Source organism: Oncorhynchus masou, chromosome 32, assembly GCF_036934945.1.
Source record: "Oncorhynchus masou masou isolate Uvic2021 chromosome 32, UVic_Omas_1.1, whole genome shotgun sequence".
NCBI classification, from domain to species: domain Eukaryota; kingdom Metazoa; phylum Chordata; class Actinopteri; order Salmoniformes; family Salmonidae; genus Oncorhynchus; species Oncorhynchus masou.
This window is the reverse complement of record NC_088243.1, coordinates 43,483,658-43,555,746: the sequence shown is the minus strand read 5'-3', so window position 1 is coordinate 43,555,746 and position 72,089 is coordinate 43,483,658. Positions and strand designations below refer to the sequence as shown.

Genomic DNA, 72,089 nt, shown 5'->3' with positions numbered 1-72,089 from the left:
TGTGAAGGTGTACTGGAGACCTGGTGTGTATAGCCGGCATCAAATCTTCCGGAACTCTAACACAAGTTTCAGGCTGAGTACGAGGAACTGACATAGGTGGCATCGGACAGCTAACACGCTCCTCAGGGCGAATACCGTGCATACTACGCCAAACCAACAGCTCTCTCTCTTCACTCTCCTCCAATTCCATCAACAACTCCTCGAATGTCTCATCATCTCCCATCCGTTCACTCTCCTCCAATCTGTCCAATAACTCCTCAACATTCTCAGACGCACACCTCAACTTCGCCGACTGCTCTGATTCCATCCATGTCTCCTTACGGTAAACAGGGAGAGTTGGCTCAGGTCTGACTCCTGACTCTGCCACACTCTCTTTGTGTCTCCCTCAATACATTTTTGGGGCTGCCTCTTGGGCTTCCAGCCGCTCTGCCGTGCTAGCTCCTCATAATGCCGCCTCTCTGCTTTCGCTGCCTCCAGCTCTGCTTTGGGGCGGCGATATTCACCTGGCTCTGGCTCTGGCTTTGCCCAGGGTCCTCTCCTCCCAAGTCCATTTCTCCAAATAGTGCTGCCTCTCCCACTGCTGCTGCTGCTGCCTCTCCTGCTGCTGCTGCTTACCACACGTGGTTAGTGTTAAACATCTTTAATATAGACGATAACCGAGAACACTACAAATATACTAAAACAATAAATGTGAAAACCGAAACAGTCCTGTGTGGTGAAACAAACACAGACACGGAAACAATCACCCACAAACAAACAGTGAAACCCAGGCTACCTAAGTATGATTCTCAATCAGAGACAACTAAAGACACCTGCCTCTGATTGAGAACCATACTAGGCCGAACACAGAAAAACAACCTAGACACACAAAACATAGAATGCCCACCCAACTCACATCCTGACCAACTAAAACAAACAATTAACACAATAACTAGGGTCAGAATGTGACAATTTGAAAGAAAACACTCTGAAGTTTGTGTAAATGTGAATTGAATATAGGAAAATATAACACAATAGATCAGGTTTAGATAAAAGAATGAATAAAACCTTGTGTTTTTGTTTTGTTTTTTTGTGTCATTTTTTTAAATGAACAAGATAAAACAAACATTCAGATGGGATGATGGGGACAATTTCAGTGAAAAATATAAGAGGGCAACAGTACTTGTGCAAAGTTTCAGAATGATAACTTCCAAAATGAGTGTGCTACATGACATTTATCATGAAGTCACCCAGGTGTCCCACACAAGTAGCCCAAATGTACCCAAGTGGCCAAATTGGTGACGGTATACATTTTGAAACAAATAACTATATACAAAATACCAAAATGGTATTCTAACACACCCCCCCCCCCAAATAAATTGAGAAAAATAAATGAAAAATAAATGTTTTGAGAAAAAAAAATGTATTGATAAAAAATATGAAAAATATTTTACATTTACAAAATAACATGGGTAACTATTTACACACTTTAAATATTTGGAAGACCCTAAGTCCTCTATCAAGTCAAATCTATGTATCTAGCCCCAGCCTAGAACCCCGAACAACAAGCAATGCAGGTGCATAGGCACGGTGGCTAGGAACAACTCCCTAGAAAGGCAAAGACCTAGGAAAAAACCCAGAGAGGAACCAGGCTATGAGGGGTGGCCAGTCCTCTTCTGGCTGTGCCGGGTGGAGATCACAGTGGTTGTAGAGGGTGCAACAGGACAGCACCTCAAGAGTAAAAATGAACAGTTTAGGGTTCCATAGCCGCAGGCAGAATAGTTTAAACTGGAACAGCAGCAAGGCCGGGTGGACTGGGTACAGCAAGGAGTCATCATGGCAGGTAGTCCTAAAGCATGGTCCAAGGGCTCAGGTCCTCCGAGAGAAAGAAGGGGAGAAAGAGAGAGCAGACTTAAATTCACACAAGACACCGGATAAGACAGGAAAAGTACTCCAGATATAACATACTGACCCTAGCCCCCACCCACTTTGCCATATAACCCCACCAACTTTGCCAAAACTATAGACAATATTCTGCTGCTGATGCCAGATGCCATAGCAGTCTCTTTCTGATGTAAAGCAGAGGGTCACTGAGCATGTGGTGCATGTGATGGGAGACTTCATCTTGCAAACAACACAGTAACGCCTCCATGCTGTGCCCTTTTGGCCCTTAGGCACATCCATGCCTGCACAAATATATTTGGGTAGATGAACACTTGTGGAGGAGCAGAAGGGACAGGGCTCGGTGCAGTGGTGCTGTAGCCAGCAAGCTCCTTGATGCTCCCTCTAATGTAGACTGAATGGAGGAAGCATGGGTGTGTTGAAATGTATGGGTTTGCATTCTACACATTCTACACCATACCATTTTTATATATATCTATATATGTATATATCTATATCTATATCTATATATACATATATATATATATATATATATATATATATATATATACACAGACATAGGCTATGGTCATTCTCATACAAACAAACAGACCCTCACTCACAATGATGAGCTAACGTGTACTTTACCCATTTCATTACATCTTTATATATTGCAAATAAAATGTAAAAACAATCACAAATAATATTTTATATTAATTTCAAACAACGGCATTAGCATGAGAGCAACTTACCAGTCCAAAACAATGTCCTCTCCTTTCAAAAATATGCCTCCGTTTCAGAATCAAACCTATGGGAACTAATGGAGTCTTCAAAAAGCAGATGTCTCACTTTCACGATCAATTTCCTCTAAAATTGTTTCTACATTCGTATATCTAGTCTTAGAATTAGCTTTCCTTGACTTATTCGCCATGATGTTGGATAAATAAACAGCTGAAGATGCAATTCACCGAAATACTGCTGTGCGTAATAAGCGTCGCTCCTTCACGGTTGAATTGGCAATGGGGAAAGAACGGTCCGTACGCCAGCGTTCAATGGAAAGGTTTGTCTTACAACAAAGAACTATGGGATATTGTCGTTTACCTCTGCTCATTGGCTATCTACCCAGCTAGATTTCAAGACGATCAGTGGTCATTGGGTTAAAATACAGTCAATCAAGGAGACAGTGGTCATATAATTGGTGCACAATGGGCTCCTCACTTGTTGTCTTCCAATCGGTTTTTCCGGGTCAATACGTCCCGCAAAATGACCCATCAAGTTTGATTGCAAGGAAAGGCTATTCCAGCTGAAACTGTTGTTCTGATTAAAGAGGCAATAAAACTGGCCTTCTTTAGACTAGTTGAGTATCTGGAGCATCAGCATTTGTGGGTTTAATTACAGGATCAAAATGGCCAGAAACAAAAACCTTTCTTCTGAAACTCGTCAGTCTATTCTTGTTTTGTGAAATGAAGGCTATTCCATGCGAGAAATTGCCAAGAAACTGAAGATCTCGTACAACGCTGTGTACTACTCCCTTCACAGAACAGCGCAAACTGGCTCTAACCAGAATAGAAAGAGGAGTGAGAGGCCCTGGTGCACAACTGAGCAAGAAGACAAGTATATTAGTGTGTCTAGTTTGAGAAACAGACGCCTGTCACGACTTCCGCCAAAATCTGTCCCTCTCCTTGTTCGGGCGGCGTTCGGCGGTCGACGTCACCGGTCTTCTAGCCATCGCCGCTCCACTTTCTGTTTTCCATTTGTTGTGTCTTGGTTTTCCGCACACCTGGTTCACATTCCCTCATCTGACTAAATGTATACCACCCTCTGCCCTCCCCCCCCCCCCCCATGTCTGTGTATGGAATCGTTTGTTTGTTACTTGTGGTTCGCTTCAGGCTGGTTTGCACCTGGTATTGTTTGACTCGTGTGTTTTGTTTATTGTTCCATTGTGTATTTTGGGAGTTATCGCTGTTTTCCTTGGACATGAATGAAGTGTGCCTGTTTATCACCAAACTCTGCTCTCCTGCACCTGACTTACCTTCAACCAGTTGCGCACATCATGACAACGCCTCACAAGTTCTCAACTGGCAGCTTCATTAAATAGTACCTGCAAAACGCCAGTCTCAATGTCACATTCTGACCATAGTTCTTTTGTGTTTTTTTTGTTTTAGTGTTGGTCAGGACGTGAGCTGTGTGGGCATTCTATGTTGTGTGTCTAGTTTTCCCATTTCTATGTTTGGCCTGATATGGTTCTCAATCAGTGGCAGGTGTTAGTCATTGTCTCTGATTGAGAACCATATTTAGGTAGCCTGTTTTGTGTTGGGTTTTGTGTCTGGTTGTTTCCTGTGTCAATGTTTGTGCCACACTGGACTGTTTCAATTTGTTCACATTTATTGTTTTTGTAGTTTGTGTTCATGTTGAGTTTTCTTGTTAAAACTTGGACACTTACAACGCCGCATCTTGGTCCGATCCTTGCTACACCTCTTCAGAGGAAGAAATCAGCCGTGACAGAATCACCCACCAACCAAGGACCAAGTCGCGTGGTAACAGGCAGCAGCAGGAGAGGCAGCAGCAGCAGCAGGAGAGGCAGCAATATTTAGAGAAATAGACTTGGGAGGAAATCCTAGACGGGACAGGACCCTGGGCACAGCCAGGGGAATATCGCCGCCCCAAGGAAGAGCTGGAGGCAGCGAAGGCAGAGAGGCGCTGGTATGAGGAGGCAGCACGGCGGCGGGGATGGAAGCCCAAGAGTCAGCCCCAAAAATGTATTGGGGGCGGCACACAGGGAGTATGGCGAAGCCAGGTAGGAGACCTGCGCCAACTTCCTGTGCTTACCGGAGAGCGAGAGGGACCAGGCAGGCACCGTGTTATGCTGTGGAGCGTACGGTGTCCCCAGTGCGGATGCATAGCCCGGTGCGGTACATACCAGCTCTTCGTATCGCCCGGGCTAGAGTGGGCATCGAGCCAGGTGCCATGAAGCTAGCTCTATGCAACTGGTCTCTAGTGCGTCTCCTTGGGCCGGCATACATGACACCAGCCTTACGCATGGTGTCCCCGATTCGCCAGCACAGCCCAGTGCGGGCTATTCCACCATGCCGCACTGGCAGGGCGACTGGGAGCATTCAACCAGGTAAGGTTGTGCAGGCTTGGTGCTCAAGAGCTCCAGTGCGTCTGCACGGTCCGGTCTATCCAATGCCACCTACACGCACCACCCCTCCGGTGGCAGCCCCCCACACCAGGCTTTCTGTGCGTGTCCAGAGCCCAGTACTCCCTGTTCCTCCTCCCCACACTCGCCCTGAGGTGCGTGTCCTCGGCCCAGTACCACCAGTGCCGGCACCACGCACCAGGCCTACAGTGCGCCTCATCTGTCCAGAGCTGCTAGAGTCTCCTGCCTGTCCAGATCTGCTAGAGTTTCCCGCATGTCCAGAGCTGCTGGAGTCTCCTGCCTGTGCAGAGCTGCTAGAGTCTCCCGCCTGTCTAGAGCCGCCAGTCTGTAAGGAGCCGCCAGTCTGCAAGGAGCCGCCAGAGCCGCCAGTCAGCCAGGTTCCGCCAGAGCCGTCGGCCAGCCAGGATCCGCCAGTCAGCCAGGATCCACCAGAGCCACCAGTCAGCCAGGATCCGCCAGTCAGCAAGGATCCGCCAGAGCCGCCAGTCAGCCAGGATCCGCCAGAGCCGCCAGTCAGCCAGGATCTGCCAGAGCCGCCATTGAGCCAGGATCTGCCAGAGCCGCCATTCAGCCAGGATCTGCCAGAGCCGCCATTCAGCCAGGATCTGCCATTCAGCCAGGATCTACCAGAGCCGTCAGTCAGCCAGGAGCTGCCAGAGCCGTCAACCAGCCTGAGCTATCTCTCGGTTCTGAGCTACCTCTCGGTCCTGAGCTACCTCTCGGTCCTGAGCTAACTTTCAGTCCTGAGCTACTCCTCGGTCCTGAGCTACCCCTCGGTCCTGAGCTACCCCTCGGTCCTGAACTACCTCTCGGTCCTGAGCTACCTCTCGGTCCTGAGCTACCCCTCGGTCCTGAACTACCCCTCGGTCCTGAGCTACCCCTCGGTCCTGAGCTACCCCTCGGTCCTGAGCTACCCCTCAGTCCTGAGCTGCCCTTCAGTCCAGAGCTGCCCCTCAGTCCGAAGGAGTTTGTTTAGTCCAGTGGGGCCCTTTAGTAGGGTTGCCAATCCTAGGTCGGCGGCGAGGGTCGCCGTTCCTAGGAGGAGACTAAAGCGGACAAAGACTATGGTGGAGTGGGGTCCACGTCCTGCGCCAGAGCCGCCACCGCAGACAGATGCCCACCCAGACCCTCCCCTATACGTTCAGGTTTTGCGGCCGGAGTCCGCACCTTGGGGGGGATACTGTCACGTTCTGACCATAGTTCTTTTGTGGTCATCTGATGCAGCACTCCATCACTCTCCTTCTTGGTAAAATAGCCTTTACACAACCTGTAGGTGTGTTGGGTCATTGTCCTGTTGAAAAATAAATGATAGTCTAAAACAGATGGGATGGCATATCTCAATTCGACCATGAAGGCCTGATTCCCACAGTCGCCTATGAAGAGTTGATGTTCTTGATCCTTCCATTCCTATGGCGGTCCTCATGAGAGCCAGTTTCATCATAGCGCTTGATGGATTTTGCGACTGCATTTGAAGAAAATGTCCATATAGACTGACCTTCATGTCTTAAAGTAATGAGGGACTCGTTTCTTTTTTCTTATTTGAGCTGTTCTTGCCATAATATGGACTTGGTATTTTACCAAATAGGGCTGTCTTCTGTATACCACCCTTCCCTTTTCACAACACATTAAGAAGTATAGAAATTCCACAAATGTACTTTTATCGAAGTACACCTGTTAATTTAAATGCATTCCAGCTGACTACCTCATGAAGCTGGTTGAGAGAATGCCAAGAGTGTTGAAAGCTGTCATCAAGATGAATCACAAATATAAAATATATTCTCATTTGTTTAACACTTTTTTGGTTACTACTTGATTCCATATGTGTTATTTCATTGTTTTGATGTCTGTGGCGGAAGAATCAGAATTAGTTGGGTAACATAGATAATTAAGATGTCTTATCTGCATAATATGCTTATGTGATATACTTGTTATTAGAATATATCCCTTCGGACTCTGGTGTTGGCAGTTGCACTTCTCAGTCACCTGGGGCCCAGAGAGGGGAGAGGTCAGGCTTGTCTATGTGCCTGGTGCTATGCAGAATATCAGAATGGGAAGAAGACAGGAGGGAACATTGTCTTCATATGTGAATGTGCCTTTACCTATTCTTAAACCCTGTGAAGGAATGGCGTAATTAATGGGGAACCAATTACTTGTCTCCACAATGTCTGTGCGCCAGTCACTCCCTCCCTTGGCATTGGGGGATGTGTGTGGCAGTGTCTGGAACCACTGTATGTCATCTCTGATGTTGTACTTATCCTGGGATAGTGTATGGCCTAGAGGCTCACTCCCCTCAGAGAGCTTGTCCGGGAGAGTGGTCAAGAAGGGGTTTTACTTGAGATGGGAGTATCTGGAGTTGACAATTGATTTATGCAATTGGTCGAGTTAATGTTTCTGTTCTATACTGTACCAGAGAGAGATGGTTCCAGTTTGGAGTCGGAGGACCAGACACTGGTCTATACAATGAAAACTGTTTACACAGCAGATACTGCCTGCTATGTATTATAGGTATCTTTCATACAGATACATACATACCTTGTGACCCATTCTATATATCTGTTGTTTGTCATGTAGGTTGAAAGGGGTGTATCTTTGCTATAAAAGACCTTTGTACTTGTCTCGCCGCTCTCAACGGATCATCAGAAACGGTGATTCGTCAACCAGCCCTCGCTATTGCAAAGCTCTCCCTGTTAAAGATTTAGTTTAAGTATAACTCTGACTTGTGTGATAGGTTTGTCTCTCCTCATTTGATTGTAAAGAAATGAACCACCACATGTCTTCGCTATACTTTTTTTGTTATTTAACTTCTTTAACTTCCGGTGCATCAAGGAGGTTAAATGTATTACCGATGCAACATTATCTTCTTGATACACTTGCAGATATGTGGTAGTGGAGCACGGGCCAGAGGTCACACAGTGTGTTGTGAAAATCTGTAATTAATGCTTTATAATGTTTTTACAATTGTATAACTTCCTTAATTTTGCCGGACCCCAGGAAGAGTAGCTGCTGCCTTGGCTTTTGGAGATCCATAATAAATACAAGTAGTCTAAAATCAAGTATAATCACTTGCTATAATTCCAATCAGGATAGGAAGACGAGTGAGATTCATTTTGTGCATGAAATTAGAATGTTGCTTTATTATTGTGGTTGTCAGTCAATAAACGTTGGCATGTACTGTAGTGGTGTCTGTTTTTTCACTTTGTTCTGCTCACTAAATGTTTCTTTCTAGGCTTTATATCCATACAGTTAAAGAACGCAGCATTGCAACTTTACTTTCCATCTGATGTATAAACACTACCATACACACTACCCAAAGGTACCTGGAGGCCAGTGTTTGTAACAACTTAAGTATTGAAAAATACACAGTTAATCTATTACTGTATTACGTAACATAACCACCTATGGTTTAAATTGTTCAATATTGTTTCCACGGGATGGACCCCCTGTATCTGAGGAAGAGGAGATGAGAGACGAGCCAGCAGGAGAAATGGCACAAGTGGAGACAGGAGGAGAGCAGAAAGAGGAGGCCGCAGCAGAGATGGAGAGAGAGAGAGGAGGCCGGAGGACAGAAGAGAGAATAGGCCCAGGAGAGATGCAGACAGAGGCGGCAAGAGAGGAGCACAGAGAGGACAGGACAGAGAGAGCATTGGCAAGACAAGAGGGTGAAGAACAGAGTTCAAGAGAGGACCAGAGGGCTTCCAAGTAAGAAATACACAATGTACTTTGTGCCTGAAAGTTATTTTTTTGAAAACCTTTTGGTAAGTTATTTGTTCGTGTGGGTCTACTTTTAGAAGATCAGCCACAGCCAGTGTGCTGTGACTCAGACCCCAAAACAAAAGCCACATTTCAATGATCATGTCTTCTCCCTTAGTTGCTTAGGGGTGTTCATTCACTCCCACTGTTCTTAATAATTGAAAAGCATTGGCTTGGTAAGTGGTTGTTTCAACTGTGGTTTACAAGCTAAGGTTACTGTAGCTTCCTGATAACACCAAATTAATGTTTTGAATTATTGAATGGGAGTGAATGAGTGAATAGGTAAAGGAAAACAGTAGCCTCGAAGTTCGAACATGAATCATGCTTCACTAATTCAGCCTGGCATTCCTGTCTGTACTGAGGGGTGTTTTATAAAACGTATTCAGAAACTGGACGCTTCTTGCTTTTAAGGGAGAGGGAAAGGGGGATATTTAGTTAGTTGCACAACTGAATGCATTCAACCCAACCCCTCTGAAATATATCATCATACCAATGATGATAAATGTGTGAAGTTATTCATTATCTCGTTTTAGTTTTTAAAGACATCCTAAAGGGTTTTGAACTTATATATGAATATGCAAATGTTGTGTTGCTATGTCTCTGCCTTTAAAGATAGACTTAGCAAGAGAACAAAGATGCACAAAGTAACAGCAGAAGTGGGTCAATTTCCACAACAACTAAGAGCATTGAAGCATGAGGCTTAACTTCTCTGCTGGTCCCGTAATTACCACGTTGTATTAGCGTGAATCGAACACATACACAGATACTCTGTGTGTCACACCCTGATCTGGTTCACCTGTCCTTGTTATCGTCTCCACTCCCTCCAGGTGTCACTTATTATCCCCTGTGTATATTTCCCCGTGTTTCCTGTCTCTCTGTGCCAGATATTCTTGTTTGCCTACTCTTGCCTGTCCCCGACCTGCCTTTGCCTACTCCCTTTGTTACAATAGATATCGGAGCTCTACCATCTGCCTCTTGTGTCTGCATTTTGGTCTCGCCTTGTGCCCTTATGCTGTGTGACTGTGTGAGGACAAGTCTTGCATCGAAATCATCACAATATCTGCGGTGTTGCTCTCTCTCTCTACTGCACCTGCTGTTTTGGCCTTTCTAGGGAGTTTTTCTCAGCCACTGTGCCTCTACATCTGCATTGCTTGCTGTTTAGGGTTTTAGGCTGGGTTTCGGTATTGCACTTTGTGACATCTGCTGATGTAAAAAGGGCTTTGTAAATAAAATGTGATTGATTGATTGAACTTCATAACGCTGAGTCTACCTTTAATTCATTAATGTACTGATATCAGCAAGTTATATAATATTTTGTCATTATGTTACCTAGGAGGGAGAATGGTGGAGCCCTATCTATGTGGGCCAAAAGGAGGAGGTATCAGAAGAAAAAATGACCCAAGGTATGTGACTGGAATATGAAATGTATACATACAGGTAACTGCCAAAATAAAGGAAGAACCAACATAAAGTGTCCTTTTTTTCAATTCAATTTTCTGACAAACCCAAATCTAACTGGCTGTAGCTCAGTATCCGAAGCAAGGATATGCATATTCTTCGTACAATTTGAAAGGAAACACTTTGAGGAAATGTGAATTGAATGTAGGAGAATATAACACAATAGATCTGGTAGAAGAAAATACACCACCATATTTGAAATACAACAGAAAGGTCCCAGTTCTAGCAAACACTCTGGCTACAACTCCGATGGTGTCTACAACATGGCAGCAGTGTACCAATAGGACAGGAGAGAAATGCTGGTTAAATAGTCTATTCAACGCTCATTCCATGGCTTACGGTCATCCCAGCCTGAATACGCTTAAGCAGAGTCAGGCCTGGTTATTACTTGGATGGGAGAGTGCCTGGGAATACCAGGTGCTGTAAGCTTATTGCCCAGTGAATTGTACTGTTGTAAACACTATTATTTAATAATATAATGGCCATTTTAAAATAGAATGGCTATTCTAGTTCCTCAACTTTTTGAGTTACGTGAACTTTAGTCTATCTGACTCTCAGTCCATGGCTTACAGCCTTATCAGCCTGAATATGCCCTTTTTTAGTTTCAGGAAGTGGATGAGCAGCAGTTGGCTGGAGTGTTTGAGAGAGAGAGAAAATCATGGCTAAATAACTGGGGAATGATGAATTTGTGTTGTCCTTTTTGAACTTGGCTGCATACATCACTGATGGTAAAATATATGATAAGCTAAAAGGCTGGAAAGTGAAGGCGACCAGGCCGATCAAGAGGAGGATGTGGCCCGGAACTTACATTGTAGACGGCACATGATTTTGCAAGGTGAAGTTTACGGACAATGTGCAATCCTTGCAATATTCCATAAAATTTAACACACAAAGGATTTTAATATTTCTGTGTGATTTCTGTGCGATCCATGACAATGAAATGAAGGTATTTAGGCTTTGTATTCAGCCGGGGCAAATACTTAAGGAATATCCAGAATTCACATGCCATAAATGTAGTGAACAAGGGCATTATGCCAGAGAATGTTTGAACGTAGGTAATGTGTGCAGAATGTGTGACAGACCCAAAGATAGCTTTCTTTTTCATTATTGCAGCTACATCTATCACTTACTTTTGCAAACAATGGACATCACTTCGGAGGAAGATGTGGGGAGTGTGCCTATGGAGAGAGAGGAAGAGAGTGACACAGAGTGTGTGGCAGCTACAGGTGACTCCAGAGACAGTGGCAGATAAGTTTGGAGAAACACAAGACGCCGTTTTAGTCTGTGCTGCTGACAGGGTGGAACAGCAGCACATGATGGGTGAACTAGATACACAGGTAGAGATGGTGCAAGGTGCTTCTCAGGTGCCTGAACCAGTCTAAAAAGGACGCCAAAGAGAGAGCAGTGTCCACTGAAGTCACTGCACTGTTAAAGAGCACTTTCAACAGGCTTTCCTGCTGCTCCACCCAAAAGTCAAAATCAGGAGATTGATGATGAAAAAGATAGTGAGGATCCTCAGTTGTTTGCAAGAAATACGAGGTCATTGTCGAAAGCTAGGGATATGATGGGATTTGGAAAAAATAAAAAGTAGGTTTAGAAATGACTTGGTTGATTAATAATTGATTTTGAAGTTCAATATGTAACTTTTTGTTTATTAATGTTTATGCTTTGAATCTGAAAGGAGAGAAAAGTTTCATAACCTAAAAACACTGTGCTCAGAAAACTGTATACTGGTAGGATACTTTAAAGTGAGGTGTAGTAGAATGGATGAGGTGTTGTGATAGATTCAGATATGATTCTTCTAGAAAGGCTTAAAAACTTCTTGATGCACCCATTCCGTTAACGGGATCATTTTCGTCAACCACCGCTGAATTGCAGAGAGCCAAATTAAAATTAAATTACTAAAAATATTTAATTTTCATGAAATCACAAGTGCAATATAGCAAAACACAGTTTAGCTTGTTGTTAATCCACCTGGCGTGTCAGATTTCAATAAAGCTTTTCGGCGAAAGCGTAACAAGCGTTTATGTAAGGACATCTCTCTCAGTAGACAAAATATTACAAACACCTAGCAGCCAAGTAGATTGTTATGTTCAGAAATCCACAGGCTCGAGCGGTCACGACATCGCAGACGAAAATTCCAAATAGTATCTGTAATGTTCGTAGAAACGTTTCAAACGTTTTTTATAATCAATCCTCGGGTGTTTTTACAATATATAATCAATAATATATCCACCGGGAATGTAGCTTCTTCAACAGGAGAGAGAGAAAATGGCTGCTCCAAGCTGTTGTGCATACAAAACGCTGCTGGCACCCAGCCATCCAATGACACGATGTGATCGTTCTCGCTCATCTTTCAAAATAAAAGCCTGAAACTATGTCTAAAGACTGTTCACACCATGCGGAAGCCATAGGAAAAGGAATCTGGTTGATATCCCTTTAAATGGAGCGAAGGCAGGCTATGGAACATGGAGCTTTCAAAATAGAGGCCACTTCCTGGTTTGATTTTCCTCTGGGTTTTGCCTGCAATATCAGTTCTGTTATACTCACAGACACTATTTTGACACTTTTGGAAACTTTAGAGTGTTTTCTATCCTAATCTGACAATTATATGCATATTCTAGATTCTGGGCCTGAGAAATAGGCAGGTTAATTTGGGTATGTTTTTCATCCAAACATCAAAATTACTGCCCCCTACACTCAAGAGGACCAAGCCTGGCCTGTTGAGGAGTGACAGACTCCATCCTAGCTGGACGGGTGCTCTCATCTTATCTATGTACATAGACAGGGCTCTAACTCCCTTAGCTCCACAATGAGATAGGGTGCAGGCCAGGCAGCGGGCTGGTAGCCAGCTTAGTGGAGTCTGCCACTAGCGCAGTCAGTGTAGTCAGCTCAGCTATCCCCCATTGAGACCGTGTCTGTGCCTCGACCTAGGTTGGGCAAAACTTAACACGGATGTGTTCGCCTCAGCAATCTCACTGGAATAAATACCTCCTCCATTCCTGCCATTTTTGAAAGAGATTGTGATACCTCACATCTCAAAATAGGACTACTTAATGTTAGAGGCAGTTAGAGGCACTTCCAAGGCAGTTATAGTCAATGGCAGTTATAGTCAATGAACTAATCACTGATCATAATCTTGATGTGATTGGCCTGACTGAAACATGGCCTGATGAATTTAGTGTGTTAAATGAGGCCTCACCTCCTGGTTACACTAGTGACCATATCACAAGTGCACATCCTGCAAAGGCGGAGGTGGTGCTAAAATGTACGATAGCAAATTTCAATTTACAAAAAACCTTCTAGGCATGAAATCTATGCAGCCTACTCAATCTCTTTTTATAGCTACTGTTTACAGGCCTCCTGGGCCATATACAGCGTTCCTCACTGAGTTCCCTGAATTCCTATCGGACCTTGTAGTCATGGCAGATAATATTCAAATTTTTGGTGACTTTAATATTCACATGGAAAGGTCCACAGACCCACTCCAAAAGGCTTTTGGGAGCCATCATCGACTCAGTGGGTTTTGTCCAACATGTCTCATGACCTACTCACTGCCACAGTAATTCTCTGGACCTAATTTTGTCCCATGGAATAAATGTTGTGGATCTTAATGTTTTTCCTCGTACTCCTGGACTATCGGACCATCATTTTATTATGTTTGCAATCGCAACAAATAATCTGCTCAGACTCCAACCAAGGATCATCAAACGTTGTGCTATAAATTCACGGACAACCCAAAGGCGTCAGAGTACAAAAGTCAGTTAACCACCTAACTGAGGAACTCAATTTAACCTTGCGGAATGCCCTTGATGCAGTCGCACCCCTAAAAACAAAAAACAGTTGTCATAAGAAACTAGCTCCCTGGTATACAGAAAATACCCGAGCTCTGAAGCAAGCTTCCAGAAAATTGGAACGGAAGAGGCGCTACACCAAACTGGAAGCCTTCCAACTTGGTTGGAAAGACGGTACCGTGCAATATCGAAGAGCCCTCACTGCTGCTTGATCATCCTATTTTTCCAACTTAATCGAGGAAAATAAGATCAATACTAAATGTATTTTTGATACTGTTACAAAGCTAACTAAAAAGCAGCATTGGCTTTCACTTCAGCAGTGATAAATTTATGAACTTCTTTGAGGAATAGATCATGATTATTAGAAAACAAATTACAGACTCCTCTTTAAATCTGCGTATTCCTCCTAAGCTCAGTTGTCCTGAGTCTGCACAACTCAGCCAGGACATAGGACCAAGGGAGACACTCAAGTGTTTTATTACTATATCTCTTGACACAATGATGAAAATAATCATGCCTCTAAATCTTCAAGCTGCATACTGGATACCATTCCAACTAAACTACTGAAAGATCTGCTTCCTGCGCTTGGCCCTCTTATGTTGAACATAATAGACGGCTCTCTATACACCGGATGTGTACCAAACTCACTAAAAGTGCCAGTAATAAAGCCTCTCTTGAAAAAGCCAAACCTTGACCCAGAAAATATTTTTTTAAACTATCAGCCTATATCGAATCTTCCATTCTTCTCAAATTGTTTTAGAAAAAGCTGTTTTAGCAACTCACTGCCTTCCTGAAGACAAACAATGTATAAGAAATGTTTCAGTCTGGTTTTAGACCCCATCATAGCACTGAGACTGCACTTGTGAAGGTGGTAAATTACCTTTTAATGGCATCAGACCGAGATTCTGCCTCTGTCCTCATGCTCCTAGACCTTGTACTGCTTTTGATACCATCGATCACCACATTCTTTTGGAGAGATTGGAAACCCAAATTGGTCTACACCGACAAGTTCTATTCTGGTTTAGATCTTATCTGTCGGAAAGATATCAATTTGTCTCTGTGGATGGTTTGTCCTCTGACAAATCAACTGTACATTTTGGTGTTCCTCAAAGGCTCTGTTTTAGGACCACTATTGTTTTCACTATATATTTTACCTGTCATTCAGAAACATAATGTTAACGTTTACTGCTATGCGGATGACACACAGCTGTACAGTAGATGTCGGCAAAGGTTTTACTTTTAAATTCTTTACTTTTAAACTCAAAACAGAGATGCTTGTTTTAGGTCCCCATGTAACATAGAGATCTTCTGTTGAATCTGACAATTCATTTTGATGGTTGTACAGTCATCTCAAATAAAACTGGGAAGAACCTTGGCGTTACTCTGGACCCTAATCTCTCTTTTGATGAATATATCAAGACTGTTTCAAGGACAGCCTTTTACCATCAACGTAACATTGCAAAACTCAGAAACTTTCTGTCTAAAAATGATGCAGAAAAAGTAATCCATGGTTTTGTCACTTCTAGGTTAGACTACTGCAATACTCTACTTTCCTGCTACCCAGATAAAGCATTAAATAAACTTCAGTTAGTGCTAAACACGGCTGCTAGAATCTTGATTAGAACCAAAAAATGTGATCAAATTACTCCAGTGCTAGCCTCTCTACACTGGAGTAAGGCAAAGACTGATTTCAAGGTTTTACTCCTAACATACAAAGCATTACATACCTTAAGGGAACATTTCGACATTTTCCGTATGGTTAGTGAGAAAGTCCATATTGCAAATGTACTGTCCCTTACTAGACATCCGAAAACATTTTTAAAATTCGGGGACGGCGTCGGGCCGAGCGGCAGGGCCAGTCCTACCGGGAAGTCATCAAATGAACTTTGTCGGACATTCGGTTTTCGTTTTATAAAATAATCAAATTTTGGTCATTTTTCCGCTATGCCGGAAAATCCCACAAGAGGGCATAAGCAATCATATTGCAATTTGACAAAACATCACGAATCACGACGGGCCATATCTCGAAAACTGAAAATATTTCGAAGCCGAAACTTGGTGAGCATAGGTTTGGCATAATGGGCAGTTGGCCCCGAACAAGATGGCGTCTAGGCCTCAACGGTTTTTGAGTTATGGCCATTTTTCTGGGATTAAAGGTCCAAAATGAAAATAGAGAAATTATTTTTTCACTTCACGTCAAAGTCAAGGAGCCTCCGGTGTCAATAAAAAAAAAAAAATCAGCCATTTATCTATCGTCATTTAAGATAAATCGTACGATGACAGATTTGTGATGTTCAAATATAGGTGTTTTTTTTTCAACAGTTACAGATCCAGTTGCAGGGTGTTCATACGAATATTTTTAAAGTGTGCTGCGGAGCTCTGCGAGATTTCTGTGATTTTCTATGATTTTCTGAAATAACACACACTCACTAAACCCTCCGTAAATAACTCAGTTCTTAACGTAAAGACTTAAAACTCAGGATTCTGTAAAGGCATACCCCAATGAGGATATGAGTTTATTTATAGCCTTAAATGGTGTCATAGTGGCTGTATCCAAGGGTTAAAAAGGTCAGATCTTTTCAAAACTTCATATGTGATTAGGCAACCCTCCTGAACTGTAAAATCAGTCATTTCTCCCAACATATGTCAAAGAAAAGCTCTCACACACACACACAGCAAGGATGGAGTGACAAAGCGTGGTGTTTAAAGACACAGAGAGCAGGCAATGGCATAAACATAATCCCAAGGCCGTGCCGAGTTCAACGAGATATCCCGCTTGACCGTAGCTCGCTCGGTCTAAGCGCAGCGACCATGAGAAAAGTAGGCCCAATATGAAGCCTGCACCAGAACGTCATTTGATTTTGGGTGACAGCGGCGGAACCGTTAGGTTTAGAAGGACAATTCAAACACGGGACTGTTCCTAAGGTCCTCCCGATCTGTGCAAGCCTAACCCTGACCGTGTGACATTAACCCTTCACAGGTAAAAGAAGGTGTTTACATAAAAACAGTTTGCATTCACTTCTCTCCCCATAGGAATACATTGCCTGCTCCCCTAAATACAACCTGGAGTCTATATGGGTTATGAATGCTGTATGAACCTGTCTTCGGTACCAGTCCATCAGGCCACTATAAGGTCTACCTGTGTCGATTCTAGGCTTCCTGGGCCAACCGGAAGTGCTTAAAATCACCCTAAAAGTGTATATCCATACCCTGCCTGCAATTTGATGGACATAGTGCATTGAACCCTGTGTAAATCAGTCAATTCTTAACGTAAAGACTTAAAACTCAGGATTCTGTAAAAGCATAGCCCAATGAGGATATGTGTTGACTTATAGCTTCCGGTGCCAACCGGAAGTGCCATAATTGGTGTCTCAGGGGCTGTTTGGAAGGGTTAAAAAAATCAGATCTGTCCAAAACTTCATATGTGTGATTAGGCAACCCCCATGAACTGTAAATCAGTCATTTTTCCCATAAAAATGCAAAGGAAAACTAAATCACACAGATACACAACTTGGATGGAGGGACGTATTGGGGTGCGTAGAGACTGACACTGCCTCCAATAGTTAGCTTTGTTCGAGCTAAAAAAGAACCGTCAGACCTAGAGTTCCGAAACTTTAGAAACCTGTTCTAGACCTCAGGTCGATAGTGCGTGGTGAGTTAGGTGGCTCTAGAAGGTTCTCTGACCGAGAAACAGCCTCGTACATTTGCAATGACTTCAATTCATTTTGACCATTACAAAAATGGCGACATTTAGAAAAGTCTCAGAGACACAAGACTAGGTGCATTGAAACCGGCTCGGCCCATAGACACGGACCCCGACGTTTCTTTCCGATAGCTCATTCAAGGACCCCATAGCAAGGTATGGAAAAAAGTGGATTTTCAGCACCAATTAGGGTTTTACTCGGACACCAAATGACCTATCGAGCCGAAACTCGGGATTCGGGATCGCCTCACATAGGACTACACATAATGTCCGAACTTGACCCGCAGCTAGAAAGTAACTATGTGTTTTATGTTTTTTTTATGGTTTGAACCGAAGGCGTTGTGAATTTTGGGCCAGCTCTGAAGCATGTGATACTTGGCTCCTAAACGAGTTGGGAAAAGTGGGTTTGGTGTCAGTTTGTATCAGTTTGGTGTCAGAATGATATCAAATAGACTGATGGACGGTGACTTGCAGGTGACTCTTGTCCATTTGCAATATGTTTAAGCGGTGAGGTACCATCACCAAAAGTGACATTCTGAAATCAACCCTAACGAGCGATGGAGAGGTACCAGAATCACTGCCCAGCCATCCCGAGTTCATCGGGCCAGTCAATTTGGCATTCCTGCACGATTTTTATAGCATGACAAATTGGTGATGGTGAATGCCCAGTTAACCATATTGCAAATGCACAGTGACTTTGAAAGGGTGAGAAAACATTACCAAATGGACATTCTGAAATCAACACAAAAAATGACATCACCATAGTGTCCAGACTGTGCTGAGTCCAACGAGGCACCCCGCTTGACCGTAGCTCGCTCGGTCTGAGCGCAGCAACCATGAGAAAAATAGGCCCACAATGAAGCCTGCACCACAATGTCATTTGATTTTGGGTGACAGCGGCGGAACCGTTAGGTTTAGAAGGACAATTCAAACACAGGACTGTTCCTAAGGTCCTCCCGATCTGTGCAAGCCTAACCTTGACCGTGTGACATTAACCGTTCACAGTTAAAAGAAGGTGTTTACATAAAAACAGTTTGCATTGACTTCTCTCCCCATAGGAATACATTGGCTTCACCTCGAAATTCAACCTGAAGCCTATGTGGGTTATGAATTCCTTATGAACCTGTCTTCTATGACATTCCATCAGACCACTATGAGGTCTACCTGTGTCGATTCTAAGCTTCCTGGAGCAACCGGAAGTGGTTAAAATCACCCAAAAGGTATTTGGATGTACATCACCAGCAAAGGTGAAAATGACTCTGCATTCAACCCTGTGTAGATCAGTCAATTCTCAACATAAAGACTTAAAACTCAGGATTCTGTAAGTTTCTATGTCACTCAAGACATGTGTGTATTTATAGCTTCCTGTGCCAACCGGAAGTGCCATAATTGGTGTCTCAGGGGCTGTTTGGAAGGGTTAAAAAAATCAGATCTGTCCAAAACTTCATATGTGTGATTAGGCAACCCCCGTGAACTGTAAATCAGTCATTTTTCCCGTAAAATTCAAAGGAAAACTAAATCACACAGATACACAACTTGGATGGAGGGACGTATTGGGGAGCGTAGAGACTGACAGTGCCTCCAATAGTTAGCTTTGAATGATATCAAATTGACTGATGGACGGTGACTTGCAGGTGACTCTTGTCCATTTGCAATATGTTTAAGCGGTGAGGTACCATCACCAAAAGTGACATTCTGAAATCAACCCAAACGAGCGATGGAGAGGTACCAGAATCACTGCCCAGCCATCCCGAGTTCATCGGGCCAGTCAATTTGGCATTCCTGCACGATTTTTATAGCATGACAAATTGGTGATGGTGAATGCCCAGTTAACCATATTGCAAATGCACAGTTACTTTGCAAAAGTGAGAAAACTTAAACAAATGGACATGATGAAATCAACACCACGAGTGATTGAAAGGAACAACAATCACTGCCCGGCCATCCCGAGTTCATCAGGCCAGTCAATTTTGCATTTCTGCAGGATTTTTGAGCATGTCAAATTTCTTATGACATTTGGCCCCCACAAAACATATGCCTTATGCACAAGTAAAAAAAATAAAAAATTATGATAATAAAATATGACTAAAGTATGTTGATACAGTTCTTATATGTGTGTAATTGACACAAAATTCTAAAGAATTTCGAAAAACGGTCCAGAAAGCACTTTTTTAGGGGTGTGTGAAGTAATTTATGAAATTTTGCAATTATTGACTTTTGACTTCTGACTTCATATGAAATCATATTGCAAATGGAGAAAACACATGCAATAATGCGCAAGTAAAAAAAAAAAAAATTATGATAATGAAATTGGACAAAAGTATATTCATACAGTTCTTACACATGTGTAATTGACAAAAAAAGCGAAAGAATTTCTAAAAACGGTCCAGAAAGCACTTTTTAAGGGGTGATAATTTTTGACAAAAAATCAATTTTTTCAAAATTTGGCTTTTGGATGTTGACTTGGGGTCCATTTTCAATATGAAAAACCACGGTGGAGCGCACACGCCACCTGTTGGATTTTTGAAGTGTTACAACTGGCAATTGCCATATGGCATTTGAAATACATTTTGCATGAATCAACGCCGATTTGGGTGGTATTGGCCATTGTGTACATGGTTTGTACTATGCCAATGGTTTCCCATTCATTTTTGTCCATTTCAGGGGGGTATTCCCTTACATGGGCTTGCTCCTACCTATCTTTTCGATTTGGTCCTGCCGTACATACCTACACGTATGCTACGGTCACAAGATGAACGGAAAGGCACTGGAGCAATGAACCACCCTTGCTGTCTCTGCATGGCCGGTTCCCCTCTCTCCACTGGGATTCTCTGCCTCAAACCATATTACAGGGGCTGAGTCAATGGCTTACTGGTGCTCCTCCATGCCGTGCCTAGGAGGGTTTGTCGCTTGAGTGGGTTGAGTCACTGACGTGATCTTCCTGTCCAGGTTGGCACCCCAACCTTGGGTTGTTCCGTGGCGGAGATCTTTGTGGGCTATACTTGGCCTTGTTTCAGGATGGTAAATTGGTGGTTGAAGTTTTTTTGTGCTGTGGGGGCTGTGCTTGTGCAAAGTGGGTGGGGTTATTTCCTGCCCATTTGATCCTGTCCGGGGGTATCGTCGGATAGGGCCACAGTGTCTCCCGACCCCTCCTGTCTCAGCCTACAGTATTTATGCTGCAGTAGTTTGTGTCAGTGGGCTAGGATCAGTCTGTTATATCTGTCTTATCCGGTGTCCTATGTGAATTTAAGTATGCTCTCTCTAATTCTCTCTCTCTCTCTCTCTCTCTCTCTCAGGACCTGAGCCCTAGGACCATGCCTCAGGACTACCTGGCCTGATGACTCCTTGCTGTCCCCAGTTCACCTGTCCGTGCTGCTGCTCCAGTTTCAACTGTTCTTCCTGCAGCTATGGAACCCTGACCTGTTAACCAGACGTGCTACCTGTGCCAGACCTGCTGTTTTCAACTCTCTAGAGACAGCAGGAGTGGTAGAGATATTCTTAATGATCGGCTGTGAAAAGCCAACTGACAGTTACTCCTGAGGTGCTGACCTGTTGCACCCTCGACAACCACTGTGATTATTATTATTTGACCTTGCTGGTCATCTATGAACTTTTGAACATCTTGGCCATGTTCTGTTATAACCTTCACCCGGCACTGCCAGAAGAGGACTGGCCACCCCTCATAGCCTGGTTCCTCTCTAGGTGTCTTCCTAGGTTCTGGCCTTTCTAGGGAGTTTTTCCTGCATTGCTTGCTGTTTGGGGTTTTAGGCTGGTTTTCTGTACAGTGCTTTGTAACATCAGCTGATGTAAGAAAGGCTTTATGAATAGATTTGATTGACTTATCATAACCCAACATAAAACATTCATGTTTACAAGCAACAAGAATGTAACAAAGAATGCATAGCTTCAAAATATGGTTAATACTAGGATCTTGGGTGTCATGGACTGTCTATGCATTTTAGTGTGGTTGACTTTACTGATTCTTGCCCACAGAAAAATGTAAGAAAAGCAGAATTATATCAGAAAAAAAAATGTTTTTAAAAATGTTTTATTGCAGACTGTAGCATAATAATAATAATAATAATAATAATAATAAGGTTATAGTTGGTTTGTAACGTCCGGGGTGTAGTGGAGGAAGAAGTCAGGCGTAGCGATACTTTTAATTCACCACACCGGTGAAAACAACGCCAACCCAAACAAACAGACAAGGGGGAAAAAAAGATCAGTTGCAGCTAGTAGGCCGGTAACGACTACTGCCAAGCGCCACCCGAACAGGAAGGCCACTTTCGGTAGGAGTCGTGACATGGGTATAGTTTCAGTGAGGGTTAGGGAAAGGCACAAAAGTTCACATTAGGTTAGTGTACCCAGTCCGCATTTTCCTTGTTAAAACCTCTCTGGCGCAGGTGTTCCGCTAGCGACCCACCTCGACAACACCGGGTGAATTTGCAGAGCACCAAATTCAAAATACAGAAATACTCATAATAAACATTCATAAAAGATACAAGTGTTAGACATCAAAATAAAGCTTAACCTCTTGTTAATCCAGCTGCTGTGTCAGATTTCAAAAAGGCTTTATGGCGAAAGCATACAAAAGCATACAAACATTTTACAACGAAGTAGAGGAGTCACGAAAGTCAGAAATAGCGATTAAATTAATCACTTACCTTTGATGAGCTTCATCTGGTTGCAGTCACAAGAGTCCCTGTTGCACAATAAATGTTAGTTTTGTTCGATAAAGTTCCTCTTTATGTCCCAAAAACTGTTTTGTTGGCGCGTTTTGTTCAGTAATCCACTGGCTCAATGGCGGTCACAACATGCAGACGAATACATCCTAATAGTACCGGTAAAATTCGTTGAAACATGTCAAATTATGTTTTTAATTCATCCTCAGGTTGTCTATTGTCTAAATAATAAATAATATTTCAACCAGACAATAGCGTATTCAATAGAAAGGAAAAAGAACAAAGGGCGCACAATCGGTCATGCACGCTGAAGCTCTGCGTGACCGATGAAGCTCTGCTTAATTCTGCATGCCACTTACAAAATGGTCTCAATCTTCCTAATTTTTCAGAAAACATGCCTGAAAAAATATCTAAAGACTGACATCTAGTGGAAGCCACAGGAACTGTGGGTACTAAGCATTTAGATACTCTAAAGTATATTCAATTGAAAGCTACACACATCAAAAATATCCCACTTCGTGGATGGATTTTCCTCTGGTTTCCACCTGCCATATCTGTTCTGTTATACTCACAGACATTACTTTAACTTCTTGAGTGTAGGGGGCAGGATTTTCGTTTTTGGCTAAAAAACGTACCCATTTGAAACTGCCTATTTCTCAGGCCCAGAAACTAGAATATGCATATAATTGTCAGATTAGGATAGAAAATGCTCTAAAGTTTCCAAAACTGTCAAAATATTGTCTGTGAGTATAACCCGTTGATACTAGGGGGCAGTATTTTCATTTTTGGAAAAAAGACGTTCCTTTTTAAACGGGATATTTTGTCAGGAAAAGATGCTAGAATATGCATATAATTGACAGCTTTCGATAGAAACCACTCTAACGTTTCCAAAACTGTAAAGATATTGTATGTGAGTATAACAGAACTGATATTAGAGGTGAAAACCTGAGGAAAATCCAGCAAGGAAGTGCTGTGTTTCCTGAAAGCTCTCTGTTCCATTGGATGCCTTGCCTCCATTTAAAAGGGACATCAACCAGATTCCTTTTCCTATGGCTTCCTCGGGGTGTCAATAGTCTTTAGACATAGTTTCAGGCTTTTATTTTGAAAAATGAGCGAGAAAGATCACATCGCGTCAGTGAATGTCAGCAGGTGGATTAACAACAAGCTAAGCTGTGCTTTGCAATTCTATCATTTGCATTTCAGTTGTCCGTAGGCTACTTCTGACCCATCATAAATGGATAAGTAGCCAATGTTTTTTTAATATATTTCAATCTGTAGGATGAACCAGCATTCAGCAGCCAAATTTCAAAGACAACAATAAGCCCAAAAACATAAGAATGGACAGTGGATCACAACAAGCATTAACATAAGAATGGCAAGGTTTAGACATTTATTGATTTGGTGTTGCTCATATTCATCTTAACAGTTTTAAAGCCCTTTACACCACAATATTCTCCATTTTGGAAGTCCACGTGGTTTCAAATTGTTCCTTAATATCAAGGGACCTGGAAAAATGACATTCAAATCCATAGGAACATTGACATTGTCATCACTGAAGCAGCACTAATCAAAACGAATGAAACAGACCCCCGAGAGGGTCAAGAACATGGAGGCTGCCCTCGGGCAATTCCCTGCTTTAAACTACAACGTGCAATTACTTAAAAATCGCACTGTTGGTTAGGGCCTGTAAATAAGCATTTCACTGTAACACGTGCCGAATAAACTTTGGTTTGATTTGCATGCCTTTCACTACACATGGTATGGCAACACACATTTTGATGGAAAGTACATTCACTGGCACCACCCTATTCTGCCACACTGGGACTCAAAGGTGGCAGCAAGATAGCCAAGAGGGGGAGACAGCCCACCAGATGACATTGGAGCCTTCTTCTATCCTGCTTTGGGAGCTTATAGTTCCTGGGACCCCATTGTTATTGAAGCTCACATTAAGCAACTGTGAATGGCAGCTATTGGTAATTCTCTGATGTTGGTAATGAAACCTCTTTTTTAAAATTACGTTACATTTGAGTAAAATCACCCCTCAACAATTCACCCCTCTATGGACAAGACCCAAGTTTGTAATCTCATTCATCATCAGTTGGATTTCTTAGTCTGTGCATGTTTGTGTTCTTGCTGTTTCCTGGTACCCACCTGGCATTTAGGATGAAAACAGATGCGTATGATAATGCAAAAAAAGCAAGCATGGCTCATACATATTTATTCTTTGACAAATATCATAAAACAAAGCTAAGAAAATGTGTCCTGAGTCATTTTTTTGTTTACTCAAATGTAATACCTCTTTTGTCCCGATTGCCATTGATTTGTGTCTACTACACAGGTTGCTCATTTTTACACCACACCACACACTTCTTGTTAACAAACTATAGTTTTGGCAAGTCTGTTAGAACATCTAGTTTGTGCATGACACAAGTCATTTTTCCAACAATTGTTTACAGACAGATTATTTCACTATCACAATTCCAGTGGGTCAGAAGATTACATACACTAAGTTGATTGTGCCGTTAAACAGCTTGGAAAATTCCAGACAATTATGTCATGGCTTTAGAAGCTTCTGATAGGCTAATTGACATCATTTGTGTAACGGGTTTCTTCTACCTCCTTCTCTGACGAAGAGCTGGAATAAGGATCGGACCAAAATGCAGCGTGATTCGTTCGATACATCTTTAATGATGAAAAAACGCGAACAATACAAAACAACAAACGTCGAAAACCGAAACAGCCCTGACTGGTGTAACAAACACAGAGACAGGAACAATCATCCACAAACACACAGTGAAACCCAGGCTACCTAAATATGGTTCCCAATCAGAGACAACGATAATCACCTGACTCTGATTGAGAACCGCCTCAGGCAGCCATAGACTAATCTATACATCCCACACAACCCCAAGACGAAACACACTACAAATAAACCCATGTCACACCCTGGCCTGACTCAATAAATGAAGATAACATAATAAATATAGACCAGGGCGTGACAGAACCCCCCCCCCCTAAGGTGCGGACTCCCGGATGCACATCAAAACAATAGGGAGGGTCCGGGTGGGCGCCTGTCCATGGCGGCGGCTCCGGCTCGGGACGTGGAACCCACTCTATGAATGTCTTTGTCCCCCCTCCTCGTGTCCTAGGATTGTCCACCCTCGCCGCCGACCATGGCCTAGTAGTCCTCACCCAGAACCCCACTGGACTGAGGGGCAGCTCGGGACAGAGGGGCAGCTCGGGACAGAAGGGCAGCTCGGGACAGAGGGGCAGCTCGGGACAGAGGGGCAGCTCGGGACAGAGGGGCAGCTCGGGACAGAGGAAGCCCAGCACTGAGAGGAAGCCCAGCACTGAGAGGAAGCCCAGTTAGGCAGTTGAATCCGGCAGATCCTGACTGGCTGGCAGTTCTGGCAGATCCTGGCTGACTGGCGGATCTGGAAGAGTCTGGTTGACTAGCGGATCTGGAAGAGTCTGGTTGACTAGCGGATCTGGAAGAGTCTGGTTGACTGGCAGATCTGGAAGTGTCTGGTTGACTGGCAGATCTGGAAGAGTCTGGCTGACTGGCAGATCTGGAAGAGTCTGGCTGACTGGCAGATCTGGAAGAGTCTGGCTGACTGGCAGATTTGGAAGAGTCTGGTTGACTGGCAGATCTGGAAGAGTCTGGCTGACTGGCAGATCTGGAAGAGTCTGGCTGACTGGCGGATCCTGGCAGACTGACGGCCCTGGCTGCTTCATGCTGACTGGCGGCTCTGGCTGCTCCATGCAGATTGACAGCTCTGGCGGCTCCTTGCAGACTGACAGCTCTGGCTGCTCCATGCAGACTAACAGCCCTGGCAGCTCCTTGCAGACTGGCAGCTCCTTGCAGACTGGCAGCTCCTTGCAGACTGGCAGCTCCTTGCAGACTGGCAACTCCTTGCAGACTGGCAGCTCCATGCAGACTGGCAGCTCCATGCAGACTGGCAGCTCCATGTAGACTGGCAGCTCCATGCAGACTGGCAGCTCTGGCTGCTCCAAGCAGACTGACAGCTCTGGCTGCTCCATGCAGACTGGAAGCTCTGGCTGCTCCATGCAGACTGGCAGCTCTGGCTGCTCCATGCAGACTGGCAGCTCTGGCTGCTCCATGCAGACTGGCAGCTCTGGCTGCTCCATGCAGACTGGCAGCTCTGGCTGCTCCATGCAGACTGGCAGCTCTGGCTGCGCTAAACGGGCAGGAGACTCCGGCAACGCTGTAGAGGCGGAAGGCTCTGGCAGCGCTAAACAGGCGGAAGGCTCCGGCAGCGCAGGAGAGGCGAGGCGCACTGTAGGCCTGATGCGTGGTGCTGGCACTGATGGTACTGGGCCGAGGACACGCACAGGAAGCCTGGTGCGGGGAGCTGCCACCGGTGGGCTGGTGTGTGGAGGTGGCACAGGATGGGCTAGACCGTGAAGGCGTACTGGAGATCTTGAGAGCAGTGTTGGCACAGGACGTGCAAGGCTAGGGATGTGCACAGGAGGCCTGGTGCGTGAGGCTGGCACTAACTTCACCAGCCGACTAACACGCACCTCAGGACGAGTATGGAGCGCTGACCCAGGTGCCATCAAATCCCTGACACGTTCCATCGGGCGAATTCCATGCAAAAAGCACCAACACAGCAACTGTTCCCGTTCCATGATCTCGCCATCACAGTTGACAACTCCATTGTTTCCTCCTCCCAGAGCGCTAAGAACCTTGGCGTGATCCTGGACAACACCCTGTCGTTCTCAACTAACATCAAGGCGGTGGCCCGTTCCTGTAGGTTCATGCTCTACAACATCCGCAGAGTACGCCCCTGCCTCACACAGGAAGCGGCGCAGGTCCTAATCCAGGCACTTGTCATCTCCCGTCTGGATTACTGCAACTCGCTGTTGGCTGGGCTCCCTGCCTGTGCCATTAAACCCCTACAACTCATCCAGAACGCCGCAGCCCGTCTGGTGTTCAACCTTCCCAAGTTCTCTCACGTCACCCCGCTCCTCCGCTCTCTCCACTGGCTTCCAGTTGAAGCTCGCATCCACTACAAGACCATGGTGCTTGCCTACGGAGCTGTGAGGGGAACGGCACCGCAGTACCTCCAGGCTCTGATCAGGCCCTACACCCAAACAAGGGCACTGCGTTCATCCACCTCTGGCCTGCTCGCCTCCCTACCACTGAGGAAGTACAGTTCCCGCTCAGCCCAGTCAAAACTGTTCGCTGCTCTGGCCCCCCAATGGTGGAACAAACTCCCTCACGACGCCAGGACAGCGGAGTCAATCACCACCTTCCGGAGACACCTGAAACCCCACCTCTTCAAGGAGTACCTAGGATAGGATAAAGCAATCCTTCTCACCCCCCCCTTAAATGATTTAGATGCACTATTGTAAAGTGGCTGTTCCACTGATGTCAGAAGGTGAATTCACCAATTTGTAAGTCGCTCTGGATAAGAGCGTCTGCTAAATGACTTAAATGTAAATGTAACTCCCTCATTTCTCTCTCCTCCAATTTCCCCATTAACTCCTTCACAGTCTCTGCTTCGCTCACCTCCAACACCGGTTCTGGTCTCCTCCTTGGCTCCTCACGATAAACAGGGAGAGTGGGCTCAGGTCTGACTCCTGACTCTGCCACACTCTCCCTGAGCCCCCCCAAAAACATTTTTGGGGGGCTGCCTCTCATGCTTGCGCCGCTGTGCCAACTCCTCGTAGTGTTGCCGCTCAGCCTTTGCTGCCTCCAATTCCTCCTGTGGACGGCGATACTCCCCAGCTTGTGCCCAGGGTCCCTTGCCTTCCAGTATCTCCTCCCATGTCAATTTCTCCAGATAACGCTGATGCTCCTCACCATGCTGCTTGGTCCATTTGTGGTGGGTAGTTCTGTAACGGCTGTTGGTGGAAGAAGGTGAGGACCAAGGTGCAGCGTGGTACGTGTTCATAATTAATTTATTAGCAACTGAACACTAAATACGAAAATGACAAAAAGAATAACCAAAACAGTTCTGTCTGGTACAGATACGAAACAGAAAACAACTACCTACAAAACCCATGTGGGCAAGAGCTACCTGAGTATGGTTCTCAATCAGAGACAACGATAGACAGCTGTTCCTGATTGAGAACCATACCCAGCCAAAACAAAGAAATACAAAACATAGAAAAAATAACATAGAATGCCCACCCTAGTCAAACCAAAATAGAGAATTAAAAGCCTCTCTATGGCCAGGGCGTGACACCTAGATTGCTTACTCAACAAGCCTGTTGTCTATTTTGAGAACTCACAAATAAGCAGCAATATTTAGCAGTGAGAGGAAGAGATGGCCAGAATGAGTGTGTAACATTGTTTAATCTGACCAGACATTTACTTCACACATATTGCATTCATCAGCCAGGTATACACAATATAGATTGTAGAATTTGACAACAATAGTGTGACAGAAAACCTATGTTCACTTTTTATCCTGTGTGGTTACATTAACATGCTAACAAATAAAAAGTCAGCCTTATGTGCAGAAGTATAGAATTATGTGATATTTCTCCTGCTTCATATGATTATGATGCTTTGCACTTTAATGTGTAACTGTTTACTTAAATTATATTTGGGCAGTTGCCTACCCAGGGCCTACCCCGTATAAACCCCTTCCTGACTAAAAAGTACTTTTAATGGAGGGTCTGAATTGAATATGGTTCTTAGTCCAGGGAATGCTTAAACTGGTTCTGTGCAACCCACCACGATGTGCCACTTCTTACGTCAGAGCATTATAAACTTACTTTTTGATCACATCACTATTTAACAGGACACTGAGAATGTTTAATAATGTGAATGTACCCCATAAATCAAATCGTCATATTCATACCAATGACTAAGCAGTTTAAAGCTTGAGTCCTTAATTGAAACAATAACAAAGTGGTCTACCCTCCTCTGTTTTGGTGAAAAGCTGAGAGATAGGCCTGGAGTAATGTAACCACTCTCAAATTCATAGACAGAGCTATCATCCATGATACCAAAAATTATACCATTATTTTACATTTACATTGTTTACAAACATTAGAGTAAAATAAGCTCATATTTTGGGTTCTGATGGGGTAGACAGTTGAACTAAGTTAATGAGGCAAGTTATACATTTAAGAATCTATGGGTATATATATATATATATATATATATATATATATATATATATATATCATTAATGTATGTCCAAAAATATATATGTATCAACTAAGGATTCTAGCTTGAAGATGATGTTAAAATTTAGGAGCATACCATTAAATCAACATTGAGAACATCTAGGCTACTCTCACGTGATGTGTCATTTCAGAGTTATCCTTCTCCTCCATAAGCTTTCTTTAAATATAGGAAATGCAACAAAAGGGGCAAACATTATCATTGAAATCATCAACCTGAATACAATCAACATCATCTCTGGTGATGTGCACTGTAGACTAATGTACCTCCAAGACAATTTAGATAGAGGATTAGACTATTCAAAATTGTCTACCAAATAAAGCACGAATCTTGTCAAATATGTGAACGTGGGTTTGGATATAGGCAATGCATATGTTGTATTTGTAATTTTAAACATTTACTTGGAAAACCCACATCACCTGGAGAACAAATAGGCTAATTGTATGAGCAGCGGCAATATTGCACAATCATTCCTAATTCAAATTGGGAACGCATGAATCACATTCATTTGAAATAATAGCCCGAATCATTTTTGCATGCACGCCCGACTAGAATCTCTGCTCGTCTACCTACATTCGGTTTTGCGAAAACGCATTATTGGTAAATAGGGACAAGGTAGCGCATGGGCAGCCAGTGGGGAATTATCCCACATCGCATCACATGCCTTACATTGCGTCCTTATATTAACGAAACGTTGCATTTGATCATATTTTGTGAATTAACAATAGCCTAACAGTCATTTTCGAATTCTGGTAACCTTGGCAATCAGGTCGCATTAGATGTGTATTTTTATAGCTCTCCGTTGCAAGATCGTGGAAACGATATGGGTTTCGGCTCCCATGAATATTGGCCAATTCCTGCAAATATTGCCACCGGCGCAGTGTATTTACATCCTTAACGTTTTCGGCATGTAGGATGGTATGAGGGAACGACCTGGCAAGCCAATGGGAAGATATGCATATTTTAACACACGCTTGTCGAGATGGTGAGTAAAATGTATTTTTTTTCTCCGCTCCATGTCAGAACAGTGGTACCTGGTTTCGCTAGACATTCTGTGCTAGCTAATTAAAAATAAAACATCAATAAAAAATTCTACGAAATGCGTATATGTCGTCATCTCGTTCAAATCACAATTTTGGATTAAAATGATGCATTGCGAAAAGTACACCTTTGTATTAAGGTCATTGACATTATCCTTCAATCTGCCTCTTGATGCATGAGGATAACGAGTAGTATTCACAAATATGCTTACGGCCAACAGTGATATGAACCTGTGTTGGTGCGTAAAAGGGCGTTTGTTAACCAGAGAGAATAGGTAGCCAATCTAATAAGGCTACATTTGAACAATTGCTTTTATTTTAAACAATTAAACACTGCTGCATCATGGCGAATGACACTCATTGCAAGTGTGTGTAGGCTACATCACGTTTTTAAATGACCTTCAGTTGCACTGGCTAAAAATCCATTCTCACTTTTGATACTGCTCCTATACCAGCTTCTGCTAGTATAGCCTATAAACCAAAGGAGAAATGTTTTAGGGAATTATTCTAATAGCTAGCCTGCCGTTTTATTCTGCCCTCGGGTTAAATTCAATAGCCTGCACAAGACCACTAAAGCATTTGCCTACCTAGGATTGTTTTTAAGCTCGCGTAACCTAATATGGCAAGCTCTGATATTGCTAAAAGGTAGAGTACAAGTAGTCAATAGTCTGCCCTACATACAGAAACAAACAACATTAGGATATCTTAAAGCAAGTTGGAAATATAGACCAGTAAACACACAGATACAATATGCGGAAATATCAACTATTAATATTTTTGATGTCTTCACTTTTTTATAGCTGTTCAATAGACAACTTTCTAAGTCAAATTTGCTCTCAATCAGTGCTTGTATGGTCCATACAGTAACACATGTTTTTGATGTTGTGGCCATTGTAATCTGCTCTACTGAAAACAAACCTAAACTGTGTGGAGGGGGTTGGGCCACATAAACTCATGTAACCCAATATTGCAAGCTCTGATATTGCTCAAATGTGGATTACAAGTAGTCGGCTGTCTACTTACACACACAAACAGCATTAGGAAATCTAAATGAATCATGGAAATATAGAACTGTAAACACAGGCACAATAGTTCATAGCTGTTCAATAGACAACTTTGCTCTCATTCAGTGCTCTATGGCCGTGCCTGAAAGAAAGGCATATAGTTACAAGTTTTTTGATGTTGTAGCGCCAAAGAAAAACAAGTGGGCACAGACATCAGAATTAAAAAGTTGGGAGTGCAAGGTTCCATCAAGGTTTTTGGATCTTTAGCCCCTAGTCTTGCAATTAAATCAAAGGTGCAATCACAGATGATCTTTATATTTAGCCTCAAATCCAATATGGCTTCCAAAATAAAAATTAAATATGGCTGCCATAATAACATTTGATGCAGGATAAATCACCTGTAAATATGCATTTTGTAAATGGCGCATATTGTTCAGAGATTTGCAACACTCATGCCTATAAAGACTGTTGGTGTGAATCAATTTTATTCTGAATCAAATATATGGCCAACATGATTACACTCACCTTAAACTGCATACAATGCTTTCAGAATGTATTCAGACCCCTTAACTTTTTACACATTTTGTTGTGTTACAGCCTTATTCTAAAATTAATTAAATACTTTTTTTTAAAATTGGCAACAGTCTATAAAGCATTTATTTGGGCTGCAATCTGAGGTGCAGTTAACACTAATGCATTTATTGTCTACAGCAGAGGTACAGTAACTCTGGGTCTACCTTTCCTGTGGCAGTCCTCATGAGAGCCAGTTTCATCGTAGCGTTTGATGGTTTTTGCGACTGCACTTGAAGAAACTTTCAAATTTCTTGAAATGTTCCATATTGACTGGCCTTCACATCTTAAAGTAATGATGGACTGTCGTTTTTCTTTGTTTATTTGAGCTGTTCTTGCCATAATATGGACATGGTCTTTTTCCAAACAGGGCAATCTTCTTTATACCACCCCTACCTTTTCACAACACAACTGCTTGGCTCAAACGCATTAAGACGGAAAGATATTCCACAAATACATTTTTAACAAGGCACACATTAATTGAAAAGCATTCCAGGTGACAACCTCATGAAGCTGGTTGAGAGAATGCCAAGAGTGTGCAAAGCTCTCAAGGCAAAGGGTGGCTACTTTAAAGAATCTCAAATATAACACACAGTTGAAGTCGGAAGTTTACATACACCATAGCCAAATACATTTAAACTAAGTTTTTCACAATTCCTGACATTTAATCCAAGTAAAAATTCCCTGTTTTAGGTCAGTTAGGATCACCACTATATTTTAAGAATGTGAAATGTCAAAATAATAGTAGAGAGAATTATTTATTTCAGCTTTTATTTATTTCATCACATTCCCAGTGGGTCAGAGGTTTACATACACTCAATTAGTATTTGGTAGCATTGCCTTTAAAATTGTTTAACTTTGGTCAAACGTTTCAGGTAGCTTTCCACAAGCTTCCCACAATAAGTTGGGTGAATTTTGGCCCATTCCTCCTGAGGGTGCTGGTGTAACTGAGTCAGATTCGTAGGCCTCCTTGCTCGCACACACTTTTTCAGATCTGCCCACAAATCTTCTATAGGATTGAGGTCAGGGTTTTGTGATGGCCACTCCAATACCTTGATTTTGTTGTCCTTAAGCCATTTTGCCACAACTTTGGAAGTATGCTTGGGGTCATTGTCCATTTGGATGACCCATTTGCGACCAAGCTTTAACTTCCTGATTGATGTCTTGAGATGTTGCTTCAATATATCCACATACTTTTCCCCCTCATGATGCCATCTATTTTGTGAAGTGCACCAGTCCCTCCCACAGAAAAGCACCCCCACAACATGATGCTGCCACCCCCGTGCTTCATGGTTGAGATGGTGTTGGCGTTCTTCTTCTGTCTATAATATCTTTTAGCTGATTTCTTTTGATTTTCCCATGATGTCAAGCAAAGAGGCACTGGCTTTGAAGGTAGGCCTTGAAATACATCTAAATGTACACCTCCAATTGACAAATGATGTCAATTAGCCTATCAGAAGCTTCTAAAGCCATTGCATAATTTTCTGGAATTTTCCAAGCTGCTTAAAGGCACAGTCAACTTAGTGTATGCAAACTTCTGACCCACTGGAATTGTGATACACTGAATTAATCTGCCTGTAATCAATTGTTGGAAAAATTACTTGTGTCAATCACAAAGTAGATGTCCTAACTGACTTGCCAAAACTATAGTTTGTTAACAAGAAATTTGTGGGGTGGTTGAAAAACACATCTTAATGACTCCAACATAAGTGTATGTAAACTTTCGACTTCAACTGTATATTAGTTTCTATGCTAGCTAACTGGCTAGATAAACATGGTGCTAAAATATCAGGTATGAGCTAATAGCCAACGTAGCTAGTTAATGTTAGCTGGTTATCATTTTGAACATGCACCATTTTCGGCAACGAGTCATCTGACTTGCAGTGTAACGTTAGCTATTTACTGGTGTTATAGGGAAACAAGGAAGCGTTGTAAAATGCCTAAATAAAAAAGTTGGTAATAGGTTTAGCTACCTACAAATGTTATTTTATGTTTATGGACCAAGAAAGCTGTAGATCAGCGCACGTGTATACGTTCGCACTTCTCAAACTATGGGCAGATTTGAGTCATTCAGACAGAACGTGTATCGTCATTTCAGATTTTTTACTACCCAGGCACTCTTTGTTAGATATTATGCACATTTATGGCTGGGTAGAAAATGTCATCGCCATTGAGCTATTTCTCATAGTGGCAGTAAACAACAGCAAGTGATATGAGGAGATGTGAAAGAGAGCGGAGTTAGCCTCGCTCTATCCAATCATAGCAGTAGGATCAAGTTTACAACCTGCCCATTGCTTGACAGATAGCTGAAATAGCCAATTGAGTTGTTTATAATTTGGCATAAAATCTAACAAGGAGAGCGAGGGTAGGAAAAAAAGATGAAACGATGATGCACGTTCTGTCATACCCTGATCTGTTTCACCTGTCTTTGTGCTTGTTTCCACCCCCCACCAGGTGTCTCCCATCTCCCCTCATTATCCTTTCGTATTTATACTTGTGTTCTCTGTTTGCTAGTTCGTTTTGTTCGTCAAGCCTATCAGCGTTATTCCCCTTGCTTCGGTTTTTGCCAAAGTTCCTGCTTTCTAGTTTTTCCAGTTTTGACCATTCTGTCTGCCCTGACCCTGAGCCTGCCTGCCATCTTGTACCTTCCTTACCTCTGCCTGCCCTTGACCCGTCATTTTGCCTGTCCCCTGTTCTAGTTATTAACTTTTATTACTTTGACGCTGTCTGCATCTGGCTCTTTCCTAAAATGTGATAGGACGAACTGGCCATGACCGACCCAGCAGACTCAGATTAGCTTCCCAATGCTGCCTCCCTGCAAGGAGCCACCATTGGATGACACGAGGAGTTACTGCAATGTCTTATGGAGGGACTCCATACCCTGGCAGAATGCCATGACCAGACTTCGAGACTTTGCTGGAGCAATTCCGCGGATACCCCACTGGGCAGCGGGCCACACCCGTAATCTCCCAGATGTCTCCACGTTCATCGCCGCCTGCACGGTCTGTGCGTAGAACAAGACTCCTCGGCAAGCACTGGCTGGTCTTCTTCAACCAATGCTTGTCTCTCACTGTCCCTGGTCTCACATATCCCTTAACCCGTCTGATGGCAACACCCCCATCCTTACAATAGTGGACCGGTTTTCCAAAGCTGCCCACCTCATTCCTCTCCCAAAGCTACTCTCTGCCAAAGAGACGTGCTGCACCATGAGCTGGGCCATCTTCCGGATTCATGGACTCCCGGGAGACATGGTCTCCGACTGGGGTCCTCAGTTCTCATCCAGGTTCTGGAAGGCGTTACACATGCTCATTGGGTTGTCGGCCAGTCTGTCCTCCGGGTACCCCCCCAGTCCAACGGGCAGTCGGAGCGAGCCAACCAAGACTTGGAAACGACTCTTCGCTGCCTGGTTTCCTCCGACCCCACCACCTACAGCCAGCAACTAGTGTGGGTCGAATATGTCCGCAACGCCCTTCCTTGCTGGAAGAGAGCCTGGTTGGCCCTTAAGACCACCTCCAGGTATCGATGACAAGCAGACCGCCACCCCCTGGGCGGAGTCCTGCAAAATTTCCCCACAGTTTATTGGCCATTTCCCCATCTCCAAGGTCATTAGCCCCTCTGCTGTTCATCTTCTGTTGCCCCATACCCTCCGTATACATCCCACTTTCCATGTTTCTAAAATCAAACCCATGTCTCACAGCTCTTTGCCTCCTGTTTCCAGGCCCACCCCTCTCCCCTGTCTCATCGACGGCCAACCGGCGTACACTTTGAGGTGTATCCTGAAGATTATACCTCGGGGAAGGGGATTCAAGTACCTGGTTGACTGGGAGGGTTATGGCCCGGAGGAGAGGTGCTGGGTCCCCGCTAGGGGCATCCTGGACCCAGGCCTCATCGCGGATATCCAACGCCGACACCCCAGTCAACCAGGTATGCGCGCACCCAGATGGCGCCCCTAGAGGGGGTACTGTTTCACCTGTCTTTGTGCTGATCTCCACCCCGCACCAGGTGTCTCCCATCTCCCGTCATTATCCCCTGTGTATTTAAATCTGTGTTCGTCTATTGCCAGTTTGTTTTGTTCGCCAAGCCTACCAGCGTGTTCCCCCTTGCTCCTGTCTTTTCTAATGTTCTGGTTTTATAGTTTTCCCGGTTTTGAACATTCTGCCTGCCCTGACCCTGCCTGCTGTCCTGTACCTTGTCCCACCACACTGAATTACTGACCTCTGCCTGCCCTTGACCAGTTGTTTTGCCTGCCCCCTGTTATAGTAATTTATTACTTCGACACTGTCTGCATCTGGGTCTTTCCTAAAACGTGATACATTCTGTGTGACTGCCTCAAATCTGCCCATAGTTTGAGAAGTAAGAATGCACACACAGACACACGTGTGCTGATCTACAGTGTACTTGGTCCATAAACATGCAGGAAGATTGCATCCTGACAGCTGAGAAATTATTTCACTCTATCAAAAAATACTTGTTTCATAAGCATCCATGATCACAAACCATGATATTACGTTAGATCCATTTGCATTGAGTTCTTGTATATTCTCAAAATAACAGCTGTGTCTGTGATATCTTTCCTTACAGGTGTGATATGCTGGAGTGATGCTTCTATGCAAGTGTATGATTCTCATGAAACCAGCTTTAAAATGTATGTAGCAAATTGAGTTACAAAAACCATGATCTACAAAAATCAACTATGATTCTGAGGAATAAGATGTTTTTGGGAAAGTGTATTTTTTAAGTACATTTTACAATTTCGCCTGAATTTTGTACATTTTTCAACCAAAATTATCGTTACCGAAATGCATCTGGATTAAATTCTCGGGACATTTCTTTTTAATAAAACAAAGTGTTGCTGTAGTTTGTCCATAAATCATTTAAAATGGTATACTAGTTTAAGTGTACATTAACCTCTTGAAACTCCCCATCCCGGATCCGGGATTGTGACTAAGCCTCAGGCTCATTAGCATAACGCAACGTTAACGATTTCTGAAAATCGCAAATAAAATTAAAATAATGCGTTTGCTCTCAAGCTTAGCCTTTTCTTAACAACACTGTCATCTCAGATTTTCAAAATATGCTTTTGAACCATAGAAATTGACTAATTTGTGTAAGAGTATGCAAAGCTAGCATAGCATTTTGTGTAGCATGTAGCACGCAACATTTTCACAAAAGCCAGATAACCAAATAAATAAAATCATTTACCTTTGAAGAGCTTCTGATGTTTTCAATGAGGAGACTCCCAGCCACATACCAAATGCGCAGTGTTTCCTGAAAGCGTCTGTGTGTAGGAGAAATCGTTCCGTTTTCTACATTGCGCCTGGCTACCGAAACGAACCGAAAATGCAGTCACCTACAACGTGAAACTTTTTCCGGATTAACTACATAATATCGACCGAAACATGGCAAACGTTGTTTGGAATCAATCCTCAAGGTGTTTTTTCACATATCTCTTCATTGACATGCAGTTCGTGGAAGCTTGCTTCTCTCTCTGTGCCCCATGGAAAAATACTGGCAGGTGACTTTTGCACACCAATTTCGGCGCAGGACACCGGGCGGACACGTGGTAAATGTGGTCTCTTATGGTCAATCTTCCAACGATCTGCCTACAAATACGTCACAATGCTGCAGACACCTTGGGGAAACGACAGAAAGGGCAGACTCATTCCTCTTGCGTTCACAGCCATATAAGGAGATCATGAAAGACAGAGCCTCAAAAATCCTTGTCATTTCCTGGATGCCAAGTCATCTTGGTTTTGCCTGAAGCTCACGTTAAAGGGCACGCACAGAGAAGATATTTGTATTTCTGGACACGTCAGAGTGTTTTCTTTCGAACAGTAGCAATTATATGCATAGTCGAGCATCTTTTTGTGACAAAATATCTTGTTTAAAACGGGAACGTTTTTCTTCCAAAAATGAAATAGCGCCACCATAAGTGTAAGAGGTTAAACTACACTGAGTATACCAAACATTAGGAACACCTCCCCTATATTGAGTTGCACCTTTTGCCCTCAGAACAGCCTCAATTTGTCAGGGCATGGACTCTACAAGGCGTCGAAAGCATTCCACAGGGATGCTGGTCCTTGTTGACTCCAATGCTTCCCACAGGTACAGTACCAGTCAAAAGTCTGGACACACCTACTCATTCCATTGTTTTTCTTTATTTTTACTATTTTCTACATTGCAGAATAGTAGTGAAGACAAACTATGAAATAACACATATGGAATCGTGTAGTAACCAAATCAAGTGTTAAACAAATCAAAATATATTTTATATTTGAGATTCTTCAAAGTAGCCACCCTTTGCCTTGATGACATCTTTGCACCCTCTTAGAGAGAGAACCGCTCTGAATTTATGAACGGACAATCTGACAACACTCTGAGTTTACGAATGCCCAGAGCACACTCTGGCACTCCAGATTAAATTTACGAAGACACCCGTAGGATAAGACAGCCTTTAGTCTTTAAATGTTTGGTTGTTTAGTACATAGCCTCACATGTGAATCCTTAAAGAGACGGGTGGGGATAAAGCTTAAGAGGGATTGAACGATGCTGAATGGGTGTAGACAAAGAAGCGCTCTCCAGCAGGTACCAAAAGTTCAAGGGACATTTTCTCAGAAGTGAGGTTAAAGGTTTATCAACTTTCAAAGCAGAATTACTTTCCCATTGTTCCTCAACTGAAGTGTATGATATACCATTTTGTAGCTCTGAGTCTCTACTTCTATCCAATGTAAAAACAAAATACCATCTCAAGTTTTGCTACATAGGACCAATTCGACCCATTCGGTCACAAATATTATTTACATCAATAACATACGAATCACTATAAAACGTATACACTATATTAGGCCCGGCCTTTGGAACTTTGGTTTTCTTAGATATGGCTACTATATTGTGATCACTACATCCGATGCATCTGGATTCTACTTTCAAGCACATGAATCACTGACCTGGCTTTCAGTTCTGTCTATAAAAATGACCTTTTTTGTAACAAATTAAACCAGAACCATGCATAATGCACATACAATAATAATGTAGCAGGCTTTGCCAACACTTGGTCTGTTTTCACACATTTTTCCTTTCAATATTTTAGATTAGTGATGCACTGATATGACATTTTTGGCGGATACCATTATACAATATTTTCCTTGCCAAAAAAGATACCGATAACCAATATTTTAAATTTGAGCAGCCTTTATAAGCATTCTAGGACAGTTAAATAGTTACACAAACACACACACACACGGACGCAGCGGTCTAAGGCACTGCATCTCAGTGCAAGAGGCGTCACTACAATCCCTGGTTTGATTCCAGGCTGTATCACATCCGGCCATGATTGGGAGTCCCATAGAGCGGCGCACAATTGGCACAGCGTTGTCCAGGTTTGGCCGGGGTAGGCGATCATTGTAAATACAAATTTGTTCTTAACTGACTTGACTAGTTAAATAAAGGTTACAAACACACACCACTGACCAAGAAGTTATTTTGTTGGCATTTATGTATATGTCCCCTTTACCAGTAAAACATAATGAAAACCTATTTCTTTCACTTACATGCTGTGATGTTTCATTGTTAATTTGTTCAGTCATTTCATTCTCAACCAGGATTTCATCATGCATGTCAAGCAGTGAAGTTTCAGCTCTGTCTGTCCGTGGCCTCTCTTCTTCTGTGCGCATCGTCCCTGTGGCCATTTCTATCTTGTCCAGCTATGTATGTAACATTTCACGTAAACCCTGGTTCTTGTATGCATAAAAATAGCGGTCCTTGTACCTAGCATCGAGTATGGCGGTGACACACTAGAGGCTCAGAGACAATACCACCGAATAGCTTGTTCACGGCCTCAAGTACTTTTGTAAGTTACCCCACGGTTTGTGTCAACAGTTTTGTTGAGAGGGCGTTTCAATGCCATGACAGAGGGTGCTGCAAACGCAGTTGATTAGCTTATTTCTCCAGTCAGTTGTTCAAATGGCGCTAGGAGTGTGTTCATGTTTCCAAGTTTCAAACATGTTCTCAAATGCCATTGAAATGGCAGCAGCGATATGAGAACCACCACATTCTTGAGCATGCAACACGGCTTTCCTCAGTACTAAATCTCTTCTCTGAACACCCATCTTTTGATATTTAGCGGGATCTGAATTGTGTTATTAGCCCAGCTTCAGACTGCTCCAACCCTAGAACAATGTCTCCTTCTGCTATGTCAAAGTCCTTCTCTGGTTTTATGGTTCAGAATGGGTTATACAGATCCCTGGAGATTTCAGAATCCCCAGGCAAGAGAATATTATTTATTTTCACATGTACACCATTCTTTTTCTTGTATTGACTATAAGCAGAATCTTTATATAATTGTTTTATGCTTTTTGCACATTTATAAAACAGACTAAAAAGCTAGTATAACAATCATTATTTAACAAAGATGCTGCTAGTGATACGTGGTACCGTGATACGTGCTAGAAAAACTGAGCATGCATTTTGCAGAATGAATGTTCATTGGTACATCCATTTTAATAGTGTCTGCTATGCTCACAATTTGAGGAGTTGAACCATAAACAGGGTATGGTTGGAAAGGTTAACTTCTCCTCTGTTACAGTAAAATAATGACTCCATGTGTTTCGGTGTCCATATGACCGATTCCTGACCAGGTTTGCACACACTGCAGCAGGGATTTTGGCCCACTCCTCCATACAGACCTTCTCCAGATCCTTCAGGTTTCAGGGCTGTCACTGGGCAATACGGACTTTCAGCTCCCTCCAAAGATTTTCTATTGGGTTCAGGTCTGGAGACTGGCTAGGCCACTCCAGGACCTTGAGATACTTCTTACAGAGCCACTTCTTAGTTGCCCTGGCTGTGTGTTTCGGGTCGTTGTCATGCTGGAAGACCCAGCCACGACCCATCTTCAATGCTCTTACTGAGGGAACGAGGTTGTTGGCCAAGATCTCGCGATACATGGCCCCATCCATCCTCCCCTCAATATGGTGCAGTCATCCTGTCCCATTTGCAGAAAAGCATCCCCAAACAATGATGTTTCCACATCCATGCTTCACGGTTGGGTGATGTTCTTGGGGTTGTACTCATCCTTCTTCTTCCTCCAAACACGGCGAGTGGAGTTTAGACCAAATAGCTCTATTTTTGTCTCATCAGACCACATAACCTTCTCCCATTCCTCCTCTGGATAATCCAGATGGTCATTGGCAAGCTTCAGACAGGCCTGGACATGCACTGGCTTGAGCAGGGGGACCTTGCGTGCGCTGCAGGATTTTAATCCATGACTGCGTAGTGTGTTACTAATGGTTTTCTTTGAGACTGTGGTCCCAGCTCTCTTCAGGTCATTGAACAGGTCCTGCTGTGTAGTTTTGGGCTGATCCCTCACTTTCCTCATGATCATTGATGCCCCACGAGGTGAGATGCATGGAGCCCCAGACCGAGGGTGATTGACCTTCATCTTGAACTTCTTCCATTTTCTAATAATTGCGCCAACAAGCTGCTTGCCTATTGTCCTGTAGCCCATCCCAGCCTTGTGCAGGTCTACAATTTTATCCCTGATGTCCTTACACCCTCTCTGGTCTCGGCCATTGTGGAGAGGTTGGAGTCTGTTTGATTGAGTGTGTGGACAGGTGTCTTTTATACAGGTAACGAGTTCAAACAGGTGCAGTTAATACAGGTAATGAGTGGAGAACAGGGGGGCTTCTTAAAGAAAAACTTAACAGGTCTGTGAGAGCCGGAATTCTTACTGGTTGGTAGGTGATCAAATACTTGTGTCATGCAATAAAATGCAAATTAATTACTTAAAATCATACAATGTGATTTTCTAGATTTTTGTTTTAGATTCCGTCTCTCACAGTTGAAGTGTACATATGATATAAATTACAGACCTCTACATGCTTTGTAAGTAGGAAAACCTGCAAAATTGGCAGTGTATCAAATACTTGTTCTCACCACTGTACATTCTCCCCACTGTATTCATCTAACTAACCAGCTCGTTGAGCATGCAAAAAACGACCTCAGAATCTACTGTATAATCCAATGTATTTAGCCATAATTTCATCATGGCTAGCTAGCTAGTCAATTTAGGTGACATATGTCCCTATCACTTAACATGGGATTTGATTAACTTGCTAATCAATTACCATTCACACCACAGTGGCTATTTTCGGTAGCTAGTAAGTTAAACATGACAAAGAATACATCAACAATCAACAATAACAGCAGAATGCAACTGGCCAGCTGACTATACATGTATCTAACTGTCTAGCTAGCTACGTAGCAATGAAAACTACTTTTTGATACAGTTTAGCCAATAACGAATGCACATGTAGCTAGCTTGCCATTTCCACTGTCGACTCTTACCTGTGTACCATTAGGGTTTATGATTCACGGCAGACTGAAACACTTTCAAAATAATCCTTCCCACTGGACTTCAACCAGACTGCCTTTGCCACTGAAGACAGAGCTGTGTTGATACCTACAGCTGAATTTAGGACAACACTGTTTTTAAAAGCTGTAGCTACATTTTGCATGTTGTCCATTATGAATATATGAGTAAGTCCAATGATCAAGGCATTTTCTCTTTGATCAAGCTATGGATCTTTCAAATAGAGATAAATAAAAATTGTGTATTTTTGTAAAAAGCACATAAAGGCTTCATAATTCAAAGGTCATTTTAACTGACTGCTATTATCTCATAGAACGAAATGTATAATATCTACTAAGCCTGTGTTAACCTCAGACCTTATTTTTAGTATTAATTACAAAACACTCTTCTTTCCCCATAGAGATGGCTGAACGAACCAGAGGTAACTAATTTCTGGGTTTCAGGACTATAAACTGGTGAGTTCTATATCCGCAGGGAGCAGGGTGTGCCATTTGACAGAGAAGCCTTGAGTGACAGAATTGGCTCTGTTTCTCGTCAATGTCCCAGCCCCCTCATTATCTCAACCAGCCGTGGCCAGGCAATATTCAGAATTTTCTCTGTGGCTAAACATCTTCGTGATTTCACGTATGATTTATATTTACAGATTACATACACGTTTGTTATTAAAGGTGCTAGATGCAGAAATCACTACGCCATTTCGTGGTTGCAAAAATTGTAATAGTTCACCTAATTACCAGCCTGTGACAGAACAAGCACTGAGTGTAGATAATCATTGTATCAAATCATCATTGTATTTGTTACATGCACCGAATACAACAGGTGTAGTAGAACTTACACTGAAATGCTTACTTACAAGCCCTTAACCAACAATACAGTTAAAGAAAGAGTTTAGAAAATGTTTACTAAATAAAATAAAATAAAGTATTAACACAATAAAATAACAATACCGAGTCTATATACAGGGTGTACTGGTACCAAGTCAATGTGTGGGGGTAAAGGTTAGTCGAAGTAATTTGTACATGTAGGTATGGGTAAAGTGACTATGCATAGATAATCTAATGGCCACCCCCGCTGTTTATTTTGGAACTAGACATGGCGCTCCGGTACTGCTTGCCTTGCGGTAGCAGAGAGAACAGTCTATGACTTGGGTGACTGGAGTCTTTGACAACTTTTGGGGCCTTCCTCTGACACGCCTAGTATATAGTTCCTGGATGGCAGGAAGCTTGACCCCAGTGATGTAGTGGGCCATACGCATTACCCTCTGTAGTGCCTTACATTCGGATGCCGAGCAGTTACCATACCAGGTGGTGATGCAACCGGTCAGGATGCTCTCGATGGTACAGCTGTATAACTCATGCCATATCTTTTTAGTCTCCTGTTGGGGGAAAGGTGTTGCCGTGCCCTCTTCACGACTGTCTTGGTGTGTTTGGAACATGAACGTTTGCTGGTAAGGTGGAGACCAAGGAACTTGAAACTCTCAACCCGCTCCAATACAGCCCTGTTGATGTGAATGGGGTCGTGTTCGACCCTCCTTTTCCTGTAGTCCACGATCATCTCATTTGTCTTGCTCACGTTGAGGGAGAGGTTGTTGTGCTGGCACCACACTGCCAGGTCTCTGACCTCCTGCCTATAGGCTGTCTAATCGTTGTCGGTCATCAGGCCAACCACTGTTGTGTCATCAGAAAACTTAATGATGGTGTTGGAGTCGTACTTGGGCACGGAGTCATGGGTGAATAGGGAGTACTGGAGGGGACTAGGCACACACCCCTGAGGGGCCCCTGTGTTGAGGATCAGCATGTCATATGTATTGTTAAATTTTTTTATTACCTTTTTTATTGGGTATGAATACAACCAGACATCACATTGTTATCTTATTTTAAAACAAATCACTTCAAAAAGTAGGCTACCTGCGTATGTTCATCCACTAAGCATCCAAAAAGAGAAATCACACCATTTGATAAACCAAAAAGTGAAAAGACATTTGGCGATTTGCCACTCCACATTTTGGTCCGACTCTCCTTTGCCTACAGAAAACCGTGACAGAATCACCCACCACAACAGGACCAAGCGGCGTGACAACAGGCAACAGCAACAGCGGCGCAATGAGGATTGGACATGGGACGATATATTGGATGGCAAGGGTTGCTACACATGGGAGGAGATCCTGGCGGGCAAGGATCGCCTTCCATGGGAACAGGTGGAGGCAGCGAGGAGAGCAGAGGCAGCCGGAGAGAGGAGCCGGCGATATCAGGGAACACGGTTGGCAAGGAAGCCCGGGAGTCAGCCCCAAAAAGTTCTTGGGGGGGCTCACAGGAAGTATGGCGAAGCCAGGTAGGAGACCTGCGTCAACTTTCTGTGGTTACCGGGGGGCTAGAGAGACCGGGCAGGCACCGTGTTATGCTGTGAAGTGCACGGTGTCCCCAGTGCGGGTGCATAGCCCGGCGCGATACATTCAGCTCCACGTATCGGCCGGGCTAGAGTGGGCATCGAGCCAAGTGCCATGAAGCGGGCTCTACGCATCTGGTCTCTACGCATCGTCTCCTTGGGCCGGCTTACATGGCACCAGCCTTGCGCCTGGTGTCCCCGGTTCGCCTGCATAGCCCAGTGCGGGCTATTCCATCTCGCCGCACTTGCAGGGCGACCGGGACCATTCAACCGGGTAAGGTTGGGCAGGCTCTGTGCTCAAGAGCTCCAATGCGCCTGCACGGTCCAGTCTATCCTTCACCACCTCCACGCACCAGCCCTCCGGTGGCAGCCCCCCGCACCAGGCTGTCTCTCCGGCTCATCCTTACAGGTGCTCCCGCCTCTCCAGCGCTGCCGGAGCCTTCCTCCTCTCCAGCGCTGCCGGAGTCTCCCGCCTGTCCAGTGCTGCCAGAGCCTTCCTCCTCTCCAGCGTTGCCGGAGCTTCCCGTCTGCCCAGCGCCATCAGAGTCATCAGTCTGCCCAGCGCCGCCTGAGCCACACGTCAGCCCAGCGCCGCCTGAGCCACCCGTCTGCCCAGCGCCGCCTGAGCCACCCGTCTGCCCAGTGCCCCCTGAGCCACCCGTCTGCCTAGCGCCGCCAGTGCCGCCAGTCTGCAAGGAGCCGCTAGTGCCGCCAGTCAGCCAGGGGCCGCCAGTGCCGCCAGTCAGCCAGGGGCCGCCAGTGCCACCAGTCAGTCAGGGGCCGCCAGTCAGCCAGGGGCCGCCAGTGCCGCCAGTCAGCCAGGATCTTCCAGATCTGCCAGTCAGCCAGGATCCTCCAGTCAGCCAGACTCTTCCAGATCCGCCAGTCAGCCAGACTCGTCCAGATCCGCCAGTCAGCCAGACTCTCCCAGATCCGCCAGTCAGCCAGACTCTTCCAGATCCGCCAGTCAGACAGGATCTGCCAGAACCGCCAGCCAGCCAGGATCTGCCAGAGCCAACTACCTGCCTGAGCTTCCTCTCAGTGCTGAGCTTCCTCTCAGTGCTGAGCTTCCTCTCAGTGCTGAGCTTCCTCTCAGTGTTGAGCTACCCCTCAGTCCCGAGCTACCCCTCAGTCCCGAGCTACCCCTCAGTCCCGAGCTGCCCCTCAGTCCCGAGCTGCCCCTCAGTCCAGTGGGGTCCTGGGTGAGGACTACTAGGCCAAGGTCGGCGGCGAGGGTCGCCTATCTAAGGACGCGAGGAAGATGGACTAAGACTTTGTTAGAGTGGGGTCCACGTCCTGCGCCGGAGCCGCCACCGTGGACAGACACCCACCCGGACCCTCCCCTATAGATTTTGGTGTGCGGGCGGGAGTCCGCACCTTGGGGGGGGGGGGTTCTGTCACGCCCTGGTCTTAGTATTTTGTGTTTTCTTTATCTATTTAGTCAGGCCAGGGTGTGACATGGGTCTTTGTATGTGGTGTGTGTTTTGTCTTGGGGTTTTTTCATAGGTATTGGGTTAGTAGCTTAGTGGGGTGTTCTAGCTTAGTCTATGGCTGTCTGAAGTGGTTCTCAATCAGAGGCAGGTGTTTATCGTTGTCTCTGATTGGGAACCATATTTAGGCAGCCATATTCTTTGAGTGTTTCGTGGGTCATTGTCCTTATGTCCTTGTTTCTGTTGTGTGTTAGTTTGCACCAGTATAGGCTGTTTCGGTTTTCATGTATCTTTGTTGTTTTCGTATTGACTCGTGTTTTTCCTTGTTTCATTAAAATATGAATCACAATAGCCACGCCCGCATTTTGGTCCGACTCTCCTTGGCCTACAGAAAACCGTGACAATCGGTATCAGATACCTTCAGAATCGTCCTGTGACAGAGCAAAATTTGACACCACCGTGTTCGTGATAATCTCCCTTTTCCATTAGTGGACACATTCAATGCAAAAAAAACATATCTCTAGCTTAAATTGACAGATTTTTATGGTGATTATTTTTTTTGTACCGGTGAGTCAAATCGACTCTAGGGGGTTAAAGGAGCAATCTGCGATTGCTACAAATACAAGCTTGTTTTACTCCATTGTTTGTAAACGCTGTAATCGTAAATAAACACTGTATAGCCTCAAAACATGATTAAAACTATAATTATGATCTCATGGTCAGTCCTCGCATCCATAGTTCCGTCTATGAATTTCTCCAGCTCTATCCCAAAAACAGTAGTGGAGTATGGTTTGAACTGAAGATTGTCTCTTTAACAAACTATTGTAACCTCACTTATTCTCTCTTTCCTAAGGAGACATCAATGAGATGACCTGGGAACTCAAAATCAGACCAAATTCACTAGACGACTAAGGACCTTATTCCAACTGTGTGCAGCAACACTTCATTCAAATGCTACTTCACCGAGAAGGGCAATCTCATTGCTGAGCCAATGTAGAAACTGCACCTTCAGGATTGCATTACTTCTTTCCTTGCCTGGATTTGAGCACAGTCAGATCTACCAGGTGTGGAATAGTTATTTTTTTATTTTGTAACTCCTAGTAAAATTCTATAATGCATATTCAATGTTACATTACCTTTTTGATTGAAGAATTATAGGTAACACTTTATTTGCATAGTCCATCTGTAGATGCTTTACAGACTATCATTAACATGCCAACTAACTATCTACTAACCCTTAACCTAAACGTTATTTTTACCATAACCTTAGCAAGCACTTACTTTATCAACAGATAGTTTGTTGATAGTATGAGCATCTACATATGGAAAATCTGGATTATAATTATAGGATTGCAATGTATGCCAGCGAGAGGCAATACATTTTCACCAATCGCAAACGAGCCCAAGCATCTCACACTGTATGTTCAAGCTTCCACGTCTTGCGGTCTTTATTCAAACCAAATGACACAACATGATGCAAGTACACTTTCAGCAATTTGCCCTGTACCTTTCGTACCATAGTTTGTTTATATCCATTGGTTATTGCTGGTTGTCGAAAGGAACATTTGACCTACCCTGGCCAGCGGAGTTTCACATTTGGAACTATTCTATTTATTCCTAGTTGCAAACTCCACCTACTCTATAAACCGGGCGAGCTAATCTAGTGTTTCTGTTCACAAATTGCCTCACTCTGCACAAGCCATGACAAAAATGTTTGCCAAACTATTAATTGGACGTGACAAAATTACATAAAAGCCATTATCTTAATGTGGTTGGCCCTCTCATACTGTACGAGGCAAGGATGCCACGAGATATACTGTTTACAAACAATCTTGAAAATGTGTCATCAGGCCTCTAGGCAAAATTGTAGCCGATTTTGCAGTCTTTCATTTTATTCACTGGAAAGAGTAACTTTGATTAAATGATAAGGAATTTACTGATTTGAGTTTAATGTAATTTCTTTTCTTTCTTTCTTTTTACGTATCTTTATAGGACAGAGTATGCCATCTGCATCTTTCCACAGAATTCTACGACCATTTCTACTTGGCACCTTTCTACTGGGCTGTTTTGTGACTCTGGTTTTGATGTACTTCAAACCGTCAACTAGCTGGCTATCAGGTCCTGTAGAGTCAACCGCATCCACTATCCAAGTTAAAAATCTCTTCTCTACCAAGGGTGACAAAAACCTCACCACTGTACTCGTCTGGCTCTGGCCCTTTGGACAGACCTATGACCTGGGTGTCTGCAGCTCTCTGTTCAACATCGAGGGCTGTTTCATCACAGCAGATCGAAACCTATATAATAAGTCAGATGGGGTCGTCATACATCACAGGGATATCTGTACTGATCTCTCCAACCTGCCCCCCCTTCAGCGTCCCTCCTTCCAAAAGTGGATATGGATGAACCTAGAGTCACCATCCCACTCCTCTCAGCTGCCCGGTATTGAAAACTTGTTTAATTTAACTTTGAACTATCGTCAGGATGCTGATATCGAAGTGCCTTATGGGTCGATTGTGACGGCCCAAGGGGACGAGGATTTTGTGCCACCGAGCAAAAGCAAGTTGATCTGCTGGATTGTCAGCAACTGGAACCAGGATCACGTGCGAGTGAAATACTACAATGAGCTCTATAAACATATTGAGGTTCACGCTTATGGACAAGCCTTTGGAGAGTACATTGCAGATCAAGAATACTTTCCTACCATCGCCAGTTGTAAATTCTACTTGGCGTTTGAGAACTCAATTCACAAAGACTACATCACAGAGAAACTGTATAACCCACTCTCTGTAGGGACGGTGCCTGTGGTTTTAGGTCCACCAAGACAGAACTACGAGAACTTTGTCCAGGGGGAAGCCTTTATCCATGTGGATGACTTCACCTCACCCAAAGAGCTGGCTGATTATCTCCTGCTCTTGGACAGGAATGAGGAAATGTATCTCAGATACTTTGAGTGGCGACGGCACTTTAAAGTGAAAAAGGCATACTTCTGGGCCGAACACACATGCCTCGCTTGTGATCATCTCAAAAGGCACAAGGAGTACAAGGCATTCAATAACCTTGATAAATGGTTTTGGGGTAGAATGCCTTGAAGGGCCATGAAATTGTTGTTTTGCAGTTGGAGGCATTGCTTTAAAATATATTCAGTCATGATGTATTTGACATTGTCATTGACAATGTTCCAACATGTTTTTCTCACTGGTTATAGGGGCCCAAATAAGCCATTCTCTTTTTTATTTTGATGCCAGACAGATTTGCTCAGCCTTAATTTGTCTCTTGCATTTCAATTCAATCATGATTTATGTTGTCATTTGCAATGCATTTAATATTTGTTTCATAAAATCTCACTTTTATACATGACCAAAAGTATGTGGACACCTGCTCGTCGAACATCTCATTCCAAAATCATGGGCATTAATATGGAGTTGGTCCCCCCTTTTGCTGCTATAATAGCCTCCACTCTTCTGGGAAGGCTTTCCACTAGATGTTGGAACGTTGCTGCAGGGACTTTCTTCCATTCAGCCACAAGAGCATTAGTGAGGTCGGGCACTGATGTAGGGCGATTCGGCCTGGATCGCAGTCTGCATTCCAATTCATCCCAAAAGTGTTCCATGGGGTTGAGGTCAGAGCTCTGTGCAGGCCAGTCAAGTTATTTCACAACGATTTTGACAAACCATTTCTGTATGGACCTCACTTAGTGCACAGGGGCATTCTATGCATCCTATGACATTTTAACATTGAAAGTCACTGAGCTCTTCAGTAAGGACATTCTACTGTCAATATTTGTATATGGATATTACATGGCTGTGTACTCGCTTTTATACACCTGTCAGCAATGAATATGGCTGAAATAGCAGAATCCATTCATTTGAAGGGCTGTCCACATACTTTTGTGTATATAGGTGTTTAATCTCTGAATGTGACCGCATTTGCTGCTATTTGTTTTTCATGATGTACTGTAACTGTTTTGCTATGTGGGAATCGAGCTGGCATGACATTTTCATATGGCACTATACAATACATTTTTGAAATTGAAGAAATAGTTGTCATTTAAAATATGTACTATTTATTCAATTGAGGCATTTTATGATAGACTTTCATATGTATTAGTGATACAGTCATCTATGCAGTGTTTATTGAACACATGAAAGTAATTAAATTGTGTAATTTACTGTAAAATGGAAATTTGTATTGTTTGATGGTAGCATTTGCACTGCAAAACACACTGACACTCATCTTTGATCATGTATGTACATTATTACAGTACAGAAAGAAGGAAAGGAAGATAAATAAAAAAATAGATAACTATTATGTTAATAGTGGTTTCTTAGTGAGCATTATCACATTAAATGCATTGCAGTTCTATCATATGCTCCATGAATATTTTACTTACAATTTGCCCAATTTGACATGAATAATGAATCATATGCTTATCTGTGTGGGCTTGTCTATTGCCATCTAGCCACATTGTCTTAAATATTCACTTGTATATTTTTAACCTTTGAGCAAATTTCAGTGCATGAAAAATAGGATAACTATTCAAGCTTGGATCTGCCCACACATCTGTGGTTTCATTGTGAAAAATTTAAAATGCTATTAACTTTCTTATTTTTTTATTTTTATACCAAAGATACCTCCGACCTTGAACTTAAACACCACATAATGACCTGAGGTAATATGTACATTATGTACACTACCGTTCAAAAGTTCGGGGTCACGTCGAAATGTCCTTGTTTTTTAAAGAAAATAAAAGATTTGTCCATTTAAAATAACATCAGATTGATCAGAAATGCAGTGTATTGAGGAGTGCAGTGTATTCTTTCAAAAACAAGGACATTTTGAAGTGACCCCAAACTTTTGAACGATAGTGTATATCATAATACCTGTCATTATGTCATGTTTGACTATATTATGATGCTGGTATGATGTATAGTTCAAATACAGTGTACCACTTTTGTTGAAGGTTGAATACACAAACCATTCAGCATACATAAACGATTAATAAAATGTTCATGAAATCGGCACCCTAATGAGGTTCAGAGTGCATTCATATAGTCATTATTGAATAGTATGTCACATGACAGGATAAATGTGAAAATAAAAGTCACATGAACAAATACATTTTTGTCAGAACACATTTTTCTTCCCTCTATAGCATTATTATGTATCACTACAAAGTAATCATGAATGTTGCCGTTGTTATACTTTGCTTACTTTGAATTTAATTTCCAAATATCCATAGCCAGCATAAAGCATATTCTTGAAATGATCTGAAATAATATCCTGCCTCTGATGTTTTTACCAAAAACAGAACACTGTCACCGGCAATTGTTAAAAGCCATTTAGTAATTTAGCCATTTCCTTTTGCTTTCCAAATGTAAAAAACACAATGTTTACTTACCATATACTATTCCGTAATGTAAATGATAGTGATCAACCAAAACATGAAATGAGAAAATGTTTATATTTGTCATGAAACAACACTTAACTGTGGACTAATGTCACTAATGACATGCAGTTGATCCTCAAATATATGAATGAGTTAGACTGACCGGTCAACCGAATGGGAAATATAACTTCTGTTGCTTACATGCTCTAGAAATACACCAGATGTTTACAGTATCTGGATATATGTTTTGCAAACACATGTAAAAATGCAATCAATAAAAGTAATAATAAAAGGTTTGAGAAGTTAAATTTAAAAGTTAAGGACATTTCAGTGTTCCGAACTACCACCATTCCCAATGTTTTCGCATCTGAGTTCTTTCTGTGAAAAGCTTTACAAATGCACTATGGAAGGTCTTTTATAAATGTGACTTATACCTTAATGGATGTGTTATGAATGTTTCTTATGCTGTTATGAATGCTTTATGTAGGAGTAATGGATGTCACTGTGCTTGCTAAGCCTTGCCACTTCCTCCAGCTCACACCGAGAAAATAACCTCTGCCTCGCAACACACGACAACCCTCTTGAAACACCTTGGGCAAGCTGCGCTACCAAAAAGCTACATCACCAATGTAGTGCTGTGGGTGGTGCTTTCAAGCCAAGTTCGGGCTTGATTCAATCCATTTCGCAGAAGATCCGCAGTATGGCGCAATTCAAGGTAAATTCCGTTTGAGCCAAACATACGCAGCGTTTTACCATGAATGCAGTCTCCGCAAACACAGGGACATTGCCTTTAAATATCCACTTGCCCCATCTTCCACAATACGCATTCAATCAAGTTATACATGCAACCTTCAAAGATATTGTCACCTAAAGGGTTACCATTGAATCTTAGAGCAAACTGTGTAAACAACTTTCAGGCTGATTTCATTTTGTTTTATTTACTCTGAGTGGGACCATTTGTATAAAGAGGGTAAATACGTATTTTTCTTATAGACTATGTAGGGAAAAAACAATCATAGCCTCTACATGTCGAAAAGTCACCTTTTGTTGACTCCCTGAAGATGATCTAGATAGAGTACTGTGCACGGCCGACATTCGTAATGGTGTGTTCCATCCTTCAAACAAACTAGTCCACTAACACAGATCAATGCCTATAGGTAGACAAGCGGAATTCTGTAACTTTCATTTTAAAAACACCCCACAGCTCTACCATTAATTAAAAAGTGTAGAAATATTTAAGAAGGCCGTTCAACAAATGGCTTTTTGTTCCACTGTTCCGGTCTGTGATTGGTTTATACCGCTGTGACGGAGCCTAGTTCCAAAGGTTGAAGCAGAGCTGCGCCAGCGGTGCATTATAGCCTGCCACCAGTCAAGGGTGAGCTGCACAGCAAAGTCAATCAATCTAGCTGATATTGTAGGCAGCTGACAGTAATATGTAGGCTACCCTTGGTTGGTCCATTTTTATATGTATTTTTTTAACCTTTATTTAACTAGGCAAGTCATTTTAAGAACAAATTCTTATTTACAATGGCAGCCTACCCCAGCCAAACCCTAACCCGGACGACGCTGGGCCAATTGTGCTCCGCCCTAAGGGATTCTCAAGCATGGTCGGTTGTAACACACCCTGGAATTGAACCAGGGTCGTTAGTGACATCTCTAGCACTGAGATGCAGTGCCATAGACCGCTGCACCACTCGGGAGCCCAGAGTTGACCTAAACTCCAACTAAGTTAGCTTGTCCAGTAATAGCTATTTAAGTTTGGAAAGCAAATTGCTAACACTAATTCTCACTAGCTAATAATGCCCAGTGAATAGGCCAACAACTACTGGCTAATAGATTAACTTTTTCTATTTGACTAGGCAAGTCAGTTAAGAACAAATTCTTATTTACAATGACATGACATGTGTACCTCCCAATCACACCTCCCAATCACAGCCAGATGTGATTCAGCATGGATTCAAACCAGGGACTGTAGTGATACCCCTTGCACTGAGATACAGTGCCTTAGACAGCTGCGCCACTCGGGAGCCCACCTTGCAGAGGTAGGTATTAATAAATAACTTGCTAGTAAAATAAATGACAGCACATAGCCTGTTAGTGTCAGCAGACCACTAAATTTTTACAGCCACAGATTATAGCTAATAAAAAGATTGTTATTCTTCAGCTCAGCCACTGGCATTGCCTTGCTTCGATCTTCTGGCTATGTCATAGTTGTATAAACCAATCATATTTTCAAATTATGCAATAAAATACAGTCAATCAAGACCGTCGAATGGCATTCTAAACACTGTAGCGTAATATAGTGTATATTTTGTATTTGTAATATTTCAGTCGCTAACGTTCAAGTGTATTCAGCTTTGAATAATGTTGGTGCTTCAAAGCAGCTCATGAATGATGCGGGGAAAAGAGACACTTAAACCGGAGAGCCAGTGTTGAAGACAGTGGTAATACTGTTGTGGGAAGGACATTTTTCCACCAGTGAGACAATTACACAAAGGAGAATGCAGACAATTATTGGCTTAGATGCTAATCCTGTTGTGACATTACCTAATTTCAACCATCTTTTAGAAATTCAGCAGAGATGTAGAACTTTTATTCATGTGTAACTCATTGTGCTGGTTGCTGTCTCAAATTGAGCTATTGTGATTTTATAAACTGTCCCAGAATATGATTATGAAACTGTTTTGTTGTACAGAAATGAAACTGAGGTTCAATGTGGTGGTGATCTGTCGCAAAAGGTTTGTTCTCTGATCTCTTTTTTCTTTACACAAATTCTGTTCTCCCTTTTCAAGTCTGTGAGTGAGTGTATTAGAAGAACAGCTTAGGATGTGTTTCTTATTCAAGTTGGCACAAAGTTAGTGTCATGGACATTGAAGTGCATTCTTCATGTTTTGCCGAATCCTAATTGAACAATGCAAATTTTTTGCCAGTTTACTGGAAGAGATGTTGAATCAATCATTACAAGGTTTTTGCCAAATCATTGTATTTTGCCAAATGTTGTGTTGAACTGTAGATGTGTTTTAGTGTCAAGAAAATAAAGAAATTGATGAAAGTAAATACGTTTTAAATTGTTCATATACGTTACATATTGATTGGAAGAGAATTTACCAGATTGACTAAGTTTAATGTTCATAAGGTTTCAATAAGAAAGTCTTCTAAATGAAGAGTGTCCCAAATTAAATGACCAGGATAGGATCCTGAAAAAAAGGGCCCAGTTTTATGATGGTAGCGCCTCAATTCTCTGGCAGTTAGTCACCCAAGATCCTCACTAGAACTCTGGCATTCACAATCATCCCTTCGAACATGCAGAGTTGACACAGATTGATCCATGGTCTCAGTTGGTCACGGCGGGCCAAACCCTAACTTTAGATAAGCATGATATAATTAAATGCAAGATTTGCATGAATCTTAAGTGTGGATACTGTACACTGTAAAATAATCTTGTTTTTACAGTATTAAACAAAAAAACTCACAGTAAAGTTCCATATGAATTATTTCGAGTAAATTGCCATAAATGGCAATGCAGTCGGGGATTTTAGGTGTAAACAGTAAATGATTCCTTAAATTTCAAATTAACTTTGGTTTAACAGTACATTACTGTAACCGCACAGTATGGTGGGATGCTGGCAACCTTTTGTAAATTATGGTGCAAAGAATTGCTGTATTTCAAATTTTTCTGTAATTCCACCCCACAGAATATAGTATCATACAGTATGGTTGGCACACTAAAAACCTTTAACATACATGGAGGCATGCCTTATAAGGGGCTACATTTCTGCCACCCATTTGTGAGAGTGCTCTACCAATTTAACTGATATGTGGTAGTGTTGATATTAGTGATGTGCATTCCGGCTCTTTTCTGTGAGCCGGCTCATTCGGCTCAGCTCACCAAAACGTAGCCGGCTCTTTTGGCTCCCAAACGGCTCATTTAAAAATATATGACTGGTGTTAAAACAATTCTAATTAAATTATTAAATTAATTCATACCCTACCTTAACCACAATGTATTTAAAAATGCATTGTTTTTTATGAAAAAGAATGCTATTAAACATTTGCATTTAAAGTATAACTTTTTAATGTATATAAACAAAGTGCATATACAGTGCCTTGCGAAAGTATTCGGCCCCCTTGAACTTTGCGACCTTTTGCCACATTTCAGGCTTCAAACATAAAGATATAAAACTGTATTTTTTGTGAAGAGTCAACAACAAGTGGGACACAATCATGAAGTGGAACGACATTTATTGGATATTTCAAACTTTTTTAACAAATCAAAAACTGAAAAATTGGGCGTGCAAAATTAAAAGACCTGAGACTGGGATGGAGATTTGTCTTCCAACAAAACAATGATCCAAAACATAAAGCAAAATCTACAATGGAATGGTTCAAAAATAAACATATCCAGGTGTTAGAATGGCCAAGTCAAAGTCCAGACCTGAATCCAATCGAGAATCTGTGGAAAGAACTGAAAACTGCTGTTCACAAATGCTCTCCATCCAACCTCACTGAGCTCGAGCTGTTTTGCAAGGAGGAATGGGAAAACATTTCAGTCTCTCGATGTGCAAAACTGATAGAGACATACCCCAAGAGACTTACAGCTGTAATCGCAGCAAAAGGTGGCGCTACAAAGTATTAACTTAAGGGGGCTGAATAATTTTGCACGCCCAATTTTTCAGTTTTTGATTTGTTAAAAAATTTGAAATATCCAATAAATGTCGTTCCACTTCATGATTGTGTCCCACTTGTTGTTGATTCTTCACAAAAAAATACAGTTTTATATCTTTATGTTTGAAGCCTGAAATGTGGCAAAAGTTTGCAAAGTTCAAGGGGGCCGAATACTTTCGCAAGGCACTGTAAATGTAGCAATTCAAAACACATACAATCTGAACAGCATAATAATAGAATATTGAACAATATGAAAGAAAAAAAAAGAACAAAACTGCAGCATCCCACTTATAACATTAAACTGGTCCCTCGTTACTCTCTCTTCTCTCTCTTCTTTATTTCCAGCAGCACACAGCGATGCTGCCCATATGTCGCTTTTATGAGAGATTTGCATTCAAAAATGCAATCTGCCTCATTTTCGAGGGGCTGATGCGGTTTCTTCTCTCAGTAATTATTTGTCCCGTTTTCGAGAATACCCTCTCAGAGGCCGCTATGCAGAGTCTAAGACGTGGGTAGACAGAGGCCTTGTTCTTCCACCAGCTCAGAAGATCTGCAGTTCTTTGGAGGAGGGGCTGTCCCTCCCTGCTGCTGAGGTTATTCTTTGAAGAGCCTCATCAATCGCTCTGGCATCACTGAAGGCTAACTTCTTAAACCTGGGGTCAAATTGCAGTGGTTTCTGATAGCACGTGATTGTATTCCATTCTGTGGAACTTTCTGTCCATTGATGAACATAAGCGTGTCCGTCACATGTCCTGTGGTTACATTTGCTTCTCTCTGGCGGCTTGCTGTAATTCGCTGCAGACCCTTACACAGGAGTATCATTTGTGAGGCTGTCGGGTGGTGTAGGTGTCCTGGAGGGCAGGTAGTTTGCCCCCGGTGATGCGTTGTGCAGACCTCACTACCCTCTGGAAAGCCTTACGGTTGTGGGCGGAGCAGTTGTCGTACCAGGCGGTGATACAGCCCGACAGGATGCTCTCGATTGTGCACCTGTAGAAGTTTGTGAGTGCTTTTGGTGACAAGCCTTGAATTTCTTCAGCCTCCTGAGGTTGAAGAGGCGCTGCTGCGCCTTCTTCACGATGCTGTGTGGGTGGACCAATTCAGTTTGTCTGTGATGTGTACGCCGAGGAACTTAAAACTTACTACCCTCTCCACTACTGTTCCATCGATGTGGATAGGGGGGTGTTCCCTCTGCTGTTTCCTGAAGTCCACAATCATCTCCTTAGTTTTGTTGACGTTGAGTGTCAGGTTATTTTACTGACACCACACTCTGAAGGCCCTCACCTCCTCCCTGTAGGCCGTCTCGTCGTTGTTGGTAATCAAGCCTACCACTGTTGTGTCGTCCGCAAACTTGATGATTGAGTTGGAGGCGTGCGTGGCCACGCAGTCATGGGTGAACAGGGAGTACAAGAGAGGGCTCAGAATGCACCCTTGTGGGACCCCAGTGTTGAGGATCAGTGGGGTGGAGATGTTGTTGGCTACCCTCACCACCTGGGGGCAGCCCATCAGGAAGTCCAGTACCCAGTTGCACAGGGCGGGGTCGAGACCCAGGGTCTCGAGCTTGATGACGAGCTTGGAGGGTACTATGGTGTTAGATATAGCCCGTGGTTCACTCCCGACCTGACTGCCCTTGACCAGCACAAAAACATCCTGTGGCATACGGCATTAGCATTGAATAGCCCCCACGATATGCAACTTTTCAGGGAAGTTAGAAACCAATATACACAGGCAGTTAGGAAAGCAAAGGCTAGCTTTTTCAAACAGAAATTTGCATCCTGCAGCACAAACTTCAAAAGTTCTGGGACACTAAGGTCCATGGAGAATAAGAGCACCTCCTCGCAGCTGCCCACTGCACTGAGGCTAGGAAACACTGTCACCACCGATAAATCAATTAGAATTTTTCTACGGCTGGCTATGCTTTCCACCTGGCCACCCCTACCCTGGTCAACAGCCCTGTACCCCCCACAGCAACTTGCCCAAGCCACCCCATCTCTCCTTCCCCCAAATCCTTGTAGATGATGTTCTGAAATAGCTGCACAATGTGGACCCCTACAAATCAGCAGGGCTAGACAATCTGGAACCTCTCTTTCTAAAATTACCAGCCAAAATTGTTGCCACCCCTATTACTAGCCTGTCAACCTCTCTTTCGTATTGTCTGAGATCCCCAAAGATTGGAAAGCTGCCGCAGTCATCTCTCTCTTCAAAGGGGGAGACACTCTAGACCCAAACTGCTACAGACCTATATCTATCCTACCCTGCCTTTCTAAAAAGTCTACCAACCATTTCGAATCCCACTGTACCTTCTCCGTTATGCAATCTGGTTTCCAAGCTGGTCATGGGTGCACTTCAGCCATGCTCATGTTCCTAAACGATATCATAACCGCCATCAATAAGAGACCATACTGTGCAGCTGTATTCATCTACCTGGCCAAGGCTTTCGACTCTGTCAATCACCACATTCTTATGGGCAATCTCAACCGCCTTGGTTTTTCAAATGACTGCCCCGCATGGTTCACCAACTACTTCTCAGACAGAGTTCAGTGTGTCAAATCGGAGAGCCTGTTGTCCGGACGACTAGAAGTCTCTATGGGGGTGCCCTAGATGAGCTTCCATGCCATACATCTCTACTTCCGTGGCCTCCAACTGCTCTTAAATGCAAGTAAAACTAAATGCATGCTCTTCAACCGATCGCTGGCCACACCTACCCGCCCATCTAGCATCACTACTCTGGACGGTTCTGACTTAGAATATGTGGACATCTACTAATACATAGGTGTCTGGTTAGACTGTAAACTCTCCTTCCAGACTCACATTAAACATCTCCAATCCAAAATTTAATCTAGAATCGGCTTCCTATTTCGCAAAACAAGGCACCCTTCACTCATGCTGCCAAACGTACCCTCGTAAAACTGACTATCCTGCCGATCCTTGACTTCGGCAATGTCATTTACGAAATAGCCTCCAACTATCTACTCAGCAAATTGGATGCAGTCTATCAGAGTGCCGTCCGTTTTGTCACCAAAGGCCCATATACTACCCACCACTGTGACCTGTATGCTCTTGTTGGCTCGCCCTTGCTTCATATTCGTCGCCAAATCCACTGGCTCCAGGTCATCTATAAGTCTCTGCTCGGTAAAGTCCTGCCTTATCTCAGCTCACTATAGCAGCACCCACCCATAGCATGCGCTCCAGCAGGTATATTTCACTGGTCACCCCCAAAGCCAATTGCTCCTTTGACCGCCTTTCCTCACAGTTCTCTTCTGCCAATGACTGGGACAAATTGCAAAAATCACTGACGCTGGAGACTCATATCTCTCTCACTAACTTCAAGCACCAGCTATCAAAGCAGCTCACAGATAACTGCACATGTTATCTGCGCATCCAACTACCTCATCCCCATACCGTTATTTATTTTTGCTCCTTTGCACCCCAGTATCTCTACTTGCACATTCATCTTCTGCACATCTATCACTCCAGTGTTTAATTGCTGAATTGTAATTATTTCGCCACTATGACCTATTTATTGTCTTAGCTCCCTTATCTTACCTTGCACACACTGTATATAGACTTATTTTTTTCTGTTGTGTTATTGACTGTGTGTTTGTTTATTCCATGTGTAACTTTGTGTTGTTGTTTGCTTTGCTTTATCTTCGCCAGGTCGCAGTTTTAAATGAGAACTTATTCTTAACTAGCCTACCTGGTTAATATAAAGGTGAAATAAATAAAAAATGTCAAGTCTGAGCAGCAGACAGTCAGAACGAATGTGTGTGCGCTTGAGCATTTAGGCCTGTATTATTATATTTCTTTTTTTCCAATTAGGTAATTCTATTTATTTAAATATTTTAATTATTCATATAGATTCGGCTCTTCTGATATGCGAGCTGGCTCCCAATGTTCACCTACAAGAGCCTGCTCTTAGACACATTCTTCAGTAAAAACGTCCACATTCAGCTGGCTGAATTGCCCTAGAGGCACCAATTCATCCAGTTGTAGAGAGTTCAGGAGATTATCACACAAGTAAGGTGCAAAAAACACACTGAAAGCTGATGTACCTAACCCTAAGTGAAGATCGAAGGGATCTCCAAAGTTAGACATCACTGACAACGGGACTGGTAGCTCTTACCAGTAGGTTAACAATGAAGTAATGTATGGCTGAAGTTTGTGCAAGAGGGCTTATAAGAATACCCACTAGGACCTCTGGCAAAGCGTCAATACAGAACTGAGTTGTATGTGACAGGACTCACGGATTACAAAAGCTAAACCCACCTGCGAGATACCCAGTTACACAAGTCTACCAGACAAGCTAAATGCCTTCTATGCTCGCTTCGAAGTTTAAGAGCATCAGCTGTTCCCGACGACTGTGTGATCTCGCTCTCCTTGGCTGATGTAAGTCCTTTTAAACAGGTTAGCATTCACAATGCCGCCGTGCCAGGTGGATTACCAGGACGCATACTCCGAGCATGTGCTGATCAGATGGCAAGTGTCTTCACTTGCATTTTCAACCTCTTCCTGACCAAAGTATGTGAGCGGGATTGTGCCCAATTTGACTGGAGTGGTGAGCGAGTTTCCCAAAGGCTTGAGCACCAGCCTTCTCACCCGCTCCAATTTTTCTCCAGTACCACTCACTTTGAGCTCAGGGCATTACCATCCCAGCATGCAATGGTAGGCTACTTGTGTGCTGCTAAAGCCCCTTGCTTTACCTATTGTCATGGAGTTCGCTAAATATTTTCATAACGAAAATGATCAAACATGCAAAATCAAGGTGACTTATGAGGAGGACCAAGCGTAATAGTGGGAGTGCAATGATATAGTGTCCACAACGAAAAATAATAATGGAATCTGAAAAAAAGATGTATCCCAAAAGCATGGTGTTCTTTCTATGTGCACATGCTAACAGAAAGGAACAAGGTAGGTAGCTTGCTAAGTGTGTCATTGTAGCAAAGTATGTACAGTATAAACAACAAATCTGATCTCTTAAATGTTATATTATCTATACAATAGGCTATAATTGATTTTGGCCCAATATGTAATACTCCGGGTGTCGTGGGTGTGGAGTCAAAGGCAGGAGACAGAGAGTACAATGCTGTGCTCTTTAATTGCACTAACGCACCACAGGGTGCTAACAATAATCACGGCCCCAAAACACAGGGAATGACAAAATGACGACTGAAAAATGCACAACCAGGAACTAACACGTTCCTCTGATACAGAGCCGAAGGTTACAAAGAATAATCCCGCACAACAACCAGGCGGACCGGCTGTCTAATAGAGACAAACTAATCATTACACACAGGTGCTACCAATAAACATACAAGGAGGGGGAGGAAAGACAATCAGTGGCAGCTAATAGGCCGGTGACGACTACCGCGGGAAGCCACCCTCAGTCGGACTCGTGACACAATAGTCCTAACATATTACCTCTTTCAAGGAGCTTTCCATTTTGATAGGGTTATATTGCCTAAAAACCTTTAGGCCTACATATAGAAAATAAAACAAAAACTCTGCATCCCTGCCCAGCCTGGCAAGAGTGGCCTGAATGGTGTTTAGTACCCCCAGTGGTGCAGCGGTCTAAGGCGCTGCATCTCAGTGCAAGAGGCGTCACTACAGTCATTGGTTTGAATCCAGGCTGTATCACATCCGTCCCATAAGGCAGCGCACAATTGGCCTAGCATCGTCCGGGTTTGGCCGGGTTAGGCCTTCATTGTAAATAAGAATTTGTTCTTAACTGATAGGCCTAGTAAAAGGTCAATATTTTTTTTTCTTCTGCAAGCCCTGCTGGCCTGCTCTCCTGAAGCCAAACTAGTGTTTCTAAAAATGAATTCAAAGGCACTGTAGACTGAGCGTAACAAGGCATTTCATTGTGAAAGCGAAAGCCCATATGCGTAATTGATTGGCTATAATGATTTAATACAACAAAATGTTGTTTCATTGCGGAGAGCTTAATGTCCCTACCAGCCTAGTGTGTCGCACTCTCAAATGTTTCACAATGTATTTCTTTATAGGCTACATCCTTGAAATAGTCTAATAACATAGCCAAAATAATACATTTTCTTTCCTTCTTAGGCTACCTTTCTGGCTCCTGACCTATTAAAAGAGCGTTTATATGCCAATTAAAATGACATGTAGCCTACTTCAAATGATGAGCTTTTCTTTTTGTTTATTTTCATGTTGTTTATTAAAATACTTTTAATTCAAATAGTTTGGTTTCAAACCTTAAAAACCAAATGGCAGGTCCAGGTAGTCCAACAAATAGATGTTGATTTTAATGAATGGAGTGAATTTGGAGCTCTACTAAATATATGAAACTGGAATTGTCCCCTTTTTTTATTTCATAGATAGTAACATTGGATATTTTAATGATATATTAACCGCCGAACTGGAAATGTCCCCTGTTTTAATTTCAGAAATCTGGTCACCTTAAGCAACAGGATACACAACAGTATCGTCCGCATACAAACGGAGGTTACAATTTCTTACAGACTAACCAATATTGTTTATATTTGCATTGAACAGAAATAAACGCAACATGTAAAATGGGGCTAGGCCACTTTTTTCTCCATTTCCACCTAAATGATGTGCCCAAAGTACTGCCTGTTGCTCAGGCCCTGAAGCCAGGATATGCATATAATTGGTACCATTGGAAAGTTTTTTTTTGAGAGTCCATCCTCTTAGAAATGCAAGAGAAAGGCCATATTGTAAAATAGCTCCCTGGATGCAATTCCCATGTCTTCCACAGGGTGTCAGCAGTCTATGTTCAAGGTTTCAGGCTTGCAACTTGTAAAACAAATAAGAAAGAACAGTTTTTGTAGAAGGACACAGTCTTGGAAATCTGTGTCAGGGGATGCCCTGAAGAAATTATGCACCTGCTAAAGTCGGTTCCTATTGAACATACTTCTTTCCCGAAATAAATTATGTAGTTTGATTACATTTAAGGGTATCTGAGGAGTAAATAGAAACGTATTTTGACTTGTTAAAACTAAGTTTAGGGGTAGATTTTCGGATTCCTTTCACTGCAAGTTGAATAAGTGGGTTACTCAAATCGATGGCACCAACTGAACTGACATTTTGGCATATAAAGAAGGATTTTATCTAACAAAACGACACTACATTTTATAGCTGGGACCCTTTGGATGACAAATCAGAGGAAGATTTGCAAAAAGTAAGTGAATATTTAATCGTTATTTGTGAATGTATGAAACCTGTGCCAGTGGGAAAATATTTTGATGTGGGGCTCCAACCTCAAACAATTGTGTGGCATTTTTTGGCTGTAATAGCTACTGTAAATTGGACAGTGCAGTTTGATTAAGAAGAATTAGGCTTTCAGCAACTATAAGACACTTATATTTACCTAAATGTTTCAAATATAATATAAATATTAGAATTGATTTGAATTGCGCTCCCTCCAGTTTCACCGGAAGTTGTCCCGCTAAAGGGACCCCGATCCTTAACAGTTTCCAGAAATGTTCCATACACACAAAAAGCTTATATCTCTCAAATTTAGTGCACAAATTTGTTTACGTCCCTTTTGGTGAGCATTTCTCCTTTGCCAAGAAATTATCTATCTGACAGGTGTGGCATATCAATAAGCTGATTAACCAGATTGATCAATACACAGGTGCACCTTGTGCTGAAGACAATGAAAGGCCACTCTAAAATGTGCAGTTTTGTCACTACACAATGCTACAGATGTCTCAAGTTTTGAGGTAGTGTGCAGTTGGCATGCTGACTGCAGGAATGTCCACCAGAGCTGTTGTCAGATTATTTAATATTAATTTCTCTACTGTAAGCCGTCTCCAATGTCATTTTAGAGAATTTGGCAGTATGTCCAACTGGCCTCACAGCCGCAGACCATGTGTAGCCACGCCAGCCCAGGACCTCCATATCTGGCTTCTTCACCTGTGGGATCATCTGAGACCAGACACCCAGACAGACAGAAACAGATGAGTATTTCTGTCTGTAAATTTTGTAGGGACAAATTCATTCTTTTTGGCTGGGCCTGGCTCCCCAGTGGGTGGGCATGGCTCCCAAGTGGGTGGGCCTATGGTATGTCATGCGATGGTATGTTGAGCGGTCCTCCCACTATGACTCAGGAAATCATGCAGTTTATTAGGCTACAGATTAAATAAGTTATGATGAACTTCACATGGTGGTGAAAGTGCACAGTGATAAGCTTGATGCTCCTTTCCAATAAATATTGAGGGTCTTATTCTGGTGACATGATGATTGATGCTTGGTTGCTGTTTGACAAATAAAAATATTGCTCTTATCCATAATAATCTCATAATATAGGTAAACTACCCACACTGTAGGCTGATCAGCAAGCTGTTGAGCTGGCTAGAGAACAAGTGCCAAGACCAGTGTGGACACTTTTGCTATCTAACGCAACAAGTTCTTGAACAAAACGGATGGGACACCGATCTGTAGAGATCCTTAAACCACTCTGTCTTTCAAATAAAAGGCCTGCTGAGACATGTTTTTTTATTAAAAGAGTCACCCCACTGGTCACAAACTGATTGAATCAACGTTGATTCAATGTAATTTGTCAAGGTATTGTGGCATGGAATCTACGCAGAAAATAGGTAAAAATTTAAAACACGGGTTATGTCATCATGGTAAACAATGTTCAGCATCAACAACTCTTGTATAAAATATGTTGAAATTGTACCTTTTAAACAACATCAGATCTTCAACATTATATCCACTATCAGAAAGAAAAAAGGCTGGGCAGCAGCACCTGATTTATCTACAGCTAACCTCTGGTCTCCCATCCAGGGTTTTAACCAAGCCCAGCCATGATATTTGTCATTGACTATTATCAATTGTGAGAATGAGTGTTGAATGATCTCCACTTAACAATGTAATAGAATCACTGTGGCTATGGAAGTAATTTCAAAGGATAAGTTTCACAGAGCAAATTAAATAGGACCATACTTTACCAGTCATATGTAATCAATGATGCCATTTAGGCCTAAATACGACTTGCGAAGTCATCAACAGCTATTGTTTCAATTCAACACAGAATTGTAAAAAAAAAAAAAAAATGTGTATTCGTTACATGCTCCGAATACAACAGGTGTAGACTTTACAGTGAAATGCTTGCTTTCGAGTCCTTCCCAACAATGCAGAGTTGAATAATAATAACATAAAATACACAAGAATGGAGCTATATGCAGGGAGTGCCAAAAGTAGATAAATGTGCCTCCACCTACACACACACACACACACACACACACAATTTTATTCATCATTTACTGCTGCTTCTCTGTTCTTTATTTGACTGTTATTATCTATCCTAATGCCTAGACACTTTACCCTACCTCAAATACCTCATATTTGTACAAAAAAAACATATTTGTAACAAAACAAAAAACATTTTGAAAAAGTCAAGGGGTGTGAATACTTTGAAGAAAAAGTTAGTCTAGTGAGTGTGTGTAGGGTCAGTGCAAGATAGTCAGTCATGATAGTTTGGGTAGCATTACTTGACTAATAAGCAGTCTGGCTATTTAGCAGTCTTATGGCTTGGGGGTAGAAGCTGTCTCGGAGCCTGTTGATCTGGTACCGTTTGCCGGAAGGTAGCAGAGTGAACAGTCTATGGCTTGGGTGGCTGGACTCTTTTGCAATTTTTCGTGCCTCCCTCTGACATTGCCTGATATAGAGGTCCTGGATGGCAGGGAGCTTTTCCCTAGTGATGTACTGGGCTGTCCACACCACCTCCTGCAGCGCTTTGCATCTGCTATACCAAGCAACGATGCAACCAGTCGAGATACTCTCTGGTGCAGCTGTAGAACTTTTTGAGGATCCTTCTATTCTCAGCCATTTTCCTTGACTCTGGTTGAACATGTAGATTTTTTCTTCATCAATCAATAAATAGTTGATTGATGACCTGCAAACCTGTCAGATGCATGCTGCATGATTACTGTATGGAATAATTTTACCCTACTCTCATTGTCAAAATATATAATAGTAGATGTTTACTCTATTCAACGTGTTATAGCTTTTAACTCCTCCTTAGAAGAAGGGATCAGATGTCTGGCTCGCTAACAGGTCTTGTCTTACGATGACTCACTTGGCAAGAGTGGGTGGGAACCAATTTCACAGGCACTCACAGATTAGCCCTGAAGAGGTGTAAGGTTTTGCTAGATCACAGAGTTTGCGATTGTTCCTACTTGTCCCCTGCCCACTCCCTTTGAGGCTATCCTGTTTAGGCAGAGTACTTGGCTGAGAGCCTGGACCTTGGGTCTCCATGGCGGAAAAAGTGTATCGCCCGGCTCTGAGGAACAGGTTTGTGTGAGGCCTCTCATTAACCACTAGAACAAGCCCCATATCAACTCAATGGATCCACTTATCCTGTCATCACCATACCAGGCAACTATAAGGCTCATTGCAGGTAAGCTTTGTGCCTCAAAGGGAAACATCACTCCACCTCCCCAACAAGTCACCACCTTAATGTACCCAACAAAGTAAAATAATCACACTTTCTTGAAGTCTCGTTGTTCAGGGCCTAATGCAGCCATAGATAACACATTTTTCCAAATGAATCCAATCTGTTTGTATTTGGATTTATTGCACCCATTACTGAGATGGTTGTTCCGGTTTAGATGTTCCAGGCAGTCTCATCAGTCAAATGCCTGTACCCTCGTAGTCCTTCTAAATGAACAGTTCCAATTTTTGGATGTCTGTAAATAACATACATTTATTGCTGAGAGGGTTTTTCCACTCTGGCTGGATTTCAATAGAAATTACACATCACTTTGCAAGCCAATGGAGCCGCTTTGTTGTCTGACAGATGCTGAACTCGCAAACCTCAATGTGTTAATGTCTGTTTAGTAGTGTTAACACAGAAGTGCTATTTCACAACCACTGTCAGATTAAGCCAGTCCACAGCATGAGATCTGTGCCTTTTTGTTTGCTCATAAATATAGGCCACATCTACTCTGTCTTTGTACATTACATTGCAGAAAGACATGCCAATGAAAGCAACACATTTTAGAAGTGTGTGAATAGTTCAAGTGTAGTTGGATCTACAGTCTCAACTTTTGCAGCATTTGTGACTTAGAGTCCATCTGAGCATAATTAATAGTTGCGTCCTCAAACTTGTGAAGTTAGCAAACATGAGCTAACATTATATTAAGCTGATAAGGTTCACATGAATACCTACAGGCCAATACTAATTGAACCTCTGCTATCTAACAAAGATTCTTCAACAGTCCCCTTTACTCAGCACATGACAAAGTAAATATAATAGTGTCTGCCTCCCACTAAACATCAACCAACTCGTGATGCTACATTCTAATTATGTACATTAGTGAGAATTGTGGAGTAGACAGCAGAGGAAAAGCCCATAACATAAGATGCATTCCTCTCAGCCACTGACCTTCCTGTGTATATACTGTATATGAAGAACTACACTCTTTGAAAAAAAGGTGCTGAGAAGAACCATATAGGGTTCTTCGGTTTCCCCCATAGAGAACCCTTTTTGGTGCTAGGTAGAACCCATTGCAGAGAACCCTCTATGAACGATTCCACCAGTCTTATCAGCCTTGTCTCATAGACTAAGCATAAAATAGTGAACGTTAAAATACCTCATGATAAGCTCTAGACCAAACTATCGACCAAGAGAGTTCACATCTATATTATTAGTAGCCGTCTATTTACCACCACAAACCGAAGCTGGCACTACGACCACATTCAACGAGCTGCATAAGGCCATAATCAAACAAAATCAAATAACAAAATGCTCATCCTCGTGGCCCGGGGACTTTAATGCAGGCAAACTTAAATCTGTTTTACCTCATTTCTACCAGCAGGTCTCATGTGTAATCAGAGGGGGGAAAAACTCTAGACCACCTTTACTCGACACACAGAGATGCTAGCAAAGCTCTTCCTCACCCTCCATTTGCAAATCTGACCATAATTATATCCACCTGATTCCTGCTTACAAGCAAAAACTAAAAGCAGGATGTACCAGTGACTTGCTCAATACAGAAGTGGTCAGATGACACGGATAATACGCTACAGGACTGTTTTGCTAGCACAGACTGGAATATGTTCCGGGATTCATCCAATGGCATTGAGGAGTATACCACCTCCATCACCGGCTTCATCAATAAATGCATCAACGACGTCGTCCCCACAGTGACCGTACGTACATTTCCTAACCCAAAGCCATGGACTACAGGCAGAATCCGCACCCAGCTAAAGGCTAGAGCTTGCGCTTTCAAGGAGTGGGACACTAATCCGGATGCTAATAAGAAATTCCTCTATAACCTCATGCGAACCATCAAAGAAGCAAAGCTTCAATACAGGACTAAGATTGAATCCTACTACTTCGGATCTGACGCTGGTCTGATGTGGCAGGGCTTGAAAACAATTACAGACTACAAAGGAAAACCCAGCCATGAGCTGCCCAGTGACGCGAGCCTAACAGAGTACTTAAATGCCTTTTATGCTCGCTTTGAGGCAAGCAACACTGAAGCATGTATGAGAGCACCAGCTGTTCCGGACGACTGTGTGATTAAGGTGAGCAAGACCTTTTAAATAGGTCAACATTCACAAAGCCGCAGGGCCAGACAGATTACCAGGATGTGTACTCAAAGCATGTGCGGACCAACTGGCCTTCACCAAAGTGCCTTCACTGACAATTTCAACCTCTCCCTGGCTGAGTCTGTAATACCTACATGTTTCAAACAGTCCACCATAGACCCTGTGCCCAAGATAGCGAAGGTAACCTGTCGAAATGATTACCGCCCCATAGCACTCACGTTGGTAACCATTAAGTGCTTTGAAAGGCTGGTCATGGCTCACATCATGCCAAAAAACCTAGACCCACACCAATTCGGATACCACCCCAACAGATCCATAGATGATGCAATCTCAATCGCACTCCACACTGCCATTTCCCAACTGGACAAAAGGAAGACCTATGTGAGAAAGCTGTTCATTGACTTCAGCTCAGCGTTCAACACCATAGTGACCACAGATCACTAAGCTAAGGACCAAGGGCCTAAACACCTCCTTTTGCAACTGGATCCTGGACTTCCTGACGGGCCACCCCCAGGTGGTAATGGTAGGTAACAACTCATCTACCAGACTGATCCTCAACATTGGGCCCCTCAGGGGTGCGTGCTTAATCCACTCCTGTACTCCCTGTTCACCCACGACTGCGTGACCAAGCACGAATCCAACACGATCAATAATTTTGCTGACAACACAACAGTGGTAGCCTGATCACAGCCTGATCACCGATACCTGCAGTGTGGTGCCAGGACAACTACCTCTCTCTCAATGTGAGCAAGACAAAGGAGCTGATCATGGACTATAGGGGAAAAAGGGCCGTTCAGCCCCCCATTAACCTCGATGGGACTGAAGTGGAGTGGGTTGAGAGTTTCAAGTTCCTTGGTGTCCACATCACCAAGCACATCACCAACAAACACACAGAGACAGTTGTCAAGAGGGCACGACAACACCTTTTCCCCCTCAGGAGACTGAAAAGATTTGACATGGGTCCCCAGATCCTCAAAAGGTTCTACAGCTGCACCATCGAGAGCATCCTGACCGGTTGCATCCTGACCGGAAGGCGCTACAGAGCATAGTGTGTATGGCCCAGTACATCACTGGGGCAAAGCTTCCTTACATCCAGGACCTTCTTGATACTACCCATCCCGCATGCGGGAGCGTAATCATCGCCTCAAACGAATTAGTATAACGCAGCGGACATAAATATCCCTAGAAAATTTTCCAATTCATGAAAATCACAAATGAAATTTATTGAGACACAGCTTAGCCTTTTGTGTAAGTTTATCATGGCGTAATGCTATGCTAGACTCTGCTAGCAGCAGGCAACATTTTCACAAAAATAAGTAAATCAATCAAATTAAAGAATTTACCTTTGAAGAACTTTGGATGTTTTCACTAAGGAGACTCCCAGTTAGACAGCAAATGCCTTTTTTCCAAAAATATAATTTTTGTAGGTGAAATAGCTCCGTTTGTTCTTCACGTTTGGCTGAGAAATCGACCGGAAAATGCGGTCACTACAACGCCGAACGTTTTTCCAAATTAGCTCCATAATATAGACAGAAACATGGCAAACGTTGTTTAGAATCAATCCTCAAGGTGTTTTTCACATATCTATTCGATAAAATATCCACTGGGACAATTGGTTTCTCATAAGAAGCGATTGGAATAATGGCTACCTCAGTACCTTACGCAAGATTTTCTGCGGGAGCCATCATGTGACCACTTGCTCAATGTGGTCCCTTACGGCTATTCTTCAACATAAATGTGTAAAAAGACGTCACAATGCTGTAGACACATTGGGGAATACGTAGAAAGCGTAAGCTCATTCGTAGCCCATTCACAGCCATATAAGGAGTCATTGGCATGCAGGGCTTTCAAAATATGGGGCACTTCCTGGTTGGATTTTTATCTGGGTTTCGCCTGTAACATCAGTTCTGTTGCACTCACAGACAATATCTTTTTGGAAACGTCAGAGTGTTTTCTATCCAATATTGTCGTGACAAAATATCCCGTTTAAAACGGGAACGTTTTTTATCCAAAAATGAAAATACTGCCCCCTAGTTACAAAAGCTTAAGAACAAATAATTAGTTACAATGACGGCCTAGGTACAGTGGGTTAACTGCCTTGTTCAGGGGTAGAACGATTTTTACCTTGTCAGCTCAGGGATTCGATCTAGCAAATTTTCAGTTACTGGCCCAACGCTCTAACCACTAGGCTACCTACCGCACCTTTATACTAGGCGGTGTCAGAGAATGCCCCAAAAATTGTCAAAGACTCCAGTCACCCAAGTCATAGACTGTTCTCTCTGCTACCGCACGGCAAGAGGAAACGGAGTGTCAGTCTAGTACAAAAAGGCTCCTTAACAGCTTCTACTAGACTTAAGACTGCTGAACAACTAAGCTAATCAAATGGCCACCCGGACGATTTAAATTGAACCTCCTCTTTTTTTTATCCTGCTGCTACTCGCTGTTTATTATCTATGCATAGTCACTTTACAAATGACCTTGATTAACTTGTACCCCTGCACTTTCACTCGTTACTGGTACCCCCTGTATATTGCCTATTTATTGTTATGTACATTTCTTGTTACCTATTGATTAGCTCTTTTTATACATTTGTTTATTTAGTAAATATTTGATTAATTAAGGCTAGGCGCGCCACTAGTGACAAACCTCGACAACATCTGGTGAAATTGCAGAGCGTGAAATTCAAAATACAAAAATCGTAATATTAAACATTCATGAAAAAACAAGTGTCGTACATCATCTAAAAAGCTTAACTTCGTTTTAATAAAGCCACTTTGTCAGATTTCAAAAAGGCTTTACAGTGAAAGCATAATACCATGCGATTATCTGAGGACTGCGCCGCGCGTACAAAAGCATTCAAAACATTTTCCAAATGAGCAGAGGCATCACAAAAGTCAGAAATAGCAATAACATAAATCCCTTACCTACACAACAAATGGTAGTTTTGTTCGATAAAGTACTTCTTTATATCCCAAAAAAGTATGTTTAGTTGGTGCGCTTGATTCAGTATTCCACCTGTTCCACTCGTTCAAAATGCATACAAAGGAATCCCAAAAGCTACCAATAAACTTCATACAAACAAGTCAAACAACATTTCTAATCAATCCTCAGGTACCCAAATATGTAAATAAACA

At 42.8% G+C, this 72,089-nt stretch overlaps 1 protein-coding gene across 3 annotated transcripts; it reads left to right on the top strand.

Moving 5' to 3' along the window:
* The first annotated feature begins 30,214 nt into the window (after positions 1 to 30,214).
* On the top strand, positions 30,215 to 52,248 carry LOC135526104 (4-galactosyl-N-acetylglucosaminide 3-alpha-L-fucosyltransferase 9-like). Of its 3 annotated transcripts, none has more exons than XM_064954208.1 (3): positions 30,215 to 30,554; positions 47,221 to 47,428; positions 48,357 to 52,248. In XM_064954208.1, exon 3 carries the CDS (start codon positions 48,365 to 48,367, stop codon positions 49,451 to 49,453), a length of 1,089 nt encoding a protein of 362 aa, XP_064810280.1. In that variant the 5' UTR covers positions 30,215 to 30,554; positions 47,221 to 47,428; positions 48,357 to 48,364; the 3' UTR covers positions 49,454 to 52,248. The 3 variants fall into 3 exon arrangements, with proteins under 3 accessions (XP_064810280.1, XP_064810278.1, XP_064810277.1); XM_064954206.1 differs by having other exon boundaries at positions 47,218 to 47,428; XM_064954205.1 differs by lacking the exon at positions 47,221 to 47,428.
* The last annotated feature ends 19,841 nt before the right edge of the window (positions 52,249 to 72,089 follow it).

Bases quoted from the DNA above. Each gene is read 5' to 3' on its own strand.
- LOC135526104 (XM_064954205.1), top strand. From the start codon at position 30,524: ATGCATATTTTAACACACGCTTGTCGAGATG. The intron at 30,555-48,356 runs GTGAGTAAAATG...GTATCTTTATAG, and splicing joins AACACACGCTTGTCGAGATG to GACAGAGTATGCCATCTGCA.